General features: G+C 36.3%; 2 protein-coding genes across 6 annotated transcripts in view; both read left to right on the top strand.

Annotated features, from left to right (window-relative positions):
* The window catches only part of LOC129372123 (melanopsin-A-like), a 13,755-nt gene extending 846 nt beyond the window's left edge, over window positions 1-12,909 (top strand). The window contains exons 2-9 of the mRNA XM_055049175.1: window positions 3,340-3,473; window positions 3,583-3,786; window positions 7,617-7,788; window positions 7,904-8,065; window positions 9,278-9,385; window positions 10,284-10,455; window positions 10,709-10,852; window positions 10,959-12,909. Coding sequence (XP_054905150.1) covers window positions 3,340-3,473; window positions 3,583-3,786; window positions 7,617-7,788; window positions 7,904-8,065; window positions 9,278-9,385; window positions 10,284-10,455; window positions 10,709-10,852; window positions 10,959-11,366 — 1,504 coding nt within the window. The 3' untranslated portion in view covers window positions 11,367-12,909. The remainder of the gene's footprint in view (window positions 1-3,339; window positions 3,474-3,582; window positions 3,787-7,616; window positions 7,789-7,903; window positions 8,066-9,277; window positions 9,386-10,283; window positions 10,456-10,708; window positions 10,853-10,958) is intronic.
* A 7,528-nt stretch (window positions 12,910-20,437) lies between these two features.
* pdlim5a (PDZ and LIM domain 5a) lies at window positions 20,438-71,878 on the top strand. Of its 5 annotated transcripts, XM_055048995.1 has the most exons (15): window positions 20,443-20,776; window positions 21,176-21,308; window positions 32,181-32,332; window positions 45,543-45,579; window positions 47,510-47,532; window positions 48,836-48,856; window positions 48,980-49,003; window positions 49,220-49,392; window positions 49,525-49,561; window positions 59,708-59,790; window positions 63,308-63,509; window positions 67,473-67,653; window positions 68,543-68,663; window positions 69,858-69,973; window positions 70,193-71,878. In XM_055048995.1, the coding sequence occupies exons 2-15, from the start codon at window positions 21,210-21,212 to the stop codon at window positions 70,280-70,282; spliced, it is 1,359 nt and encodes a 452-aa protein (XP_054904970.1). In that variant the 5' UTR covers window positions 20,443-20,776; window positions 21,176-21,209; the 3' UTR covers window positions 70,283-71,878. The 5 variants fall into 5 exon arrangements, with proteins under 5 accessions (XP_054904969.1, XP_054904968.1, XP_054904970.1 ...); XM_055048994.1 differs by lacking the exons at window positions 47,510-47,532; window positions 48,836-48,856; window positions 48,980-49,003 and adding an exon at window positions 46,048-46,466 and having other exon boundaries at window positions 20,438-20,776; window positions 21,205-21,308; XM_055048993.1 differs by lacking the exons at window positions 47,510-47,532; window positions 48,836-48,856; window positions 48,980-49,003 and adding an exon at window positions 46,048-46,466 and having other exon boundaries at window positions 20,438-20,776.
* Window positions 71,879-72,089: the final 211 nt, after the last annotated feature.

Raw genomic sequence — 72,089 nt, 5'->3', positions numbered from 1 at the left:
TTTTTACTTTAAGATTCCCATTCCACTTTTATAGCCCAACATTACGTTTTAAAATGTAAATTATCATTCTAAAAAGTCCAACAGAGGTCAGAGAGCGCATGTCTTGGAGACATATTAAGCTGGGACATCTTTTCCCTGCTAAGATGGATCTACTACTGTTATGACCCAAAACAATACAGAATTAGCAGGCTACTGCCTTCATAAAAGGCTTAGTGAATTTGTGATGAGTTCATTTTTATTTGGATAAAATAGGTATCAAGAATTCAGAAAAGAGAATTTTGATCAATTTGGTTATCATAACAGATCAGACAAGACAGAAAATATTGTTATTCAATTTTGTATAGGTTTCCAGAAAGCTGGCAGTTATTCATATGTAGCCTCTTCATTCTTCAATCTGTAATGTATAACAACTAAAATAATTGGAACAGCAGCATATTTTATTCAACGGGCCAAGAGCCATTAATTGCAATATAGTATTTAACCACAAACAAATGAACAAAAAGCTTGAAAAAAATATTCATCTGGTCTATCATTTAAATGTAAATACATGTTTCTTATCTAAATGTGACATGATTGTCCACAATAACTGCAGTAACACTGAATTTCGCTTTTAACAGGTTTAAATTACACTTACAAACTTTCATTTTACTGAAGTTTTAAAATAAAAATGTGAAGGCTCAAAGAAGATTTTGTGCCACACATGAATTAAAATTGCATTAAAATACCCAACACATTTATAAACTTTGAATCTGTTAAGCATTAGCAATTTTAACAAAGTATTAACTGTTCAAAAATGAGTTTTTCCCCCCATAGCACAAGTGCACAAAATATCTGGAACAGGCCATTACTTTTACTTAGTTACTTAAATTATGGATGTGCCCTACGTATAGTCATATTTAGGTGAGTTTTTTTTATTTTTTATTTTTAATTTGATGCGTCATTCTCAGAGATGAGTCATTCTTGAAGTTAAAGTTAAGTTTCTGTTGGAAGTCCTGGAGGGAGTATGTGCATTACATGCCATATAATCTGGAGAAACATTGTCATTTGGGCTACTGATGTTAACTGTTCCACAGAAACTGGGTCAGTGTGTGTGTCTCTGTGTGAGGTTGGACGTGTGTGCGTTCTTGTGCGTGCGTGCGTGCGTGGGTGTGTGTGTGTGTGTGTGTCGTGGGGATTGTCAGGAGCTCTCATATTCCATCTGTCTATAAACGCACAAGATTAGACTCTTAATTTTGTTGTGCAGACATTTTGAGTTCTAACAATCACAAATGCACATCATGTGCATGATGATCACATCTTTTTACCTATAAACAATTTTTAACTTATAAAGAGGCAATTTTGTTATGCTTATACATTAAACACACATTTTGTTACACAGGAAAAGAGGTGATACAGTTAATAATTAAATTTCTTATGGATACTTATGTATGTACTGACTGAAATTCACACAATTTAAAAATTCAAATGTTAACATCTGTAATATGACTAATCCTAATTGTATAACAGTTCTAGCTGGAGACCCATAAGTTTATTTAAAATTTTTTGTGAGTATAGAGCTGGGAAAGCAAACTTTAAATCATCTTGTGTTATCCACTTTTCAGGTTATCATCATTTCTACAGTACTGTGCTCAACATGAGAGCTTTCTAATTCGGGCCCAATCACCATCTCTTTAAAACACTATTGAACATTGTTTCAGATATTTAATCATAAAGAGGAAGATTAGTCAGACATAAAAATAATTTTAGATTCTGATTTTAAAAAATGAACAAACCAAAAAGTACGTTCAAAGATTATTTGAACGTACTTTATTTTTCTTGTTTAAAAAATAAATTAGATGGCAATCTGCTGCAACCTGAATTTATAACTCTGTTAAAAGATCTGGATAAATATATAATATATAAAATTTTGGAGGTAAAAAAAAAAAATATTTGGATGCTACACTTGGGAGACCCTGTAAGCAGGCTGAAGAACAACCATGCAAAACATGACTGTCTCAGAATTACTTACAACTTTTCTTACTCAACAAGTTTTTGTGGAGTTTTTATTTTTAGGAACACTGAAAACATTTCCACTTGTTTGCATGATTTCAATAAAGTTGGCGATAGCCTGCTCATTTTTAAATTTAAGAAGGATGACCTAATTTGATAATGTCTTATTATGTAAGGAGTATTTGTGATATATTGGGCAGTCCATATGTGGTTCAGACAAGTTTGATTTACATGCTTATATTCATTTTGATATAACTTGATGAATGTCTTGGTTGCATAAACTGATTTATTAAATTTGAAAAGCAAAATTAAGCATCTCTTTTAAAGATGTTTACTACTTTAAAAGACAAGAAGTTCCAGCAGCTACAGCTATTTTGCCATACAGGTACAAGTTTTCATAGTTATGTTACGGTTACTAAAATGCATTAGTTATTAAGGAGAATGTGCAATTGTGCTACATAAAGGATGAACATTTCTGCTGGGCAGTGTTTGCAGGTCACACTCTGAAGCAGCAGCACATCCAAGAACTCCTCTTCAAGGAGGAGGACTAACGCCAACTCTGACAAATGCCTGTGGAAATTCAGTCAGACAAGTGATGTAATTCTTCAACTGAGGCAGTTACAAAAAACACACTGTCCATCCTCGAAGGTCAAAAGTGACAGACGGTTGAAGACACACTTCACAACTTCCCCCTAACTCAAAACGTTTTGTTTTATTTTGGGGGAACATTTGGATTATTCTTTAAAGTTTCTTTTCTATTTTAAGTTACTCAAGAATAAGACAATCGTTTGGGTCATATTTTCAGCAGTAGACAGTAAGTTTTACATTTTGGTTAATAAAAAATTAAATTATGTAGAATCTCCAAACAGTTACTATGATATGAGATGGGATTCATCACCTGCTAAAACATAACAGATAAAACTAGCTCAGGTTTATGACAAAACACTCCACATCCATCCATCCATCCATCCATCCATCCATCCATCCATCCATCCATCCATCCATCCATCCATCCATCCATCCATCCATCCATCCATCATCCATCCATCCATCCATCCATCCATCCATCCATCCATCCATCCATCCATCCATCCATCCATCCATCCATCCATCCATCCATCCATCCATTTTTTTATTAAGAACCAAGAAGTTTAAGAAGTTGGCTTTTTTGAGCCTTTTTAATCTGAAGATGCTTTTATTTTTATTTAATTTGTTCAATTTAGGACATGGTCATCACACAATAACTAATCTGCTCATAAAATTAGCAAATAGCCACTACAACTAGAATTTCCAACATTACATTACTTTTCTCAGAACGTTCCCCTTTTCCCTGTTTTTGTGTTTAAACAGCAACAAGAAGCTCCGCAAACTCCCGAACTACTTCATTATGAACTTGGCGGTGAGCGACTTCCTGATGGCTTTCACACAGTCGCCCATCTTCTTTGTCAACTGCATCTACAAGGAATGGATGTTTGGAGACATTGGCGAGTTTGATTTTTACTTTGAAAAAAACGTCTTTAAATTGAAGTGTCGGAGAGGCATTTATTCAGCCATTATTTATTGTACTTATTTTTATTTTTTCTTTTATTGTAGGCTGTAAAATCTATGCTTTCTGTGGTGCCCTTTTTGGCATTTCTTCCATGATTAACCTTCTGGCCATATCGATTGAACGGTATCTGGCCATCACCAGACCACTGCGGACCATACAGTGGGGTTCTAAACGAAAAATGATTTTTGCCATCTTTCTCATCTGGTCTTATTCTTTGGCTTGGAGTCTGGCTCCTCTTGTTGGCTGGAGTAAGTAGGAAAATGTACAGCTTTGAGAAAATTTCACCTTATTACTCATGTTTTACTGTAACACACATAGTTTGTTTACCAGCTCAGCGAATCTGACAAAGATTATTTAATCCTAAAATTTTCATTACTGTCACACAAATTTCAAAGAAAGGACTCTATCATAATTCCACCTATTCTCTTGCTACACTATGCAGACGCTTTGTCTGCTGGAATGAAATTTTGAACTGATAGCATCCAACTTATTTTCTAATTATTTCCCCAGTTAAGCAGAACTAATAGGACATTTAATATTAATATCTATAAAGTCAGTTACTCCTGAAATATGGAAAACATATTAATGAGACACTGAAATCACAGCAAAATATACTTTCCTGATGCACATAAACAATGAATTTCACACCTTTTATCCCAATACATACTGTGTGAAATAAGGGTGCATCAAAATTAACATACATACAGTCAGAGAATTCAATAAATAGCAGCTTTAGGGAAAAAAAATAATATTCAAATCTCATTAAACTGTCAAAACTGACTCTAGTAGAAATGAAGATGCTCTTCTAATTACATATAGACTTAAGGAAATTTGTACATGTGCTTGTTTACCTTTAGAAAACCCTTTGTCAGGTTCTGTGTTTTTCTGTGTTTAATTCTGAGTTTCTGTGTCCTGAGTTCTCCTCGTTGTCCTGTCTTCCCCTTGATTGTTCCCAGGTGTGTCTTGTTCTCCTGATTACCCTCAGTGTATTTAGTCCCTCCTGTGTCCTTTGTTCCTCGTCGGGTCCTTGTCGTTGTTTGTCAGTTTGTCGTTGTCGTACTTTTGCCTTGGTCTGCCGTTTTGTGTTGTTTAGCCGCCTGTAAGACCAGTTGCTACCGGCGTTGAGCCCTGGCTTCCGCTCAGCCGTGCTGCCTGGCCGCGGACTCCGTTTATTGACTGTGTTTTTGTGGACTATTTTGTTATTAAATTACACCACCGTTCATCTACCTGGGTCTCCAGCGTCGGCCTCACCACCTCCACCACCACCAATTCATGACAGAAGGACCCGACCAGGAATACGGTGAGGCTCGCAGAATCAGATCATGGACCCAGAGGGTTTAGAGGAGCTACTCCGTACTATCCGCGAGTATGAGGAGGCAAAGAGTACGTCCACGTTCGCCCTGAGACGGCCAGGGTTCGCGATACGCCTGTGCCTGCTACTGGACTATTGGGTTCCTCGTCTCCCGCACCCCGCGCTGGTGGAGCTGCAGCGGGAGGTAGAGGAGATACGCCGGAGAGCCTTTGCGGCCTGGGATGCTAAACCTCTGCCTCCCAGCCACTGCTCCGCCAGCCCAGCCCCCAGCCTCTGCTCCTCGTGCTGCTCCGCCGGACCCCGCTCCGGCTGCCGTTCCTGCTCCGCCGGACCCCGCTCCGGCTGCCGCTCCTGTTCCGCCGGACCCCGCTCCGGCTGCCGCTCCTGTTCCGCCGGACCCCGCTCCGGCTGCCGCTCCTGTTCCGCCGGACCCCGCTCCGGCTGCCGCTCCTGTTCCGCCGGACCCCGCTCCGGCTGCCGCTCCTGCTCCGCCGGACCCCGCTCCGGCTGCCGCTCCTGCTCCGCCGGACCCCGCTCCGGCTGCCGCTCCTGCTCCGCCGGACCCCGCTCCGGCTGCCGCTCCTGCTCCGCCGGACCCCGCTCCGGCTGCCGCTCCTGCTCCGCCGGACCCCTCCGGCTTCGGCTCCTGCTCCGCCGGATTCCGCTCCGGCTTCGGCTCCTGCCCGCCGGATTCCGCTCCGGCTCCTGCTCCGCCGGATTCCGCCGGCTTCGGCTCCTGCTCCGCCGGATTCCGCTCCGGCTTCGGCTCCTGCTCCGCCGGACCCCGCTCCGGCTGCCGCTCCTGCTCCGCCGGACCCCGCTCCGGCTTCGGCTCCTGCTCCGCCGGACCCCGCTCCGGCTTCGGCTCCTGCTCCGCCGGATTCCGCTCCGGCTCCTGCTCCGCCGGATTCCGCTCCGGCCTCCGTGGACTCTGCTCCTCGTGCCGCTGCTCCGGCAGCCTCTATCCCTAGTGCTCCTTCCGAGATCCCTAGTGCTCCTCCCGAGATCCCTAGTGCTCCTCCCGAGATCCCTAGTGCTCCTCCCGAGATCCCTAGTGCTCCTCCCGAGATCCCTAGTGCTCCTCCCGAGATCCCTAGTGCTCCTCCCGAGATCCCTAGTGCTCCTCCCGAGATCCCTAGTGCTCCTCCCGAGATCCCTAGTGCTCCTCCCGAGATCCCTAGTGCTCCTCCCGAGATCCCTAGTGCTCCTCCCGAGATCCCCAGTGCTCCTCCCGAGACTCCCAGTGCTCCTCCCGAGACTCCCAGTGCTCCTCCCGAGACTCCCAGTGCTCCTCCCGAGTCCCCTAGTGCTCCTCCGTGTCCCCTAGTGCTCCTCCAGTGTCCCCTAGTGCTCCTCCCGTGTCCCCTAGTGCTCCTCCCGAGATCCCTAGTGCTCCTCCCGAGATCCCTAGTGCTCCTCCCGAGATCCCTAGTGCTCCTCCCGAGATCCTAGTCTCCTCCCGAGATCCCTAGTGCTCCTCCCGAGATCCCTAGTGCTCCTCCCGAGATCCCTAGTGCTCCTCCCGAGATCCCTAGTGCTCCTCCCGAGATCCCTAGTGCTCCTCCCGAGATCCCCAGTGCTCCTCCCGAGACTCCCAGTGCCCTCCCGAGACTCCCAGTGCTCCTCCCGAGACTCCCAGTGCTCCTCCGAGTCCCCTAGTGCTCCTCCCGTGTCCCCTAGTGCTCCTCCAGTGTCCCCTAGTGCTCCTCCCGAGTCCCCTAGTGCTCCTCCCGAGTCCCTAGTGCTCCTCCCGAGTCCCCTAGTGCTCCTCCCGAGTCCCCTAGTGCTCCTCCCGAGTCCCCTAGTGCTCCTCCCGAGTCCCCTAGTGCTCCTCCCGAGTCCCCTAGTGCTCCTCCCGAGTCCCCTAGCGCTCCTCCCGAGTCCCCTAGCTCTCCCGAGTCCCCTAGTGCTCCTTGGCGCCGAGGACGCCCTCCGGACCTCCCCCGTGGGGTCTGCCGCGGGCGCCGAGGACGCCCTCCGGACCTCCCCCGTGGGGTCTGCCGCGGGCGCCGAGGACGCCCTCCGGACCCCCCTCGACGCCTCTGCCCTCTTTCTGTTTAGTTTTGGACTCTTGGCCCCTCCTTGTGTTTCCGCCCACCTTTTGTGGTAGTTTTTTGTTTTCTGGACTCTGGCCCTCCTTCCGTCGCCCCTCCGCCCACCCTGGTTTTTGGGTTTTGGATTTTGTTTTTGGGCGTCTGGTAGCCGCCCTTTAAGGGGGGGTACTGTCAGGTTCTGTGTTTTTCTGTGTTTAATTCTGAGTTTCTGTGTCCTGAGTTCTCCTCGTTGTCCTGTCTTCCCCTTGATTGTTCCCAGGTGTGTCTTGTTCTCCTGATTACCCTCAGTGTATTTAGTCCCTCCTGTGTCCTTTGTTCCTCGTCGGGTCCTTGTCGTTGTTTGTCAGTTTGTCGTTGTCGTACTTTTGCCTTGGTCTGCCGTTTTGTGTTGTTTAGCCGCCTGTAAGACCAGTTGCTACCGGCGTTGAGCCCTGGCTTCCGCTCAGCCGTGCTGCCTGGCCGCGGACTCCGTTTATTGACTGTGTTTTTGTGGACTATTTTGTTATTAAATTACACCACCGTTCATCTACCTGGGTCTCCAGCGTCGGCCTCACCACCTCCACCACCACACGTCATGACACCCTTTAGAAAAGTTTGAAAAATTTAGAAAAATTTTGTATCTAACAGACGGTAATTCATCGACCTAAAGGAACACAATCAAATTGATCTTGCTTTCTCTGAATATTCATCTGATGCTCCTTTGACCCTGTAGGCTCCTATATTCCAGAGGGACTGATGACATCTTGCACATGGGATTATGTTACATATACAACAGCTAATAGGAGCTACACCATGATGCTCTGCTGTTTTGTCTTTTTTATACCACTCGGAATCATCTTTTTCTGCTATCTTCGAATGTTTCTATCTATCCGAAAGACTGGCAGGTACTGTAACATAAATATGTTCACATACATGTTTATGTATTGTAAAAAAAAAATTGATCATCACAAAAACTACCTGCATTTTGACTTAACAGCTTATTTTGTCCTTCATTTTCAGAGAGGTTGAACGTTTGGGCACTCAGGTCAGAAAAACCACTCTTATCCAACAAAAGTCCATCAGGAGTGAGTGGAAATTGGCAAAGATTGCCTTTGTTGTCATTGTGGTATATGTCCTCTCCTGGTCACCGTACGCCTGTGTCACATTGATTTCCTGGGCTGGGTAAGATCAATTTATTGATTTTTTAAAAAAGGTTTTGGAGCTGTAGGGAATGAATTGTTCACAATAGTCAACCAATTTCACAGATTTCTTATTTAGGACGCTAGTAAGAAAAATGTTCAGTAGATTTAAAAACAAAGGCAGTCGAAAGTAGAAATTAATGTTGCATTGCAATGTCTGGGATTACATATACTCCACACACGAATGAAAGAAGAACAGAGAAAAACATTCAACATTTTTTATTTATTTTTTTTATCTAAGACATTAAAGTACAGTGCAAGAGATTTTCCAGTAATTCCTGCTTATATTAGAGGAACAGAGCTGCAATGTAATATATATATAATCCACAACATCAAAAGAGTGTTTTCGAGTCACTTGTAATGAACAGCTGCATTGCATGCAAAGCCTGTTTTTTTATTTTTTATTTTTTTTTAATGCATTAATTTTGCTGGTAACACTTATGAGAGAGCATTCTATAATTATAGAAGAAAATATCACACATTCTCAATATTGGAATAACAACAAGTTGGATTCACAGAGATAACTTTTCAGTCTTTTACAATCAAGCCAAATCAGAGAATACATTTTAACAGCAAATGAGGAAGCTGTATTGTGGTGCAAGAACATATTAAAACATCCATTACAGAGATTACAAAAATCAGCTGTCACAGGCATTTTGCTAAGAGTTATTTCACTGGGAATGAAGGAGATTTCTGAAGCAGGTTTTTGATGAGTCATTACATGTTACTGTGTCACCAGGAAGCAAAGTACATGAGCTAAGTTGAAGATTTTGAATCTGCACTTTTGTGTTCCTATTCTTATCCCAACCTTCAGTAAGCCTCTTGTACCTTTGGCTAAATGTTGGATTAAAATGAAGTAGTTTTAGTCTGAAATCACATCTTTTTTTCCCGGTTATTCTCTGGGGACAGTGCCCTATGCATGCAAACATACAAACACATCTAAGCACTTGAGCAAACATGATCAGATGGATTTAAGCAACCGCCCCTAGCAGATGGCAGAAGTTAATCTCTACCCAGATATGACTCCTCATTATGTCACAAAACAGAAAAATCAGAGGGATCTCTGAGTTTTGATGTGATATTATATTTTCACCAGAAAAGCATAACAAACAGCTGCAAATATCTAAATGAACTAGAATTATGTTTGCATTTCACAGAGAGAAAGTTTAAATGTGTTTTCTTTTGTCTCATTCAGCTATGCCAACATTTTATCGCCATACTCCAAGGCTGTCCCTGCAGTCATTGCAAAAGCATCCACAATCTATAACCCCATCATCTATGCCATTATACACAACAAATACAGGTAACCAGTAAAGAAGCTTTGTTATTGACTGCCCTTTTATGTACTTATTGTTACAGGATTGCAAAAATTGTCATTTTCTCACTCTAGAATAGCTAGAAACAAGTGTGAAAAGACACCCACATTAAATCAGCCCCCAGTTTTAGGTCAGTTAGGATTAACAAAATAATTTTTATGTGGTAAATGTTACTCAAATAAATGAGATCATTTTTTTGTATCTGAAAAGAATGAAATACTTTGGTACCTTTCCACAAGCTTCTCACCAAAGTTTACTGAAGTTCTGGGCCCTTCCTCCTGCAGAACTGGTGTAAATGAGTCAGGTTTGTAAAATTCGTGTAGAAAGACCTTCAGGCAGGATTTGAACCAAAGACCAGTTGTTGCTGTGTTGCATCTCCTTCTTCAGCAGCATGAAGACTTAACCTTTTTGAAGTGTTGGTGTTTGCGTAAACTTTTGAACAGATGAACATAGAGTCCTCGGGAATCTGGAAAATATACCAGATTCTGAAATCAATCAAGATTTCTTGAGAGTTTCCCATGAAGTCAGAGAGGGAAACTGTGTCTGTGTTAATGTCCCAAAATAAATCCACAGAATACACTTTTAACATATACATGGTGTGAATTAGATTCCTTCAAAGTCGTTACATCAGCATCCAGGCTTTCCAAAATTGCTCAAAGATATAGTGGTTTTATCTAAGTGTATGTAAATTTCCGACTTAAAAGAAAATAAAGAATAGTTTAGAAATTTTCTGATCATTTTGGTGATCACAACTGACCAAAAATAGATTTTTTCACTTGCATTAGTGAGAGAGAGGAAAAGGTTAACTTTAGTTGTATGCACTGCATACAATATCTAGTTTCAATACGATGTACCTAATGTGCGATGTATTCTCAAACTCAACAGGATGACTCTGGCAGAAAAGGTGCCCTGTCTGTGGTTTTTGTTTCCGGCTCCCAGAAAGGAATGCCTGTCCTATTCCATCAGCGAATCCTCTCTGAGGGACTCCATCATCAGCAGACAGTCCAACGCTTCACGCACTCATTTTATCAATGCTTTGCCCAACCGCTTTGATACGGTAACGATGCACACATCTCTACATTTGCCCACAATTATGAGTTTTATTGCCTTGAATCATTTAGCATGCTTTTTAGCAATTTCCATTGTCTTGATTGCAAGATTTTCATTACTGGATAATGACAGTACTTATTTTTTTTTCTATTTTATACTAAAAGATACTTTAGGTATTTTCCTACAGCTGTTTTTACTAAGCACATGCAATATTTTTCCAAAGCTTTAGTAGAAGAAAACCTTTTGACAATTTTTAACAGATGTTGAAGGATATGGAGAAAGAACATCTGGGGAGGAAATCAGGATGTTCCTTCAAAAACATGTCATCATACAGGCAGTCAGACAGAGGCAGGTCCTATAAGAGGCCATCTGAGCAGAAAATAAATAAATACACACCAGAGCAGGTGAGATAATGCAAGTTAGTTATTTATTACTTTGTTTTGAATATCAATGCTCTGGCAAAACTCAAATCTAACACATCATTTTTCTTTATTATGTCCATATGTACAGCAACCACCTACTATAAGTGACCCACTTAGCACCTGCGACCCTGACCTGGTTTCCAGCTCTCTGACTATTGCAACTCTACCATTACTCGTTCTTACCAGGAGGCGCAGTGAGAGTGTAACCGATGAGATTTCAAACACATGCAATGACAAAAACAACATCAGGGATCGACTGCACAGCCAGAAGAGCAGCTCTTTTGATTCTCTGAATCTTGGGAAAAAACCCTACGCTGAACCAAAGTCTCCCCAGAGTGTTCCTCGTATAATTGTCATCAGTCCCACCTCTGAAAGCAGCATCATCAGCTCCAATAGTGTCCGATTTGAAGATAACATCGAGGCAATGGAAAACAATGTCTTTGTTAGTCTGAACTTTTCAACAGAAGTATTCGAGGCAGTGAAACTACTCTCTTGACCAGCTGGAAATATGTTTGCTTTGGACAATCAAATGGACAGAGGTCAACGTCCCATACTTTTTCCCGGCATGTTGAATTGTCCTGCTTGTGACTTTTACCACAGATACTGCAGAGCAGAAGAAAATCTGTGAGATTAAGCAAGATAAAGTTCTCTGGCTTGGAAAGATTCACGTAAAAAGGCATTTTGCATGTTTTTTTTTTTTTTCTTGAGTTCTCTCACAAAAAAACAACTGCGTTATTCTTTTAAAAAAACTTGATGTGCCACACAAAAAACTTGTCTGGACTGAAAAAAATCCTCAATATATTGTCCTACTATTTTTTTTTTAATGAAATCAGACAATGCAGCACAAATGCTGAAAATCAGACAAGAAGAGTGGAGATATAGATACAATATCTTTGTTTCCCTTTATTCCTTAAAATCAATAAGAAACTGAAGGAAAGCAAAACAATATCATGTTCTAACTGTGTCTTTGAAGCTCAGATATTCATTTTTTACCTTGTGCTAGCTTCTTTAGGCCACATGGACCAGATTTATGCTGGCAAAAATTCAGCAGTGTAATGAAAAGTGAAGTAGTTCAAACCCTCAGGAAAGGTAGGTTATCTCCCATAACACCATGATATTTCTCTCCACGCTCACTCTTCTGATACTGCTCTGTTGTAGTTGGTCATTCTGAAACAGTGGCAACAACGTAAATCATTTGAGATGTAATTTGCTGAGATGTAAGCACATCAAAACGTCATTAATTTCATAACTGGGATTGAATTGTAATGTAGGTGACAGAATATTAACCTGAGTTGGAATAAATTCAGGACATACATATTTCTGTATATAAACTGGCTTTTTTTATAGTGGCCAATATTGGCCAATACAAGGCTGGTAATATCCTACAAGAAAGGTGAATACCAAAATGTCCTTGTTAAAGAACTTGGTCGTTCACAGAGTTGTAGATCCAAATATATTAATAGGAAATTATTTGGAAGACAAATAACCTACAGTATTGAGTGGAACACAGAAACCCCAGAACCTATTTGCAACAACTGAACAATAAAGTGAATAAACACAAAACCTAAAAAAAAAAATTGTAAAAGCTTTGGTTTGGATAAGGATACTGTATATTTTTATGAATCAATAATTTTTAGCAAACTGTTTTAGCCATTATTACATCTTGTTGAGGCCTGTTTCTATGTACACCACAGCTTATTTTCTTTCCAATCTCTGTAGATTTAAAGTCAGAAGATGAAATTATTGTATATTTTGCAAAACGTACATGGGTTCATGAGAAACACGACATCTTACCTTACATAGTTTGACAGTATTTTTTCATATCAGTGTCAATGTTACTCTTTCCATGTAGATTTTAATTCCACCTGTTTACCATCTGTTCTTTAGATCAATGTTTCCTACAATTTATTCTGCAATTTACTGTAGATAAGTTGTTTAAAGATTCAAATGTCATATGTTCTTCTTTGTTTCTTATTGTTTCTTCGTTTTCTCATTTTTAAAAATGTAAATAAATATCAATATATATACACAGACAATATCTATATTGTCTACATATTGTCAACCAAAGAATGCTCCAAGGACCTAATGAAAACTATTTTCAGACAAAAATTATATGGTTAATAAACTTGTTTTGAATTCCATTCTCGTCTTTAATTGTTGCCAAAAGGTGATGCAAAAATATTGTGTGCAATGTCAAGCCATGTTTGTTGCTGAAAATATAATATTAGCACTAAACACAGAAGTGAACCAAGGAGGTCAGCGAACAATGAAAGACTTGTCACAACCAATAATTTCCAGGCTGAACAGAATATGGCTACAAAAGAATGTTCCAATTAGTCAGCAGTAAAATTGTCTCTGAAGCCATGTGCAAACCAAAGATGGATTTTTTGCATATTTAATATAATCACAGTGTTCAAAAGGAGAAATGAAAGACAAATTTAGCATTTTTGATCACTGAAAATGTTTTGCTCTTCAAGGATAACTAATATAAACTTTGTTTTGATTTGAGATTTGCAGAGACAGAAATATTGGAAAATTTTGCTTCCATCCAGATGTGCACTTACCTACCAAATCCACTTTGCTCTTTTCTGGGTCAACGGGGGCTAACGCCATTCCTGAGTGGGAGGGGTGATACTTATTTAACAGGTCAACAGTCCATTTCACGGTCAAGACAAAAACAGATGAGATAACCAAATGTGTTAAGTTCACATCCATTAAAGGGACTTGACTTCTTATGGGTATTTTTGGACTGTGGGTGGGAGCGGTTGTAAGTGCAGATGAGTGAAAGTGACTGAACAATTTGAATGGTCAGTCGGACTAGAAAAGCCTCTCAACAAAACATTTTCAGAGGCAAGACAACACAACTTTATTTATGTAGCACATTTCAGCCAGAGGAAAAGTCAAGTTAAATTTATTTGAATATCACATTTTAGCAACAGGGGAAATTCAAAGTGCTTTACATAATGAAAACATGAAGCAATGAACAGAAGGATGCATAAATTTTCAGAATCTCTATCAAAAAATAACTGGACAAAGTTTTTTTAAACATACTATTCTCAGAACACATTTCTTTAAATAGTGTAGCACTTGATCATATTAACCTGGTTGGAAATAATGATAGCAAATGGCCAGCAGAGGGAGGTAGAGAACAACTTTCAGAATTGAGCGTTTTTTCTGAGCTTTTCTATTTTCCCTCCTTATCACTCAGAAAAACAACAAACCAAACCAAATGTTGAAACAAAAAAAATGTTAACTAGTTAAATGAGTACACACAATCAAGTACATATGGTCACAAAAACAACATCAGTGAATACATAATATTACATTTTTTGACAATATCAGTTAAATGGAAACTGAAGTGCAATATTTTTTTTTCTATTATGTCTACTAACCTTGCCTAAATTGTTGGTGGTAGACTCACTGTATTAATGAATCAAGATACTGCTGGCAAGTTTTAGTTTTTGTAAGCAGGAACAGAAATGACATTGCAACTAAAAATGGGAAGCATTTTTACACATAAATAAAAGCAATTAGACAAGAACAGAGAATTCACTGATGCAGATATATCAGATATATCAGAAATGGAGGCATCTCTAAATCTTTACTCTCTACAAAATAATTACACACATGGGTCATGTTAAGGCTAGTGCGGGATTCCTTGTTTATTAGAACAAAACCTTTTTAAGACATTACTGACCCCACTCACAAACATGATTTCTGATGTCCTTGGAAATGTAAATTACCAGACATATTCATGCAAAAATCATTCGGTTTACAAAATTATATGAGGTTTAAAATAATGTGACTCATACAAAAAAACTCAGTCTCTTAAATACTAACTATAAGATATTATCCAAACTAAGTGTCTTCAGATCCAAAGATGCATGCTTAACAAAGAGGTTTGTTAAAAATAGGCATTGAGCAGATAATGTGTGGCAACTGCTCCACATGTTGAACAAAAACAAAAGTATAATTTCCATGGATGCAAACATGTGGCAGGATTCAGCAAGATCTTTGATTCAAAACCATAGACTTTGAAGTGAAATTTACTCAGTAGTACCATTTATTAATGCCCCTAAAGCTAATATTTACAATAATGTTTGTCAAACAATTTTCTGTCAAACATGTTATCTTTACTTTGTAGTAGCTTTGATCAGCTCATAATTTTCTTAACATAATTTTCTTCATTTTTCCAAACCTAATCGCTCCTCTTTCCTCATGTATTCATTTTTACCCTCTTTTGTTTGCTTTATACAGGTCAGAATAGCAGCCGATAACCCTGATAACTATTCCTGTTTTATGAGAACATCCTCCTGAAATTGGTGGAGAGTTCTGACCATGCATAATTCCTTTTCCATCGAAGCCTGGGTCATGACATTGAATGAATGTACTTTAGGTAAAGAATAACTATAGTGCCAGTTTGTAGCTACAACAAAATCTAAATGCTTAAGACTTTGTATGAAAACATGTGTATTTAATATAATCAGCACATATTACAGTATTAACTGCAGTCAGTTCTAAGCTGTATTACTGGGAAAATTGACTGTGGTCAAATTCCCATAGTCAAAATGATCTAACCTTGAATGACTTTAAACAAAGCTAAGATTTTCTCACGGTCAGACCCAATGCTTTTTCAATTTTAGCACTGTTAAACATACGTTTGTCTCTTTCGCAGTTTTTAAGTTAATGTGTTACGCACTACAGAGTCAGATACTACCAAAGGCCATGACACAGCAATTTGAGTTCACTAATTTAATAACAGAGGAGAGAGAATGAGGGAAAAGACGTCTGCTGATCCTGAATGTTGAGGAGGAACATCATGTTCTCGCTCAGCAGGTAAATGATGAGGAACCATTTAGTGCCCAAAGTACTACAATTCAGATAAACCTTTATATATGCCATCTTATGAATAAAACTGAAACTACATAAAATAAATTATAAAAATGAATTTTTTATAATTCATTTTATTACTTTAAATAAGTATTTACTTATTTAAAGTTAATACATATGGATAATTTTAAGAATTTTTTAAATGCACAGTAAAATAATTTAATTCACAAATCAGTTCTGAGCCTTTAATATAGCATTTAGTGTGCAGACCTCTGTTTGATTATTGATTTTAAGTAGCACAAAGTATCCAAAAATAATTTGGATAATAATAATAATTTAACATATAAGGAATTCACATTTTGATTTGATAACATAATTAATTATTTTATTTGAATACAAGATATGTTTAATTTAAAAAAAAAATGTTTTCCACATATATTTAGGTGGAAATTTATGAATTATTTTAAACATTGGGCTCCCTATGGCTCCTGATATTCTCGTACCTCATTTGAGAACTAAAAATTGTAATCTTTCAAGGAATAACACTCACGTTGTAGAGATTTTAAACCACTACTACATACTACATGATCACAAAAGAAAAATAAAGTAGAAATATTTTACAACAAATTGTACCAGTTTTAATCTGATACTTTTAAAAGTGCTGATATGTAATCTATTATTTTGTTTGTTCTGTTTATGTGATGATACATGGGCAAGCATCACTCTCTAGCTTTACCACTGTTCAAGTTGATAAGTCACTGGTGACCCTGTTTTATAGATCATAGTGAATCTGTGTTGACTTTTTCTCTCTTCTGTAGTCTTTCCATTGTGTATTGATTTGTATTTCATGTATATTTTGTTGTTTTTTAAATTTTTTAATCTTTGATACTTTATCTTCTAGTTTTTATACTTGCTGCAACATCAATTGCCCACTTTGGATACAAATAAATCTGAATCTGTTAGTTAGTTAGATTCCAAATGAAAGACTGACAGAGTGATTTTGAGCAGCTGATGCCTAAAGTCTGAAGTGCTGAATGGTCTAGTTGACATGTGTACTCCTTAAATCCCACAGGAAACATTACACTTGGCTTTAAATGTCTCTCTTATAACGACCTAACTCTGACCCATGCTCTGAGCAGATGCATCTACACGAGGTCCAAATGCTGCTTTTATCTGTGTCTGCATCATCTGCTGGTTAATGTCCTAAAAACAAATTTATTTCTGTCTTTCCTGTGTTTAAAGACAAACTGTCATTTAGCACTGAGACATATGTCTTCTGGTGTGCTTGTCTGTTCATTCTTGACAGCTTGGCAGATAAGAAAGGGAAAATATTTTCCCCTGTGAGAGAAAGCACTTATGAGGAGTGATTGTGTTTAAAAATGAGAAAAAAACTTATAACAGGATTGTATCTGAATTTTGCACGTGCTTATTCACACTAATATCTTGGGATCCTGCAACATATGTCCAAACTTTGGAACATTTGTTATTGAAGTAAAATGTCTCAATTGTTTTACAAATTTATAACAACAACAAATAAAGTGCTACATGTCATAAAATCCCCAGAGACTAAACAAACTGTGGGTGATTCACTGTACAAAGATGGGTGAAGGGATTAGCTATGGGCTTATATTAGTCTGAAAGGGTCAGACTGATTAGACTGGGGCCAGACAAAGTACTCTCCCCAAAATAAACATCTCCACTGGTGTTTGTCTTGCTATTTGTAGACACTCTAAATACAGACATGTCTGGAAAAAATAATTATTTCACATATTACAAAATATTTCATTTATTTTACACCAAATATTTCCTCCTATGAACTTAACAATGTTTTTTTTTTTAACTTTATTTTATTTTTGCGAGTCAAACTTTATTCAAAACCTTTAAATGCAAGAGTAGAAAGGAATGTTGCTGAGCTCAGTGCACCGCACAGCATTTTTTAGAAAAGATCTAGTTCACGTAAAAATGATCTAGACCACTGTTGTTGTCCCTGGTTTAACCTGGAAAAAGGATTAATATACAACAGATATTGCATTCACCATCAAGTTGTGAACATGTGTGTATATAATGTGTGCGGAAGGGTTAGGCTTAAGGGTTCAGCTGTGAGAATGGTGATTGGGGGTACCTCTTTACTTATGTGACTGATGTATTACACATCATTCAGAGGGGTAGATTATCATCCTATTAGTCTCAGTGTGACCATGTGTGTGTCTGGCACCGGGCTGATGAGCTGTGATCTATAAGCAAGCAGAGAAGTGAGCATATGGGGACTGGAATAGACCATTGGACAGGACAAAAGACTGTAGGGTGTCTGAGCTTTTTGTGCCTCTGCACTCTCTCTATTGTTAAGGTTTGGTATAATTATCCCATGTCCCACACATCCCCTTAGTTCTCTTTGCAGCAGATTTTAGCCTCGGGCCATATTTGACAGCGCAAGGCAGTGATCAAAACCCTTCTCTGAAAAAGACCAGCAAGGGAAAAAAAGAAGCAGAACCGAAACCAGTGCATTCATTCATTCATTCATTCATTCATTCATTCATTCATTCATTCATTCATTCATTCATTCATTCATTCATGTGTACTCCAATTAGATTCAAGTGACTTCTTATTGTGCTAACTTAACCTTTTCCTGGTGACAAGGATGTTGATTTAATAGGAATAAGTTAACAAACTTAACAATGGTCTCTTGTCAAAATGTGTCTGATTAATATTTGCTTTTACATTGTTGTATTTTACAAATAAAATCTTTGTTACTTTGAACATGATTTACTGTAAACAGCCAAAAATTTATCTGTTCTAAGGATTTCTTCACTTTACAAACTCACAGTGAAATCTTATCTACCAACAACATGTTATAAATTTATGGTGGGATTTGTTATTCCAGTAGATTCTTCATTATGATGCATGTGCAGACTTTCTCCTGTGCTTCTATTCTTTTGCTTCTCCTGGGTCTGCCTTGCAAAGCCGCCAATAGTAGAGGTGCTCACTTTGAAACCAGTCAAAGGTCTGTGTAATGCTTCTGTGCGCATCACTACCCCCAAAATTATGTATCAAATGTTGGACTGGGACTAGTCCTCACATTTTTCCCATGGTGGCCTAACATGGTTATTTATGTTTATACCATGTGCAGGTTTATTGTTTCAAAAATTAAAATAAAAATCCAACAGATCATGATGAGAGAGGCCCTGCTTCTCATCTTGAAGTGAAAGTGGATCTCAAGTTCTGCCAGATATACCTTTTCAGTGCTTTATGTAATATATGGTTCATACAAATATACAATTATGTCCATAATAAGATAATATATCTGTGTAAAATAAAGAGCTTCTTATCAAAGTGGTTCCTTGATGTATGAAAAGCAGAGAGTAGTTTACTTGTGTCATTTCTTTGTTCAACAGTGATAAATCCTGCACTTATTTTTCATGTAATGTCTCATCAACATTACATGATGATAATGACTGAACAGTAATACCTACAATCTGTAACTTTATGACATGTATATAGTTCCTGTGTAACTCTGAATTTATCCTACTCTTTAAGTTGTAAACCCTACAGTTAGGATGTCTTTCTGGTGCTCCCTGAAAATATCTTCTAGTTAATGAGTGAAATTAAATGATACATAATTCAGCTCAGTATCTCAGTTCCTTTGAAAATGATCAATTTGATCAATTTTAAGCTTTTGTAGTTCTACGGTTAGAATTTCTTTTCTCTCTGACTCATTTTTTCCCTCATTTTTAGTTGCTTCATTTGCCTTTTCTTGAAGAGAAAACTTCTCTCTCCAGCCTCCTTCCTCAGAGGGATCTCTTTTAGGTAACTCACTGAAATGGAGTGGGTCGACGTGTGAACTGAACCATATGCACCATTTTAAAAACGCAATACAAAACTACTTTTTTATTCCAGTCTTTATATTGGCTTCTCCCTCCAGAGTGTTCATTTGGCTGTTCTTAGGCATGCAGTGAACACCATCCAGAGCCAGGACGTAGGCTCAGTGTGAATGCGTACTGTAGACAGGATCAAGTCAGGAATGACATAAGTATCTAATTAAGCCAGTGCTATGAGGGTATAAATACAAAGTCAATATTGATCTGTCTGGACTAAAAAGATAAAGCAAAAAAAAAATCCAGCACCAAGGGGAGAGAACTGCTAATTGTCAGGAGAAAAATAACGAGGAACAGAAAAACAAATAAAGGGAACATTTGCAATTGACTCCAGATTGTGCATAAGCCAAAATGCACAAGGGATCATGCTGGAGTTTATGTAATTTAATTTCTTGATTGTATAATTTTGTTTCTTTAGGCTTTAAAGACAGGAAAGCTGAGAAAATACTCTTTATTCCCATGAAGGATGTATACTAGAATTAAAACAGACCTGTTTAAATAAAGAGCTCCGATTAACAACTTGCTACCCTTTGCGTTATTGTTGGAACGACTGCGCTGGAGCAGTGAAACAAATTTCTAACAGGAATGAGAGAATCTTTATTTATATGACTTCATCAAGCACAGGGAGACCTTTTTATTGAAGCCTCTGGGGTGTGTTCTTTGGTCTTGATCTCATTACGGCTCGTTTCACCTTAAAGGAAGAGGCCCGTAGCAATGACTCCATGTTCCCAAAATATCCAGATGAAAGATAAACCGTCCCCTCTTTGCTCCCAACCTCCGCCTCCCGTGTCTCCCCTCCCTCCTCTTGTCATTTTCTCTACATATCAAGCTCCCACACTCTTTTCTATAATCCATGTTTCCCCCCCTGTGTTGCCCCCTCAGTGCGTCGCTTTTTATACCTTAATCTCACCCTTCATTATTATCTCCTTTATTTCTCCTCCCCCTACTGAATCTCCTCCTCTTTTCTCCCCTCCCATACTCTACCCATTCTTCATCTCCCACCCTACCTCCTTTCTCTCCCCTCCTCCACCTTTCCCCTCCCACTGTCATTAACTATAGTATAAAAGAGCATTGCATCCCTCTGTGGCTTTCTCACACACGGTGGGATTGCTAGAAAGGGAGGAAGTGCAGGGGAAACTGGAAATTACGCCATCTTTAGTACCTGACTGGAGTTGTTGTCCTCTGTGGAATTCCCATTGAAGAGGTATGTTCCTTAAGTTTGTGCTACAATGACAACAAATAGTAATAAAATACAGATGTATAAATGTTTACCACATAAAGATCTTTTTTTAGGACGACTGGACATTTCTTATGTAAACAACTTAGCAACCTTCTGCAGAAAATGTGACTAATTCAATAAAAGCATTAAAATGTTAGAAAATAAACTATTCGATTTTAATCTATTTTAGATTAAATGATGTGAAATTAAATCTCAATATTACATTCTTCCATTGACATTTTTATCCAATGAATTTTTCATCTCAATTTTTTTATTTTTGTACCAAAATCAATTTTTTCTGTGATATCTCACAACTTAGCAGACCTTTTAAAATCAAGTGGTAATTATTTGATCTTTTGTATATTTCTTTTTTCCTGTTACCAGCATCTTTTCTTGTGATCAATACTAATTAGAGACCATGAGCGGGAACTACAGCGTCACTCTGTTGGGGCCGGCCCCTTGGGGTTTCAGGCTACAAGGAGGGAAGGACTTTAACATGCCCCTCACCATCTCCAGGGTAAGTAACAAACACAAACACAATTGAATTCAAAAGGGAAGACGCTCAAAAAGATGTGAGCAGGTGACAAAACAGTCTGCACTGCAATCTTATGTCATGCTTCAAGATTGTGTTAATATGCAATGCTATCAAAATGCAAAGGTAAAAAGCATTGCATTCTTAAAGTTCAGTCCCGCTCATTCATGTAAAACCATCCACCTCAGGGTAGTGGCTATGTAACCTGCCAGCCATCTTGAGGGGTTGATGGAAACTAATTTCTGTCCTTCAACTTCTTCACCTTTCCCTTACTGCTACCTTCGTCTTGAGGCTTATTGCCACACCAATGATGGCTGAAAACCTGAATCACATGCCATCTGTCATCTACTGACCACACAGGAAACTCGTTTTATCTTTCTTTTCATTCCCTTTCTTTTCAAGTGTCTATCGAAAGTGCAGCAATCAACGTTTTGGCACAAAAATCTTGGCTTGTCTCCTGGTGCTTGAAGAAGTAACTTGATGGTCCCTTGGTTTTATGTCTTAGTAGTGTAGCCTTTCTCTGACTGATGATCTTTCACACACCACACTCCCAGATCTGCTTCCCTCGTCCTTTTAGCTGGAACGAAATCCAGGAAGAAGATAATCCCTTTTTTGATGTTAGCAAAGCTTCTGTTTCGTTATGCTTGGAGCTTCCCAACAGCCACAGCAATTCTGACACAAATACACACAGTCACTGAAAAAGTTGCCTACACTGTAGTGCACGCATTTCTGGTTCCACTCATCTGATAATGAATGGTTTGGCAGATCCTGTGCCAATCTCCCTCAGGGCCATTTTGGGTTGCCATGTTTGTCTTATTAGTTTGGATGTTATACTTTTCCCTCTAAGCAAAGCCATGTGAATTTCTATCAAAGTTGTGTGTTTTGTGTATTTCTTTGTAAGTGTGTGCCAGAAGGCTGGAATCCAAACAAGGAGACAAGATTATGAAAGACACTTTCTGGAAAACTCAGAACAAACTACCAAAACATAATAAATAGAAAGAAAACAAAAATCACCCCACGAAAAAAACCCACTAAATATATGTCCTAAAACCAAGAATCATTAAAGCTTATAACTGTTATATAAATAGTATTTAAAAATATGTTATTTTCATATAAAAGCATGTTTTATCTTTTTATGGGTCCAAGAGAATTCTCATTCCCATGCAAAGTTGACAGTAAGTAAACTGTACCTGTCAGCAGTCTGCTGTTAGTCGACCTGAGACTACATTGAAACAGTTTATTAATGTGGTTTGAATGACCCACTTTCACAGCTTTTATGTGTGATGCAAGGTTCATAGACTGTATGATTTGACCCATCACAAATATATTGATGGTTTTATCTGTGCAGAAATGTGTTATTTCTTTGAAAAAAACCCTGCTATTGCTTTTAGAAAGTGTAAAGTGAATGCAATTTCCATTATTTATCAAGAACTGGCTTATTTTAATCAGAAATTCTCATATTAATTGCAAAACTAGGAGTCTGAGAAGTACATGTCAGACCACTTTTGGATTTGTTTGTAATAAATATGTCAGTATCAAAATGATAGGCACATGCAAAGCATACAGATATGCATACAATTTGTAAAAATTATTAAATTATGATAAAATTAAAGAAGCCGCTTTCCTTAAAAATGGAAAATTTACAAGAACAGGTTCTCATCTAACATTGTTAATATTTACAGTCAGCGTGCTAATTAACTATTCACCGCAACTGAAAAGAGAGGAATAAATAAAAGTTCTCCAAAGCTCACTAAACAGCTTTGTTCACTGAGAAAATGCTACTATGATGACAAAACAAAAACATTAATGTTTTGTATGTCTTTTTCTATGTGCTTATGAATGTGAAGAGAGGTCACATTTGTGTCCATGAAGGCATGAAAAATGTGCAGTTTAAGCAATTAAATAATTTATTGGTTGTAATACTAATCAACCAAAACTCTAAAGTACATGCCAAACAACCGGTACGAGACTAACTAACATTCTCATTAACGCCATTACTCATTTCTTTGAAAAACTTTGGTTTATAGTGATGTGTTCAATTTAAGTGCCTGCAGCTGGAAGTGTTTTTTTTTTCCTTCATCTTTTGTATATGACTACAGACTCTTAGCCTCAGAAGCCGATGACAGTTTGACTCCAAAGTAAAATGTCTCTCTAAAAATCATATTTAACAATCTCTTTTTCTTTCTTTACCATAATGTCCTGTTTTGTCTCTGTTTGTGTCTGCATTTTAGGTATCTTTTGCTTTTAACTTTATTATTCAAACTTCATGCAGGACTTGAGTCATTCCTCACAAACAACATTTTCAATCAAATACCAAGAGTCCAATCAACTCTAATCATCTCCATCTTATTAAATCAAGCTAATGATGGTGAAAACCCATTGTCTATGGCCACATACAGCCATGCAAACTTGCATACTCAAATTAAAAGGCACATTAGATCTCTGTCAGTCTAACCATAGTGTTGGTTCTTAGCAAAGACCACAGAGTAGGGGTTATTAGTGTATGGAGCGCTACTGCCAAACCACATATGCACCAACAGCTGCTGTTACTAATGCCCACACATAATATGTGAGCAAAGTATGCATTTTAGTCCTAGTGCAAGATGTGCATGAAGTGTAGTCATATTGCATCAGTGGGTCCAATAGCTACAACCATAAATGACTCGCGTTTTGAAGTAAATTGGCCTCACTTTCCCGTTCATCTTTTTATTTTTAACAACTTAATTTGGTAAAATTACTTGTGCTTCATGGTTAGATCCCAGTAAAACATGTTAAGCGTTTCCTCTGTTGAAGTTCTCCAGAAACAGAGAAGAAGAGAAGTATAGTTACATGATAGGTTCCAGTGTGTTACCCAAACAGGCATTATTAAAGACAACAATAATGCCTGTCCTCTTATTCAAAGAGAATTTCAGAAAGAACAAAGGGCATTGCGCCACAGTTAATGGAAGTTTAAATCTGCTGTATATGAGTCAGAAAGAACCAATAAGAACCAGGAGGAGGGCTATAGCACTGTCAATCATGATGTGTACATGCTGCTCACACAGTGCCCCTTGTTTTTGGTGCAAACTGTCAATCTTGAGCTGAAATATGCTGCTTACATTGAGAAAATCATAATTGACAGCACTGAGCTATTCCTCCTTGCTTTGATTGGTTGTTTCTGACTTTGAAAGGAATAAAGAGACTTGTTGTGATGCGATATCATAAGGATTTTTCTTACTTCAAGTCAAAGTAAATCTTGCAATGTATGTGTTTTTGGTCCAAAAGAAAAACAGGCCACCTAATTATATTTCACTGAAATCACCTTTGGATAAAACTATCTGGCAAACCACCATTGAACAATTTAGTTGAAGTCCATTAGTCTCAAACGTTTTCTTTTACAAGGCATAGTTTCCCAACATGCAGAAGAGTGTGTGCAGCATTATTTAAAGTTAAATGGATGAAAAAGTGAATCAATATATAAATCTCTCTAATGGAAGCCCATTTGCACTTTCCACTGCAAAAATAGGTTTAAAGGCAAGTAACCCATGGGAGAAGATGCATTAGACTTCTAAGAATAGTACATGTTTTATGATCCCTCTGTCCAACAAGATTGTCTGTACAACTGCACCAGTATCTTCTGAGACTATATATTAGGTGTATTTTATGGTATATTGAAACTAATCAAAATTTGTAGAAGGCAAGACATTATATATGTCATTTGAAATAAAATACATAGTTTTTCTGCTAATTTCTTTGAACATCTGTAAATGTGAAATTTGGCCATTTGGTGGTCTATAAATGAAGAATGTTTTATTTGAATAAAACCTAGATTATTGGACCTTTTGGGTGGAGAGGATACCAAAGTGTTATCTATAAAAACACATCCATGGAAGAAAGGAGTTCCCAAAGCAGAGACAGATGCTTCCTGCTTCCCCAGAGATGGGAAAGCAGGAACGTTGGGTTCATATCAGACTGTTCTCCTATAGTCCTTCTTCTAATATCAGTCTCCCTTATTTTAATATATTTTGAACTTTCTACAAATGAACAACTTCATTTATCTTTTTTTTCTTGCAAATCGACCTGTCAATATTTTCATATGTGTATTAAAGTGACATTGCATAAATTGTGGACAATCAAATTTGGGTTAATTTTTCAGCCATCCTTATGATTCTCAATAGTACTGTTGAATTGAATCAGCATCCCAGACTGGCATTTTTTTATGATGGGTATTTGTTTTATTTTTATCTTTACTTTTTTTTTAATTGACCATCTTGAATTTTTTCTTTGCAATCTCAGAAAGTCCTGGCCACAGGAATCCTGACCAAAATTAGTCAGATTTATAATACACATGGTTTTTAAAACAACACAAAATCTAAGTCTATCCTATAGCAATGAAAAAATGTTAAGATGTTTTTTTTTATTAAGTTGGTGTCATCATGGTTACCTTTAATGTTTTTTTAATGACACATATTTTTGTCTCTTTGAATGTCTCACAGCATTCCTTTTCAAGTCACCAACAAATGAAAGAAAACACTGAATATCACATTACAACCATTATAACACAAGTAACCATTTTTAACTCTAGCGACACATGTTTTTAAGGACTGTTATTTCAATTTAATGAATAGAATCCTCTCAGGCCAGAGAACCTTTACAACCCTGGCAAGAACAATGCAACAGAGTCATAACACACTCTAGTAAATTCACAGTGTAGAGGACAGTGTAACCTTTTGTTAAATTGTGCTATAATGGATTTTCCACAGAAGCTGTTAATCCCGTTATGTCTCCTCAGCCTTTCTCCCAGGATGGCTGCCTGGCCTCATCATGTTTGTTCCTAACAGTGGATTCCAAGGGCTCATAAGAACGGAAGCAACAGAAAATGGTTTAGTTTTAAATTAGTAACTTTTCTTCTTATTTTTTGTCAATTAAATGCAATTTCATGCCTCTTAATTACTGCCATAAAAGTGAAACCAAGTGATAATCGAAATGAGATTTATTGCTCCAGCTGCTGTTCTGACATAATCATCCAGGCTCTATAAATGCTTCTGCCACGAAAACAAAAACAAAAAACTGCAGACCACATCACCTCATTTTCTGTAATGTAGGTCTGAGCATATTTTAGCCATTGGCTGCTTTGAGTTCCCACAACATTTTAGAGACAATGGTGTTCACTCTCAGTTCAACAGTAAGGACTACACCAAACTAAAAGTATGATTTTTAAACCAACTTAGAAATCATCACCATTCATCACTTTAAACACCAACAATCACAGAGTAACAATGTTGTCCCCATGGTTTAGTGACGTAATATCCCTCCTTGTGACTGTAGTCATTATAAATATAATTGTGGTAGTGCCCTAATTGATTGCTCATTATAAGTTTGATTCTTTAAAATGAGATCATATACAAATATTTAAAATGTCTTGTTTTTTTTACATAATTTATTTATGCTACTTAAATTTCTGTAATTGATCTCAAATATATTTATATGTATTTCTAAGAATGTCAGTAAAACATTTTCTAACCAAATTTGATTGGAGTTACTGTCTTTTCAAACATTTCTTTAATATGTGAGCCCATATGAACACACTGTGCACATATAGTATTGACATTTGCATACATATCTCTCTCTTTAGCTGCTGCTCTGTGTCAAACTGATTCTGACCAGATCTTACCTTCTTCTACACAATCGCTCATCTGCAGTGTTTTTTTACTCCCTAGGAAATTGCTTGATTTGAGCTGCTTTATTCCATATTCTTTAGTTATTTCATTTGAGAACTTTGGGTTTGCTCATTAATCACAGCCACAGTGTAGTCGACACTGAATAAACATCTTTAACATCAAAACATTTATTTGGTAAAGAAGTTAATTAGATCTCATTTTACAATTATTCTTTTACAGAACATGAAACTGAAATGCATTTTTTTTTTGACAGCTTCAGGGTTCAACTGAACAATGAAAGCTGAAAATGAACATTTTGTTACTTGGGATGATAAATTGTGAGGAAAATATTGCCTCGCTGTTAACATGTTATTGATGGATACATCCATGTGAGATGACATTTTGTCTGCTCTGCTTCAGTGTCCTGCACCTCTTTAATCTTTCACTTAATTTTTTCTGCCACGTCTCTTTTCCTCTTGCATCCATCTCACTCACCTCTGTATTTCCCCTACTTCATCTTTTTAATCTCTCTGGGCCTCTCCATCTATAAATATTTAGTTTTTTTTCTTTTGCTAGGAAATAAAGTAGTTTAGCTGTAACAGTTGTGAGACAGAAAGTCTGCTTGTCTTTTTTATCACTTAGTGTATTTTGAAATCAGGGATTGTTCTTGGCACGAAGACCCATCATTCTGCCTATAAACCAAACAACATTGGAGCCTTTTGGAAAAGTTTGTGCGAAAGAAAAAAAATGCTATTTGTAGTCTAAATATTTTAATTGACTGCAATCAATTAATTATTTTTCAAACCAAATATTCTCTTTGGCCCAAAATTAGAATAGCCTGATGTTTAAAATAGGAGATGCTTTTTGACCTATCTACAAACTTTACAGGTCAGCCTAAAAAATAGTCCTGATTTAATTTGGGAAATTAAATCAGAAAGCTGACCAATGAATTGATTATAACCATAAATTACATTTTGTGTTCTTTTGTTGACAGGAGAACCTTTCGTGGAGTGCGTCACTATATTAATCAGCCTTCAGAAAGAGGCAGAAACATTCATCACTTAAAAGCACAGCTTGCTGGGAATTAGCCAAGAAACACCAGCATTATAAACATAAACCTCTTAACCCAGAGAGACTAATTGTACCACAGATCTGTCCAAGATGAGTTCAGGAAGCCAGTAACAGGCTTGTGTTTTTTTTATTTTATTTTATTTTTTTTAAGAAAATCTCCCCAGGTGTAATTATGATAAAAACAGCATGGTCAAAGGGGATCATTTCTTTGACCTATGGATCCATGGATAGCAGAAAAATGTATTTTATTGACCAGAACTTCACCTTTGAGTTCTTGTTCTGGTGAACTGCCAGGAAGCCACTCCCCTCTGCTGCTTCTTTCTGCTCCAGATGAGAACCAGGTGGACTCAATCTCCTGGCAATCAAAGAGTGTACTTTTGGTGTGGCTGACCTCTCACTCTTGTTTGACAAAGTGGCACAGTATGTGCGGCAAACAGTGCTGATAGCATGCAAGGTGCAAACTGTGCAAATTTCTAAAAGATAAAAACTGTGAAGGACAGCCGGTAAGCTCCTAATACTGTTTCACATGGACACTGACTGTTTGTTTTAACATAAAAAAAGTATATATATTTATATACACTTGGTGTTTATTAGTTAAAGCAGAACATAAATGTTGATTGTTTAATTTTACTATAAAATACTTAATATTTATTATACTTTAGGAATAAATCGGTGGAAATTTATTTTGAATTTTCACAGTAGATTTGTCTTGTTGATTTCACAATGTAATTAGATGTTTTGTTTCTTTCGAGGGTTTCTTTCGAGGGTTTTCACCTGTGTGATTGGAGGAAAGTTATGACCATCATATAAAAATAAATATAACTCCTTGAGTGAACCCCAGTTATGTTTCACAAAAGAGACCATTCCTTTCAAGTTGGGATTGCATGGTAAAATCAAACAGAAGAAACTTGACAGTTCCAGTATGAGTATTCATATGTATCTGAACAAAAAAACAATGAAGTCGGGGAGTTTTCAGAATCAACATAATGGTGGTATCCATCCATCCATCCATCCATCCATCCATCCATCCATCCATTAAGAACAGTAGGAAGAAATTTTGCCTCATTAATGAGATATCAAAAGACAAATGAGTTACAATTTGTAACTTTCTTTCACTTTTGTGACTTTCACAAGTGTAACTCTGTCGTGACCATTTTTTTACAGTGTATAATAACTGTTTGTCTGACAAACAGTCCAGACAAAGCAGGATATACATTGACAAAAATATATTCCTGAGTTTCGGATCAAAAATATTGTTTTCAGTAGAAAATAATTGTTTTTAAATTCTCCATGCTTCTGTGGATAGGCCATGTCTTAGTTCAGACCTGAATCCATTCTGGAAAAAGGCTTTGAAGAAGGTAGGGTATCACAAGTGGCCCAAACTAGTCAAATTATTTCCAAAAAAAACCTGAGTGTTAGTGGGGGTTTTCACTGAAAATAAAAACCAAACACTTGGTGCTTTGTTGATTTAATGTGAATACAATTTAAAAATATGGCATTGATTCAGTGTTAGCTTATGCTGTTACTACGCTATTACCTCTTATTTTATGATATAGCTTCCTTCACCCAAAGTACCTCTTATGTCTCACGGCTCATTCCTTTCTCTGGCCTCCTCTCCACCATCAGTGACTGGAATTCTCTTTTTTAGCTTATTTTAATAAAAAAAGTGAAGCACTAGTGCTTAAAATAGACTAAGCATTTGTGTATACTGGTCATAGGTAGAGCACTATGAGGGGAAAACTTTGAACTGGACCTTTTGTGACTTGGTTCATAATAATCCTGAGGTGGTTAGTTAAAACACTCTCCTGGAAACAGGTCAAATGTCCTGAATTAAAAGCCCACACATGTACCCAGTGGCATTCTTTTTTCTTCCCTTCTCTTTCACTGTTTTTAATACAAACAAATTTAATCAGTGTTATGTCTGCACCCTCGTTACTTGGTTCTTTTAGCTCTATGAATCTAAGACTGGTGGTGAGTGATGTTGCGTGTGTTGGGCTAATATGACTATAAAAGGCTTGGGGGCTGCAGAGCCTTTACACTAATCCGGCGGCACAGCTTGTTTTATTGGCCATGCCTGTCTGTCTTTACTTCTCTATGTGTGTGAGTGTGGATTTATGTGTTTGTGTGTAAGAATGTTTCTATATGTAATACAGGTTATGCACTCTGTCCCTTGAGTGCCTGACTTTCTACAGATCAAGATGTTTTCTTTCAGGAACACAAAGTTCAACATTAAGACTTCATAGGCACCATTAGACCAAAGTTGATTTTTACAAGTGTGTTCACGATAGCAGCACGTGTGATCCTTTGTTGTGGAGTTGAAAGAAAAACATTTATTCATTCACATTTGGACACATGTAAGGAAACAATGTGACCAAGAATGGTTAGGGCTGCAACTTCAAGTTCTGTCTGTTGGGAAGTGACTTAAACTGTTTCTCTAACAGGCTTAATTAACACAAAAGACCCAAAATTGTAGCAACCACTGAACCTAATTTCTTATTTAACTCTATAGATGAACTTACATTTTCCCTTATTTTTTCCAGTCCATTATCATTAACAACAACAATTGATTTTCTTGATGATGATATGTTTTTTTTCAACACAGCTATAATTTGTAGATCCATACTTACATGTGTAAGTATGGATCTTGGTCTTCTGACCAATGCTCAGAAGAAAATAAATTATTAAAAGACAACAGTGGTACTTCCATTTGAATAGTATTAAATGAGCCATTCATCTCTAAGGTACCATTGTACTAATTAAAGTTTGTCTAAATATTTTCAATGTATTGAAACCATTGACTGCAACATAGGAGAGGTTTATTTATACTTTATTAAGCCTGTAAACCTGACAGCCATCAAATTTTGTTTTCCCACATTGTTTCTTCCAAAAATGTTGACATAATGGCTTTTTATGAGTGATTAATTACTTAGCTTCATTTGTAGAGTGGAGTAACAATTCAGGATGTCTGTTGCCTCAGGCATTTTCTTATACAAGCAGGCACATTATAAAACACAGATGTTTAATTGCTGGTGCTTCAGTTGCAATTACAGACATCCTGAATTAGCTTGAGACATTTACGTCTCACTTCCCACACAGACATACAGAATGTTTTTCTATCTCCACAAAGACTTTGCATTGAGCACCATTCATTTTTCACAAAAGTAATGGTGCTCAATGCAAAGTGAGTGAAATATGTGAGTGAAATATTTTTCACTCACTTCTAAAGCCTAACATTGAACTTCACCCTAAACCTATCCATTACCAATATATCCACATCCATAAAGAGAACCCAAATTCAGAGAGGCTGAGGCAGTGAGTCGCTTTGAAGATTTAATTAAAAAAAATCTGAACATAGACTTATGGAAAAAAAAAATAAATAACATGGGCCAACAGGTGCCCATGGAGAGAACACAACACATAAAAAACCAACTAAACAAAGAACCAACAAAAGCACTAGGCACATAAAAAGGAAAATAGAGTCTAACAAGAATTAAAAGGAGAAACCAGCACAGAGAGTCTGAGAAAGAGTTGAATATATACTGCAGAGCTTGATTACTTGAACAAGGAACAAATGGTTAATTAGAAATAGGTTGCAGGTGTGAAGGGATAGAGAAATAGAAAATGGCACAGGGGTGAGGGAGAGTAAACAACAGGAGGACAAACTGTAAAAAAAAAAAAAAAACTAGACACAACTAGAATCAGTAAATAAGGACTAAACTAAAGCAAAACAGAAACAAACATCACTACAACCCACGATCCTGACACAAACCTAAACTAAACTGAATTCACAAAGTCCAAACAGCACTTCTTCTTACCAAGGCCAGGTTTTGGGCCCCATAACGAGCAGCTTGTCCCCACAGTGTATGTTGGGGAAGGAAAAAGTTCCTTGCGATGTATCATCCATCTGGCCACACACACCCGCACGCACACGCCCAAACCCTCATTGTGAAACAAAAACCCAACCTTCATTATTATTTCCATTGTTTATTTTAATACTAATTCTAAATATCCATCATGGATCATTGATTCCCCTTAATGTCGAAAACAAATTGATCAGATTTACAGGTGACAACAGTAATAGCCACATTACTTGGAAATTATGAGAAAGATGTGTAAAATGTAATTTGAGGATTCTGTGTTTCCACAGCTGTCGGATGGTGGGAAAGCAGCCAAAGGTGGTATTGCAGTCGGAGACACAGTTCTCTCCATCGACGGTGTTTCCACAGAGGGCATGAACCACCTTGAGGCCCAAAACAAAATCAAGAACTGCACCGGGAACCTTAGTCTCACTCTGCAGAAGTAAGCAATGAACTCATCCTTGTTGGTTTCTCTGATAAAAAACAATTTCTATTCGGCAGTTATGTACAAAAATCACAGGTTGTCTTTGTCCCCACAAAATACACAGTCTGAACAAGAATGCTTTTAAAGCCAAAGAAAAATAATTTTGTTTTCTGTAACACATTTAACTACATTCCTGTTAAACTCCAAGTATCCAGATCCAGGAACAATCACTGTTGTTGCATTTGTGAGTTATTGTTAGTTTTTACACACATTGACACTATTAGTTCTGCCCAAACTATTCATTCCCTGATGGAAAAAAAAAATAACTAAAAAAACAAGAACAGAATCTGACACGTGGATGACTGACTTTTCCTGAAGGTCTAATTCTAAACTGAAATCCTCCACAGTGTCTATGATTTATCACAAGCATTTCTGCTAAAGGGTGTGTATATGTGGCTTCATCTCGGATCTCATGTGGTTTCAATTGTCTAGTTCTCTGGCAGTAAATGTAGACGTGTGTTTTTACTTAAACACTGTGAGATGTTCAAGGCTGCAACACATTCCCTTCATAAAAGAATGAAGAGCATTAAAGTAACCAGCCCATTAAAAGCATAACATAAGTTATTGTAGAATAGAAAAAATCTTAGTTTCCATTTTTGTGTGTTTTTTTCCTGTCTGAAATTCTCATTTTGGTGTCCCTCCTCAGAGTTTCCCGTTTCACTCAGAGTTTCCCGTTTCCCTCCACATTTCAGCCTAACTGAGCATGTCTTCTAATCTGCATCCAAACGATGACAAAATGAAAATGTTTACATTCGGCCTAACGGCAAAAAATGTCTGCTGCAGTAAACATAGCTTTGCCTTTTATAAACCAGTGTCAGTATGGCGCTCTCTTTTGGAGTAAATCATTGCGAATGAAATATTTTTCATAAAATTCAATGAAATACATTTAATTTTTTTGTTCAATGAAAGAAACCTTAGATGAAATTCAAAATGACCAAAAAATTCCTTTTTGATGTGAGATTTTTTGTTTTGATGGCTAACTGTCTTCAAACTCATAAGGATGAATATATTGTCTTACGAGAAACAATTGGGAATGTACACTGAATGATTACATATTTCTTTCACATTACTACCACAAGGTTAAATTAATTTTATTGTTATGAAGGTAATATAAAATGATGATTTTTTTTGCCCCCAAAATTTCTAACAAATAAATCCAGTGATACTATTGTCTTCAAAAGTAACTTATTACAAAATAAAACATACTTTTGAGTAATTTAATCTCAGTATAACAACATACGGGCAGTGAAGGGCTGGGAAGTTGCTTCATGAAACTATATTTGTAAACCATTAAAATTGATGTTCCTCTCATGAGAACTAAAATGTTTGCACAGTGAGACACCATTTATTCTTGCATGTAGGAAACAATATTTCAGATAGAGTGGTTGCATGAGTTCAAAACTTAAATAGCTCGTGTTGTGTTTCACTCTAAAAACTATTATTTAGCCAGACTAATAAGCCTAACCCGATGTGAGATGGGTTAAACAAAATATGTTCTGTGACCTTGGCTTACAGTAAAAACATGTTTAACATTTTTACATAAGTATGTAGAATTTCTTACTCTAGAGATATAGGTGAAACAATTTACTGGCTGAACTTACAATTAGAGGTATTAGAACCATAATCAAAAAGATTACAATGGCTTTTATTCGTTATTTTAACTCTATAAAGTCAAAATAATGAATATATTTTTAAATATTTGATTTACACTTAAATTTACAAGTGTATCAGTCTCTGGGTTTTTATTTAGTTTGTTGTTTGGCGCTCATTTGTACTTTGATGGACATTTTGTGTAATCAGACAGTGTCTCACAGGGGTCAACATCTGGGCTTTATTGAGTTTAAACAGTGGAACAAACCTCCTCATCCCGTTGTCTCTTAGTTTTTATGGGAGCCACTCTGTTCTCTTTTTCCTTCTCCTTTCCTCCAGCACATTTTGATTGGGTTTGTCAGTGGGTCACATAGTAAGTGGAATGATAGCAGTGAACAGACAGAGGGAAAGGTTAACGATGAATGTGTCTCCTGAATGTCTTTAGAAATAGATAGCTTATATCTTTTCTGTAGAAAAGGTTAATTAGAGAACTGATGGATACCAGATGCATAAAGGACAAGACATAAAAAAAGCACCAAAGTAGAATGACCTTTTCAAGGAACAATTTAACTAAATGAGTATAATGTGTACTGGATAATGAAAAACAATGTAAAGTGGGGCAAATAATTTTCAAAACTAACTACTTCTATCAAGTAAAACAGATGAAATGTATTAGTTTAAGACACTGCAGTGTGTGGCAGTAGATTTACTCGCAGTCCAATTTTTATTGAACCATTGAGAGGCTTTATTTCTATAGAAATATGACATGTATAATATTAAATTTGTTGTGATTGTTAAATATAGATGTGTTACAGAATGTTTGTTTTTAACTGATTGTATTACATGTCAGGTGCTTCAAATACTGTAATTAAGATTAATAATAAGTTTCATATTACTATGGACGATCTTTAGTTACAAAATATCTCAAATCAAAATATTTACTACATTGTTCCTCAAGTAAAAGATTTACAATTATTTGGATTCAATTATTGCTGAAACTAAAATAGTTTCCGACATCCATCCAAGTAATTATTGAACCTTAAATCAATAACAAAACAATGTTGTGCAAAGGGCCAAGAAAAATGAAAACTGTGTTTAATCTCTGATGTGCTGCTTGCTGGACAGGGAGATTGAATTTGGGAAGTAGAAAATGTGCAGGCTGAGACAAAAAGCACCTTGATAGGGGGCAGTACTGAGCTCCATAAAATTGAAATATTGTTTTTATATTGGATTTGGACATTTGACCCTGGTGGAGTCTGCGCCTCACCAGTCACATCGCACGTCACTGATACATCAGATTACATCTAATCAGATTAGATATAATTTGATGTATCAGATTACCGAATATATAAACTCAAGGAGCACCGGGAAAAATAAAGAAATTATGTTTCCAGTAAAGGAGGCAGGAAGCAATTCCTGAAAGGAATGAAGTTGGTGCTTGGAAAATTTCTGAGATTGAAAAACCTCTTTCCTTGGAAATTGTCAGGAATTGCAAAACCAGGATGACTTTTCCCCACTGCTGACGGGTTTATTCTGAGTCGGTTTCCTTTGGGGAATCACAAACGTTCATCATCTAAACAGCCTTCATTATTGTTACAATTATTCCATTTAGATGTACACCAAAGCGTTAAACTGTTCACTTCTTCCAATTATTCTATTCCTCAACAAAACCACCTTTGTATTTTGCTGTAATGTGTTTCAGCCATTAGTGCCTGGCTGAATGCTTTATTCCCTGTGGTGAAGTCTTTCTGAAGCCTGTGACTGTTTAACAAGTCTCTGTGTGGAAGCGTTTTGATTCTTGTTTGATAGCAATGGCACAGCCATAAGGTTCAGGTTGATAGCTTGTACAAACCAAGTGAATACCAAGATTTTTTATATGACAGAGCATGGAGTAAGATTAGTCTCATTGGTGTGGATGATATGTGTGATTATTGTACAGGAAACTATACACACACAAAAGGGCGAAAGGAGCCTTTTGTTTCAGTCTTCTGGGTCCATTTCTCTTTTAAAATTTGGAGTGTTGTGACTATTGCAAAGGAACCACACAGTGTAATTGCTGTTTTTGGCAAGCCTTTTCTTTGGCATTATGTTCGAAGTTGTGAAGTCTAAGTTTTCATGCAAACATGTTCATTCCAAACCTGCAAAGATGACCTTTCCCTGATCTGCCCCTGTCCATTCATCAATCAGTAGAATTGGCAATATCCCAAACAGCTGTGAGTTTCTAGAAGTTAGGTCTGCAGTGCAGCAAGGCAGGAGGTGTATTTGGCACTGACGTTAATAAAAATTAAGTCTGGAAGTATCTCTGCCATTTTTTTCAAAATGTAATGGTATTTGGGGCAACAGTGGCTAAGGAGGTCAGGGTGTGAATTGGCCCAGGGCTGTGATAAAATTTGCTCGTACCTTTGCAACACAGCTGATTCTGGGGTCTGAGCACCTTACTTGGCAAGGTGGGGAGAGAGATGGACTCTCATCATCCTCATTACGTTGGCTTTTTCTCACAACACACAGAAATGGCAAAAAGCTCTCTCAATTCCATTATGGAGTGTTTTGTGAAAGGGGTTTTTAAATACCGCAATCAAGTTATGCTGACTGCCAATTCACTCTCACATTTTGTTGCCAAGCTTTATCATTTCATTCCAATCTTCACCCATTTCGTACTGGTAAACAATACATTTATTTTCAATGTACAAATAAATTCATTCTTGTGATAATACAAGTTATTGACTTTCATGTATAATTTTATTTTATTGTATTTGTATTTCTGATCAATATATGTTATGCCCCAATTGATTATGGCTCTGATTTTCACCTGGGGAAGTCCATAGTAATGAAATATGAATGATCATGATGCCTGTTCAAATCAAAACAACTCTGAGCTGTCTCTTTCAGATAAATAATGTTTGTCTGACTTGCATAACTTCATTTCTTAGCTTTGAAATCCAAGTAGATTAGATCTGGTTGAAAGGAGCTACGAATTGTCCTAAAGTCAGGTATGTATTGAAACATGAAGCCAGCTGCTTCCTTACTGTTACCAGAAAAAAAAAAAATTAATTCATCACTAAAATAGCAAAAGCATGGAATAGATATCACCTGCTATCAAGCTCACCTCAGCTTCATAAGTTTTGTTTTACAAACACTTATCAGTCATAGAAAAGGGTAATAGAGAAACAGAACATTTGGTACTGACTGATAAACTGCCCAAACCCAAGCAGCTGCAGAGTTATTTTAAGTTCTGAAGTGGAAGTAAAGACAGACGAGGGGTGGGACGGGGGAGGTTTACAGAGTTGAGGTATATGATTTCACTTTGTTTATGTTGGAGTTTATGTTTCTGGCTTGTGCATTATATAATGATGTATAACACTACTGCAAAGCTTAACTCTCTAAATACAGAACACAGAACAAAACGGTTCTGTGGGCATTACACTTCCTGGTTGAGGAGCATCGGTTTGAAGTAAAGACCAACATGTCGGTCAAACTTTTCTTCTCAAAGGCAGCCTTAGTATGCCACTAGAGATATTTGCATCATTCTCAGTACTATTGTTTTTCAGATGTTTTTATATGAACTTTCTGTGCATCTTAAATGTAGTTTCTCATAAGAAACAAGAGAAGCATATGTTAGATAACTGGTTGTTTGATTTATGGAAGGAGTAATTTGGTTACCTGGTTATTGGTAACACTGATACTTTAATAAAATGACATATAGCCTATTTTTAAACCCCCATTGAAACTGAACCCACTTTGCTTACTTCAAAATGAGCTGCAAGTACACGAGCAGTAGATTGGAATAAGGCTCAGAAAAAGAAATATTTGCACAATTGCATTTATATTGTACCTGTTGGCAAACATTATTAAAAAAACAAAAAACAAAAACTAACATAGTATGCCTTTATGCGTACAAACTATGTTGTTAATGTCAACGTGTTGACATTCGTTGACATTAACACTATTGCTGTTTGTAGAGTAAAAAAGATGCATTAATTTTTGTAAAATTATAGTTAAGCATGTTTATGTTCCACTCAATGTTCAGTTGTATATCATCTATAGCTGCTAAAATCTGCAGCTCTATGCAAATCTTCTGTACTTATAGGTCCCCTCTGTGCAGCTGCCATTGTCAGTTATTTGGTTGTGATAGTTGCCAAAGACGCTCCAAAGCCAAGAGTGCTGCACTGGGCCCACCTGTCTCTGTCTCTCACCGGTGTCTGGAAGTTGCCAAAGACCATCTAAATTCGGTTGCTGTCGTCTTTGTCGGGGCCCACTGAACCCACCACTGATATCTTAATGACAGGAGAACAGAAAGCGCAGCTTCATACACCTGTTTGTGCATATCTTTTTCAGGTCAGTCACTTCTTGCCAAATAAAATACAAATCCCAGTAACACTATAGTCAGAGAAGGTAGTCCATAGGTATTATGAAACCAAGAACATTGTGTTAATATCATCGGTCTTTGTTTTTTTTTTATTTCTTTCCTCTCTTTGCCAAATACATCTTACAGTCAGCCAAAAGCACTCATCTTCATCCTTGCCAGGATTGTTGAATGATCCCCAGCAGTTTCTAGAGTCATCTGCTCTGATTTAAAAGAAAAATAAGAAGCTATACTTCTAATTATAAATGATGAGTATGTGCATTTAGTGAATTTAGGAGGACAGCACACATTGAAACTGTACATCGCTTTTTTTTTCTTTCAAATCAGCATGAGGACTCTAGAATAAATTTCCATTAAAACATTTTGAATCAAAGAGCATAATTGTTTACCCAGACATGATTTGCCATCTTCTCTCATGGACCTAATGTTTAACTTCAGGAATTGTAGTTATCTACTTGGACTGTGCAGGACTTACCGAAAAACCTACCGAAGAGTGAGGATGTTAGGAATGTTAGGGAATTATTACAAAATAGCCACATAAGGCAAAAGTACAGTAATGATGGCAAAGGTTAAAGCTTGACTTTACATTCAGACTAAAGATTTACATTCGGATTAGTCAGTAGGAGAGAGTCGAAAGAAATATTGTTTACTATTACCCAACTTAGTCTTGTAAAAGTGCTTTTATTCCCAAAGGCAGCCTCAGGATTAGGGTTTGACATTGCTGTTCGCATCACAGCATTGTTACTGGAATGTGAACTATAATTTTCCCAAAACTATATACTTTTTTATTTTAAAATCATTGTCTCAGTTATCACAATTTTCTTGTTGATTCAATGGCACAAATCAATCGTGCCATTGATTCGGGCAGAATCAATCCTTGCACGATTGATTCTGAATTAAAAGCAATACTGCTCCGACTCCTAAATATTCATGGTAAAAATCTTTTTTTACCATATTCATGGTAAAAAAAGATATGCACAATTTCAAAATTGTGCATATCTGTGGGACCATGTCTAAGAGTTGCTAACTCTTAGACCAGATGCTTACTATGAAACACACGTCTTGTGGATCATCTTGATGTACACTGTCTTTGTACTGAGAAGTGACCCCAGCTGGAGTCTAGTCCATTTCGCCTGTCTTTCTTTCCTTTGATTTATGCAGTTTGTAATTTCTGTTTTTGCAGTAAATAGCATGTTTCTTCATAATAAACAGGCTTTGGAAGTCTTATTTTTCATCTGTTTGGCTGGCTAGCATTTCAAAATTGGTGGGTAATTTGATTTGGCCCCCTAAACTCTTCTGTTTTTCTCGTGCCATCTCATTATGTACTTGATTTGCCAAAGACGCAAAAAGTGCTTGCTCTGTGCAGAATCCAGATTTCTGGTAACAATCCTTCATCTGTAGTCTTAAATTTAAGGTGTCATCTGTTTTGTGTAATTCAAGCAATGTAATTTAGGAGACATGTTAAGTATAGGTGACAGTTTGACTAAGATGATCCAACATTCAAGAAATCTCTCTGCTCCTTGAAGTGGATAATTTTTACTGAGACATTCATCGTACTTGTCAGGTAGCATTCTTGTTGTTTTAATGCAGAGTACAGACATTTCTTGTTTAGACTGACTGTCTGAATGGCCAGAAATGGATTCATTAGTTTATTCTGTTAAACTCTAAATCTCACAGAGCTGGAAAAATGTGGATTTCTTAAGAGGTTAGATCAAAGATTAATTATAGCAATAGAAGCTTAAAACCATGCACAGTAGTGTGTGCAGCAAAAAAAAAAAAAAAAAAAAAAAAACTTTTTGTCTACATTTACAGTTTAACTGATTTTTGACTTCCATAGCAGGAACCCAGTGAACTGTGGATAAGCAGAAGTTTGGTCTATTTTACACTTCTAAGTTTGCACATTCATACACACATACATGGTTTTTCCAACTGAAATGTTGTTAGTTCCCTTTCCGCCCTTCTCCTGACTCCTGCTGTGTTGGGGTTTTGTGTTCTAGTGCTGACTAGCAAGCTGCTGGAAACATTACTTTCTTTCTCCTGCCTTGGCAGGTTTTAGCTTAATGTGTCTGCTTCCTGTCATGATTTGTGTTTAAGACTCCTCTGGGTACCAGTTCACCGCTGAGTGTTTTTGTTAGACAGTGAAATGTGCCAATTTGTTGCTATGTTACCCTACAAAGCAAAGTTGTGGCATTTTCTGTCACCTCATTAACTTCATGTAATTAACCTATAAATTTTACAAGCCATGTTATAACGTCAGTGGTTTATCTACAACTGAGATTATCAGACGTACGCAGACATGTGAACAACGGCTCAGGTCAGGGCATGTAGGCTTCATAGCTGTGTAATCTATCAAATAATGTACCATGTGGACAATGAGTGTGTTAAATAAAATCAATCAAATCAAGTCAATGACATTTGAATAACTTGATTACAAAATCATCCGAGTCAAATTTTTAAATTCAGTGCTGTATTCAAATGTCTCATAGGAAAAGTTATTTTTCTCACATAATATCCTCATGCTAAACTACGTATGATGAAAATCCAAAAATGGTTTGGTCCATTTTAAGCAAAATGTGAACCACAATAGTCAACTAAGATTCTGAAGTTGAAGCCACAATTACAACAATCTCAACAAAACTGGAGAGTGGACGATTGGGGAAATGTTGTTTGGTCTGGTAGTTATTGATTTAAACTTCTAGCAGGCTAATGCACGATGTCACCGAGTTTATGTAATCTCAAGCTGGTTTCCTTGAATAGCACAATGAGTTCACTGTTCTCTAATGGGCTGTACAGTCACCAGATATCAGTAGATTAGAGCACCTGTCGGTTGCGGAGATTCTCACAATAATGTGCAGCAGACAAATCTGATGCAACTGTTTGATGCTATAATGTCAATGTGGAGCAAAATTATTAAAGCAACATTACTATCATCTTGTAAAATTTACATGCTTCAGTTACTTAGGAAACCTTCATGGTTTTTGTGAAAACAGAAAACTGGATTTTTGGTTTTCCCTAAAATATTACTAAACATTTCTATCTTTTCATCTTGTGAGTTCTATGTAGTCTTATACCCTGACAACTGATAAAAATAATAATAATAAAGAAAAGGGTTTGATGATCCTTTGAATTTAGAAACCAAAGCATTGGAGCTGTGATAGTTCAATACTGAACCGCTGCTTTTCCTCACGCCTATTTAAATGAGTAATGTTATTGGAGGGAAGCGGGTGCAGTTTAAACATAGACTTTTTCCTCTGTCTGGTCAGTGTCAGGGATTCTGTTAGACGTCCATGTGATGTCATTCTCTGTGAAATGCCTGCAATGGCTTCTGCCAAGATAATAGTGGAAGGTAGACAGATAAGACATGTGCACATCACAAAAACCCACTTGTACTCTGACAAATTAAGAGCTTGAAAAAAACCAAAACCTTGTACCCATAATTCATTAGTATGAGAGCTGAAAACCATTTTTGATGAGCTTGAGGGTTAATTTAAAAACCAATTTGACACATGAAAGTACGTCTTAACATGTTTATTGCCATTGCTTATATTTAATTGCCTTTGTGCGCTAAGGACTTTTTGTTCCATTTAGAAGTTACACTAAGTATAAGTTCACCAATTGAACTTTATATGCCAATTGTTAGAAATATGTCAGTCATAACTAAAGATTGTTCAATTGCATGCAGTCGAATACATAATACATTATATTATGGGTTGTTATTCAAGATTTAAAATCAAGAAAATTGAAAAAAATAAAATAAAATACTGGATCTGAACTAGATAAAAATATGAATGAAGAAAAGTTCTAAACTGGAAAATTATCCAGATAGAATATTACAGAACAGGAGCAAGACAAAGGAATGGTCAAACAGTTTTAAAGCAGAAAGCGAACTTGGTTAGACATACTGCATGTCTTTGTGTGAGTTCGCATTCATTAAACATTTCCAGGCCGTATACCATAGAGGGAATATACTGTTCCTTGTAGTCTGTGTTATTGCACTCACCCAGTCAAATTTCCTTGGCTAACCTCTCACGGCTGAATTCACTGTCACCACACCCAGCAACCACCTCACTGTCTGTGTGTTTTTGTGTGAACGCACTTTGACCGGCTTTTGTACATTCACTCCCAGGAAAGAATCTGTCAAATGAACGATTCTTTACAGGCTTAATTTATTGTAGCCTGCTATTTCCGGTTTATACCTTTCTAAAAAAAAGAAAAAACAAAAGTTTAAAGAAAAGGAAAAACTTTGCATGAAAAATGTTTGTTTGCATGTTATAAGTTATTTGGATACCTTATTGGGTCATTTGGGAATATAGTAAATTTCTCCTTGAGAGATAATTCACAACATACCAGCAGCATTTACAGCTTAAAATGCATTTCTTTAATGTAAATATCCCTCCAATATGTATATTTACATTGCCCTTGATAATTGTTGTTTGTGCTTTGTGCTCAACTCTCTACATAAGTTGCAATCAAGCCTAAGAAATATTTCCTATTATTAAAAAATATTAATTTAGTATTATTGTTATTCAACCATCATGTTTGTTTCACAGCAACCTTTGCATTGAAGCAGCTCTCTGTTCAGAGGGTCTGGACATCCTGAACCTTTTTTAACCTCATCCATTTAAAAAGCTGGTGGTACATTGAGGCACAGGCCAAGCAACAACAAGAAGAGAATTAACAGATTAAAAAAGAAAAAGACTATTTGTTTTATGTCTTCAGACAATTCATGAGATTTAATATTTTTCTCGCAAAGTTGGTGAGTCTTCAAAAAATATAACCAAAAACATGAACAATCTGATAAAAATTTTAATAAATTAAATGTGTGTTCTTAAACATTTGGGATCTCAAAAAGCATTGAAGTAAGATGTTGCTTATATCTTTTTCTCTAGACATAAAAGAGGAGAAAACCCTGAAGTTGTCAGAATTAAAACTGGCAGGTCAGACCAAAATGAAAACAGTAATCAGTATGATCCAAAAACATCCCAATGCTTTCCAAAGGACAGATTTCTTGGGTAAAGTTTCTGATGCAGTAAAATTTCAAACTCAATTATAACAATAATACTAGTAATACTAATGCTTTTGTGTAGTGTAGCCTTTAATCAGAAAATATTTATGAAACTCAACACTTAAAAAGACACCAAAGGTCATGACAGTATCACTGCGGAAATCTGAGTTTTTCACTTAAATATATATATATATTTGATACAAATTCTCAAAAGCAAGGAAAAGACTTTGTGATAACATTAGACTGACTTAAATACAGCTTCCACTCTGGTATATGACGGCAACATATTTCCATGCTGCTGTTTTCCTGCTATAGATGCTTTGTAATTGAGGCAACAGCTCACTGGGGTGACAGAGTCATATTTATAATTCCTTCTTGATACCCCAGTCTTCCCCTTCATACCTCATGTGCCAGATATATTTTCATCCCACAACTTGTGCAAGCGAAGGCTGTCCACAGATAAACTGAGTACTAGGTAGACTATTTACAGAATCGTGTGTCCATGGAAACTTGCAGGGGTAAAGGTGACGCAGTCTTAGTGAGGCGATGTGAAATATAGGGTGTGCTCTGTCAGTCAGCAATGTATTTTAAGCTTAGCATTATTCTGCTTTTGGCCGAGCCTTCATGGCATACACTAGTACATTGTCAAAGTAATGTATTATAAATCCATTTACTTAATTTTGTCTCAACTACAAACTTCAATGTGTTTTATTGGAATTTTATTTGATAGAGCTAAGTAAACTAGTACTTACATGTGAAGTGGGAAGAAAGGGATACATGGATTTCAATGTTGTGTGCCCATTTGTTCATTTGTTCATTATGCTGCATAGATGTACTGTTTATGTCCACGGATGCTAAAAGCATCGCATTTGACTAAGTCTGATTCATTTTCAACAAAGATGAATCAGACTTCATGCAACAGTAGTCTCTAAATTTGTAAAGCCGGTGAAGACTTACCCTCCTAATTGCAGCCACATTGGTGGCTATAATGAAGAAAATAAAATGTAAGAATGTGACTATATTTGCAAGGTAAATCCCAATAACAAATGTCTCTTAAAATAGATATATTATATATTCCAGTTGAAATCATTGTTCCAGTTTTTAATTGCCCTTCATTGTTAAAGAAAATAGCTTTTGCTGCAAATAGTGACTTTAAGAAAAGTTGCATCAAACACAATTTTCCCAGAACTGAACCTCCTTAAAAACTCCATTTAAGAAACATGATCATAGTATCAGTGCATCGTTGGCAAACCAGCAGGAAACAAGAGTCGAACAGAGAAGGCCAAACAAGTATCTGTATCTGTGGACTAATGTCTTCTTACGCACAGTCAGAGTGTTGGTTCATTTACAGAGCTGAAGGACACGGAGCTCCCTGAGAAAGAGTCCAGAGGGGGTTGCTCTGAAAGAAATGCAAGGCAGCTGACGTTTGTGTGTCTTCAGTTACAGTTCGGTTTACTTAGCCTCTGAATTTATGGAAACAAATTTTCCTCTTTATTGCAAGTTGTGAAAAGTTATTTATAAGCTATATTTATTTTGCAAATGTACACACATTACCACTGCTATTTGAATCTAGTCCTAACTGCTGTTGACTGAACTAGTTTCAGCATATTATAGAATATAGTATGTTTCAACAAAGGTTAATTTCAACAGATGAAATATGATTTAAATGTTAGGATAGTGTGCTAAATCATTTTGTGATTTGTAAGTAAATGTAGGTTAAAAACGTATTTAATGGATGACCTGGCATTTACAGTATGATCACAAAGAGTATCAGACTGTTATGGACCTTTGTTGAATGAAAACAGCTGTTTTCAAAAAATTTTGAACAATGCCACATTTTCCCACTCATGCAACTCACGTTTCACTCTTTGACATGCAGACGCAGCCAGAACCATTTGGAATCTGTCAGAGCCGATGACAGAAATTTTTTCACAATGGTTTTAATGCTCACAGCTCAGGTTCAGTTGTAATTCATCGTGACTGCCTTTCTTTTAAAAAACCCCAAAAAACAAAAAAACCCCTCACTATAATCTCTGAAACTTTGACAGCATAGTTTCCATCAATATTAGTAAATACTCTGGAAGCGTTTATGTAATTTTACCCAAGTAGAAAAACCTTTTAAGGAGTATTTTGATATGAAAAATAATGTGGTGGACAATAATAATAATAATTTGATCTTTTTTCTTCTTTTTTTTCCCACTCTTTTACAGATCCAGTGTTTCTAAGCCCCCTCCAGTGGCACCAAAGGTAATATAAAATTATTTTCATGTAATAAGTCAAAACCTTTTCTACAAAAATACAATTGCCAAATATGACAATTCTTTAAAAAGCTACACATGTGAAAAAAAGACATTGTGCTATTTGCATAGATGTTATTTAGGTGAAAACTGATTAGAATAATGATTCTATGAAAAGCTACTGAATGTGGTGCCTTGAACTCGTCTTTAAGAGCATCACACCCTTCTGAAACAATGACGTACATAATTTTTGTTGCATGTCATCACTTATTTACATTGAACTGTTTGAAAAAACACTGATGCTTTCCTAGAACCCAGGCTGAACACATAGCCTGTAAAAACTAATCCATTATTTTAAAAAAGTACATCATTCATTTGTTTTTATTGGACACAAACACATATGGGAGGCATCCTTGTTTTATGCTTTGATTTAATTCATTTTTGTGTGTATTTGCATGTTCTTTTGTCGTATTGATAGGACAACCGAACAGATCTCATAAAACCAGTAGCCATCACCCATCCCTCTGTTTCACATCATCCCCAGTCTCAGTGCTCTGCCCCTTACAACAAGGCCCCCCGACCTTATGGGGGTTGCAGCTCTGAGGGTGTATGCTCTCCTTCACAGCCACCTTTCACCACCTTCATCCCTTCCCCATCCTCTGCCTTCACTCCTGCTTCATCCCACATTGGTCCTCCTCCTCCCCCTCTTCCTCCTTTGGTCTCTTACCCATCCTCTGCATCCTTTTCCTCCTCCCCCCCTGTCCTGGTTGCGCCTCAGCCATCAGTGTATAATACACCGATCAATCTCTACTCAACTGAAAATGCGTGTGAGGTGGCCATGGGGCAAAGGCGGGGCCTGTTGGAGAGTCAGGGAGGAGCCTTACCACATTTTAATGGGTGAGTGGCAGACTCATTAACTAATCAGATTGATTAATCCATTATTGGTATTCTGTTTTTGTTTTTTTATCTTTCTCCTTGAGACTCTTAGAACCTGCCACTTAGTTTCTTCCCTAACTGTATCACAGAATTTCTCCACTTTGCCTCGAAATGGTTTCAAACTAAAATATTAACCTTTAGACATATAAATAAAACTTTAATTTTGATAATCTGATTTTGAGGGGGAGAGTGAGAAATGGGTCTACATCCTGCAACCTTTTTGTTAAGGATGTTTTGAGCATGTTGTTAAAATAATTAAGAGGAGATGGATGCAACTACAGTGTTCACCTTGACACGTTAGAAACCTCAAATACAGCAAAAATATGTAGACCGCCTCCCATCACATGTCATTTACCCTCACCTGCAGTTTAGGCATGTTTGGTTTGTCACTATCCTTTTAATTTCTCTGGTGGGACAGTAACAAACACATTTTAGATTTCTAGAATAAAATTAAGAATCATTTGTTTCATTTTTACTTTCCCGTTAAATTCTAGGATTACCACACTTTGCTGTAAGAGTTTTGTATTTTCTCTGCACTTTTGAAAATTGTTAGTAGTTTCTCTTTCTCTGACAGTCTGAAAAACACAAATTAACACAAAAGTACAGAGAGAGTGAGAGAAAAGTGACAGTTTATGCAGTCATGTGCTTGATATGTTATGAGAAAATAAATTCTCTAAATGATCAGTATGAGCCTTCATATTTCAAACATTATTCATGAAATAATTGGATTATTTTCCATACTATGCATGTTTAATCATGGACACTTCCCTCTATCTTGTTTGCAGATTATACCTTTTGTATTTTGTTGCTGGAAATATGTGAAGCTGGTGTTTAGGGTCAGCATGGTTTCCTCTTGCCTGCTTGTGTGCATGTTGTGTGATTTGTTTCAGAAGGGAGTCATGAGCAAAAAGTTTCAATTTCTATGTCAATAGACTTCTTCACAAGTACATAATCTATGCTCTCTGTTTTCTCTTTATTTCATCCCTTATTTTTCTGCTTTCCAGAACACGTCTCGTCCAGTCACAAAGTTAGTGTCTGCTGCATGTTGAGTATTTGCTCTGGTGTTTTTTAGCTGATACTCATAAATCTCAGTGTCTGTGCCTACTTATTTGACTTTTTGACATGTTTTTCTTCTGACTGTTAACATTTGAATTTCATTTTTCTTTTAGTCGTCTCATTATTATTTGTAGGGTTCGTATTTGTGATTCAGGTTTAGGGTAGTTTGTGAACAACAAATCTTTTTTTACTGAGTCTGAATTAAATAGTGAATAATTCTGATCACAAATGTTTTGTATTTCTGAAATTTTTGCCAAGAACATTTTGTAGTAGCAGTGACACATTCTCATTTATATTCTACTTTACATCCTGTTTAAGATTGCTTCTGAATTTCTCGCATGCATCTAAAAGATAACACAAATGTTTTCAAAAATAGATAAGCTGATTAGCTGGTATTTTTGTGAAGCAAGCTATTATTTGATTAGCTAGTTGAAATAGTCACCATTCAGGCAGTTTCTGGGAAAAAAAAAGACATTATATTGCATTTTGCTCTTGTAATTATGAGCGGATTTTTAAAATCGACACAAAACTGAATCACAAATACACATTTTATTTCACAGGAGTGCAGCATTTTCAATTACAATATATTTTAGCAGGTAGTAGTTGCACAAAAATAATTCTTTATCAAAATGAATGTGTACTTTCTGTAGAATCTGCACTTCATCAAACAGAATGTGAATCTTTAGCAGGTAGCATACGTTCGCAGCATTACCAAACTTCCTACAGTAATGCATTCAGTGTCCGCATCACTGTTTCTATAAACAGAATGCGTTTTATTGGCACTCATGAATCAGACTATTCAGTGTGCTGGGAAAGATAGTAAGAGAGGGTGTATTTATAGATATTCGATTGAGACACACTCAGTGTGTATCAACGTGTTGGTTTCTCCTGGGAGTTGATTTACTGACTGTGACAGGCATTTCAGCCACTTTCTACCAAGTAAAAATTTATTTTTACTGAACACAGTTATATTTCCAGGTTGCTTTGCACCACCAAAAGTGAAAAACAACACATCTTTATAACATTTGATTAAAGATGACTGAAATTCTACCCATTTGGACTTATACACTGTTTAAAGCACCACCATGTGGTTGAAAATAAAACTTAAATATTGCAGATTTAGAGAACGTAATGTTCTGCTCTTCTGTTGTACTATTTGTATTCCACAAGGTCATTTTCTTTTTCTCTATGGTTTTGTTTTAAATTTCTATCAAATGCTTGCCCAGAAGTTAATGACTTTCTATCGCTTTGTCCTTTTTTTGATGCTCCATTAGTGGACCTCAAAATGCTTTAAAGTAAGTCTTAACACTATTCAGTTTTTTTATATATAGACATGAAAGACATGAAGGCTGCTCTTTTATAGCCCCTTTCCTTTATTTTGACTCTATATTGCCTTGTTCTTCTCCTTGACTTCCAAGAAAACCTCTGCATCCACCTCCAAGGTATCATGCTGGTTTAAAAAGTACACCAAGTTCATTTAACAAAGTGTGGTGTGGCTTTTTTCACATTCTAATTAGCACTACTTATTTCATTCCATGAAACACAATATGTACTTCTAAAAATGTGGAGTAACCACCACCATAAACAGGGAAAAATAAAATGGCTTTAAAAGGTACTTTCAGATGTGATCGTTCCCTCATTCATCTGTCTTTTCTCAGTATTCCCAGGAAACATATTGTGGACACAGACATCCATTTTTACCATGTGCCTTCTCACGCTGATGCCAGTAGAAAGCGCATAATGGAGGATACAGAGGATTGGCGTCCACGCACAGGCACCACCCAGTCCCGATCTTTCAGGATTCTGGCTCAGATCACAGGCACAGAGAACGGTATGGCAGAAATGGAAATTAACCATTTAATGCATTTTTTGTTTAATTTACTATTACTAAAAAATCTGAATATCTTAAATTACAATAACTTGCACAGTACATTTTGATTTGAATAAATAATTTTCCTTCTAGTTCAAAACGAAGAAGCTGATGCATCACAGAAGACAAAGTAAGTGCATCTAAAAAGAGTTTTAATTTAGTTGTTTTCTGTGGTTGTTCTGTTGTCATTCAATTTGCTTATTGGAGTGTTTAGTATAAAATCCTCATATATGAAGAGAACCAAAAGACTTATACCAACTCTTTGTGACGCAATATGTGCAATCAGTGTCAGATGTCTATATCCAGTTAGCAGGTATTAAACCTGATCTGTTGTCAAATCTTCATGGAGTGAAGATTTTCAACTTAAATAATTCCAACGTGTGATATTTTTAACGCTTATTTCATGTTGCTCAATATTGATTTTACACCTATTTGTAATGAATTTGCATATCAGTATTGTTGAAATGTTAATCCGACAGCCTTGCTGTGCTGCATGTTATGCAACTCGTTGTTGTGTGGTTGAGAATCGTGACTCTGCCGCAGTTGTGTTATGTGACGTGACCTCTTGACCCTGCATGCTCTTGTTGGTTAGCTGTGATAAATTACTGAAGCCGTTGCTTCCATTTGTGTGCTGGTGTGTGGCATTAATCATAATACATTTGTTGTTATTTGTGTTTGGGCCTTTTTTATTCCAATAATGAAAGTGGAGATTTTCATCTGAATCCTTTTTGACCATCATCAGCTTCTATTGGTAACTGGTGCCACTGCGCTTTCTTTCTGGCATGGGCTTTAATCCATTTCCTCATAGATTTGTTGAAAAATGATTATTTCCATTTATTCAAGTTCTTCTTTTATGTTTCTTCTGTTGCTCTTTTCTCTCCTTACTTTTTTCTCGCTTTTCCTGCTGTGTTCTGGATGGCAGAGTGAACAAGAATGCCACTCGACTTGTGGTTGGACCCAAGTACAACGAGCTGAGAAACTGGCACCATGGAGTGTCCGCTCGCACCCTGAATGTCCAGTAGACGGTGTGTGTGTGTGTGTGTGGGGGGGGTGTGTGTGTGCGCATGTGTCTGTGTGCGTGGATCTGTGGGTGTTAGTGGTTGTATTCTGCTGTATTTGTATATCCCTGGGGTGTTAGGTGTCTCTGTGAGGAAGATTGCTAAGATTGGAAAAAAAGTCTAGTGATACTAAGGAAGTGAAAGAAAATAATACTAGAATGAGAGCTGTAGGCTACATGTGAAAGTTTATCATTCATGGTTCTGCATTTCTATGGATTTCCTGTTTTCAGTCAGTTTTCAAAGCAAATGGCCTTTTCTAATACCTCATCATTCTACTGAATATCGCTTGTAAGGTTCAGTTGAATAATGCTCCAAAATGAGTTTCATGTGCATTTGACACTTCATGTATTGTATACAATCTGATCACTATCCAAATGAGGCCATATAATGACCCAATAAAAGCGTAAGAAAAATATGAAACAAAGGAAAAACAAGATGGTCGGATCATGGCCAGAAAAAAGTATTCTGTCTTGACACAGTAAGGCAGAGAAAGTCACACAAAATAGAGTTCAACAAAAGAACCTTTATTTCCTCATGCTTAGATCCAACTAAAACGTGTTTGTCAATATGCAAACGTGTTTTAGTATCTTTAGTAAGAAACTAAACAATGTTTCTTTAATAAGAAATATTGTGTCCACAGCTTTTATTAAAAGATGCCTTGTTTGTCTTGAAGCTCATTCTTCTTTCTTTGAACACTAAATATCTTTTTTATGACAGACTCAGATCAGATGCATCTTTAATGTATGATTCATCATCATACTTAGTCCAGAACATAGCTTTAGGTTTTTTAACCCATTTGATCATATAATGAAAGGTAAGCAAATCTCTGTTAGAAAAAGTAGTCATTTTAGTGAAATGGTTTTGCTTCTATTTTATTAATTTACACTTCTTACATTGTCTGTGTCTTAGAACCTGCTTTAAATATCCATGGTCCTACAATTCTGCCAAATAAATTAAATACATTAAAGAAAGTGTGTTACAGTATGTAAAAGTATTTATTTTGAATGTCAATAGAAGGTTTTATGGAACGACACTTTGAAGAGTAAGATATGATATCCTTGTATTAAATATGCATACAGAATATCTGAACAAATGATAACAATTGGTGATGGTCTCTTGAAGAAATTTGGTGATTTAATGTCGCCTTTTCCTGAATGATTTAAGTAAATAATTTTAAAGACAAGTGAACTAGGCAGTAACAATACAATCACTTAATGTAACTTTTCTTCTGTCTTTAATCTTATTATACTTGCAGTTTGGTGAAATTGAGAATGCCACCTTTTATAAAGGAATGAAATATTTTCAAAATCTTTTAAAACAATATATCTGCTTTAATTGTAAATTCCAAAATTTAACCTGTACCACTTGTGATATTGCTACTAGAGTGCAATTAAAACTGTAAGAGCAACTGATGCAAGAAATTTGCTCTGTGATTTCACCTGATAGTTCAGAAATGTATATGGGATTAAAGTGCATTTGTATTATGGTTTTCTGTACATCTGAAAATATGTAAATAAACACAAAACCACTGACTTTGATTGGTTTAATTAAATAAAATCCATTTAAGGTTTTATTTTTTTATAGTCATTAAACTTTCAATTGCTGGACTTTTCTAAAATGTGCCACCAATTCTAAAATAAAGGTGCAAGGGAAAACATCGATAGTTTTGTCCTGAAGAATAAAATTCTGTAGAAGCTAAGCAATTGATATTGCACAATTAAATATTTTGCAAACACTTGTCTATTTTCTCTTTTGTTTGATGGGTATGCTCACAATGAAATTATATAATAAAGTTTATTATAAACTCTGAACCACACCTCTTCACTCTCTCGACTCCTTGCTCATTCGTATGGATGAGCAGTACACAAGTCTACATAAAACAATAACTTTACTGCCATCCCACTGCCTTAAACAACCGAAGTCTTTTAGACCACCTGCTGTCACACCTCAGTGAATCAGAATGTCGTTAAAAAAAATTTTTTTTCAGTGATTCAATCCAGATTTGTCACACAGAATGACACATTTGATGTGCTTATTTCTGTTAATTTTGATGATTATGGTTTAAAGCTTATTGAAGCCTAAAATTGTGTTTCTCGGAAGATTATATAATGTATAATTATATGTGTAATTGTTTCAATAATTTGAAATAAAAAGCCAGATCACAAATCAAAAGTGATCTGGCCAAGACAGCAGTATAATACATACATCCAATAAAACTGCAGAATATTTTGCATGTGCTGAGTCTTAAGGGCTCCTAGGTTTTGAGAACCTTTGGTGTGTTTTTCATCTGACAAAATGTATCAGTTACTAGTGATTGATAATGATTAAGTCATTTTCATTTGACTTCACCAACCGGAATCTGTTTACTGCAGAAATATTTGAGCAAGGATGTTGTGAAGCCTGGAATATTTTGATAATAAAATAATTTTCCACCTTCATTTCTTCTTCTTCTTCTTTTTTTTTTAAACTCGAAACAGCCGTTTTCATTATTTACCACTAGATGGCGGCATACATTTTAAAATGTTTGCGTTTGTAATGGAAATGATAGTTGCCATTACAATGGACAGTGAGAAACTGGTAGATATAAAGATAATTGTTTTACACTGACATGTGTCCTGCACAAAAAACACACCAGTTACAAAATAATGAAAGTTTTACATTGCTTAAAATATTTTTCTCAGCTATAGTCATTTTTATTGCATGCTGTGAAAACAGTGGTAATCACTATGGTGCTTTTAGATCACCATGCCTGCCCCCCCAGTAAATCTAACTAGCTTACTGGTTCACTAGAATTTTTCTATTAAATTTCTCAATTAAAAATAAGAAAAATATCCTTCCTCTACATTTATATCTGATATTTCTTAAATTGTTTTTCTGAATGTGAAACATAAAAGAAATGTGAAAATTCACTTATTTATTCTTTGACGTCTATTTTTGACATATTTTATGCATTTGTATTTAAGTAGCAAAAAAATGAAAACAGTTTCATGAAGAGCAGTGCAAGATATCAAATCAGACTTACTATCAATGTGCAAGATTCTGCAGTTACAAGGGTGTTCTTCTATGCAGTTTTTTTCCCAGTTCATTACGTTGTTGGGGAAAACCTATATTTATAGGTAGGTATCCATATAATATATAGTCCCAGTGAAAGTACTGCCACTGATGCCTACACCTGACATTAACTTTGGACAAACTTACAAAAACTTTTGGGAAATTGTGAAGATACTGTTTCCGTATTCTGTTTTTAAATTAGAGTAAATTCTAGGAATTAAATGGATAGTTTTGAATGACTCATAAGTCAATGTTATTTTCTCAACACTTATCATTTTCTGTCTTGTCCTAAAGTGTTTTCGCATTCTTTTTTTCCCCCCATAAATTAGAGTAAATTAAAGAAATTAAGTAGATAGTTTTGAATGACCAATAAAGTGTTGATCTTTTTCATGGTATAAGCCTTTTATTAGCTTTTTGATGCCTTTTCAATTTAAATGCAGAGCTATTTTTTTCCTTTAACATAAAATACTTTAACTACTTTCATACATATCCGGAAAGCTGTTAAGTTGAGCACCTATATTTATCCAACAGCATAAGTAATAGCACTGAACATGCCATCCATGACAGTGAAAAGTCCATGTTTATTCAAACCGTGCCAGCACCACAAGACACTGGACATGTGTCTGTGTGGCGACAGTTCATTGCTACTATAACATTCTGTGGTGGCTGTAAAACAACTTGGCAGCATCTCAGAGAGATCAGTCATCAGTCAGTGGAAACAACTGGACACCCAGGCCATGAAGCAATAAAAGGTCTGCATGTGTCTGTTGGAATGGGTGTCTGTATAAATAAATGGATGACTTTGTCATAGTATGAGTGTGAATCTCCACACATGAATAGTATGGTGCACATTTGAGGACTGAGTTTCATCCAGAGAATATCACGCTGTTAAATTATAGACCATCTGTTGTGTGGCAGGGAGATCTGCTGGACCGCAGTCAGCTGTGTTAATGAAACATTTGTCCGATGCTCAAATGAAACCCACACTTTTATGAGTTGCATAAAACAAGTTCTTCTTAGACCTACAACACACATGTTATTATACATTATGTAAATAGCATAATATGAGATCTGCTCTGTTTTCCCTCATTAAAATGTCCAACAAAGGTCACAATTTGGCAGCTTTTGGAATAGTGGAGTTGTTGCATGCTGGTTTGAATGCAGTGGGTCGCAAAACAAAATGACAATAGTGAACAAATCTGTTCAGCTCGCTTTCCTCTACTTCCTCTTTAATTATTCCTTGTTGACAGGATTCATATGTGGCCCGGTGAATCCAGATGGTCAGCATTAATTGAGTACAATCAAACCCAAAATAAACATCCCTTCCATGTAAAATGCATTCAATTTTAGATGTAATTTGCCTGATTGGAGGAGAATATTAATGCGCTGTCCTGTAATGAGTTCTAATGAATGATGAACGGAGTAACATCTTATTTCCTGTTCTATTTGTCACATGTCATTAGCCATTCAGTGTGACTAATGGGAATGGAGGTTGTTAAAATGTTGGGAAGGACTGAATAAGTAGATCCTTTAATAATATTTTAGTTATTTTGGCTTGATGGGGATGAGCGGTTTTTTTCCCCACAAGAACATTTTACTTGATGAGTTGATGCCCAGTAAATACTGTATTTTCATTCAGATAGAGCTGTAAGTTCAAAACAGATGTAAGTTTGGTTGGCTGATATTGTTGTTGCTGCTTCTACCAAAGTTTGAATGAAAAACTATCAATTGCCCCAAGAAAACTCTTTGAAATGTTGAAGTTTACAATATTTGGTTCCTTCTGTTGTAAATTTACTTTACCCCTCATTGTATTTAACAGAGGGAATGATCTTTTAGAGTTTTTAGAATAAAACTCTAAATTCATCCCTTTAGAGTTTTATTCAAAACATCCTAGTAATTAAAAGGGTAAATGATACCATGACTTCTAAGAAGATTCTCAAGACTTTTCAAAGAAAATGAGGTCCACAGCATCTTGTATTGTTTGTGTCACACCTGAGAGGTCACAAGGGCAAAGGAGGTGTGTCAAAGGATTTCCAAGTACAATATGACAGACCATTACCTGCTGCTAACTGTAGCTTAAAAAAGTGGCTGTTGGTGGTGATTTTAAGTTTATTTCTTGTATCAAAATACAGAGGAAGAAAGTTAGTTGGCTCCATACAGTAAAAGAAAATTAGCTGCATATGGCGAATACAGTAGAATTTAGTGTGACATAGGTTCAGTGGCCTCTGTTCCCGGACACATAAAACACAAAATAATTGGGCTCATGATGTAAATGGAGAGAGATCTTGTGCAGTCTGATTGTCTCCTTCCAGTGGCCGACTACTTAGATTAGGATTGTGCACCCTATAGACTGATTAGCGGAAATCAATGCTAACACAACAGTCATCTTGGTGCATTTGTCATAATTAATGTCATTGCACTGTAACTCATTTACCCACCACAGCATATTTTGATCAGATAAGTGAAATATTTTGTTAGTTAGGGCTCACATGTTCAAAGATTAGATTCTGCATTTGTGTAACAAAAGTATGTGATTATATCTAAAAGCTTTATATTGTTTTAAATATAAATTTAAACTTTAGGATGGTTAAATTTGGCTATATTTGTATTCAATTTGTATGCATATATATTAGTTTGTAAGTACTGTCCTAACTGAATATTACATTAAAAGTCACCTTAAAATTATCTTACAATTGCTTCTCTTATATCTGTTAATGTAGATCTTTCACATTCATATAAATATTCAAACTTTAATAAATTGGGCTGTTTCGTAAATTCAGCAAGCATTTAGTGGTAGGCAGGGTACACAGTGGACAGATTGTCAGTCCATCACAGGGAAACAAAGAAAACAAACAACCAAGCACACACGCATTAACACTTAAGAAATGTTCAGAGCAACTAGTTAATCTAACAAAAATACTTTTGGACTGTGGGAGGAACCAGAACAAATGCAGGCATGGAAAGAACATCAAACTCCATGCAGAAAGATCCTTGGCCTGGACTTGAACCTCAACTGTGCAGGCCTGAAAAAAACAACAACATATTTTTTCTGCTTTAAAAATGCATTAAGGATTATTTTCAGAATATAACTGACAAATTATCTTTAAATTATGCAAGAGTAGGTTGCAAATTCCTAATTAAACTAAACCAGATTTCAGGGGAATAATTTGTACCTCCAAAATAAAGTTTACAGCTGTGCTTCTAAATAAATGATCAATGTCTCATAGGTTAGATCATTGCAGCACTGTGTTCTAAATTCCCCATAGATTTGAACTAAAAAGAAAGTGATGGTGTCTGACCTTTTACATAAAGGTCATTAGTGACCTTTTACATAAAGGTCATTAGTGACCTTCAAAATAAAGGTCTTGCTCTTTCAAAGAAGAGAATTTGAAAATCCATCCATCTTTTCATTATCTTCTGTTTTATCCAGGTTTGAATCAGAAACAAAAAATACATTAATGAGTTGGACGTCAAAGTGTCTTTAAAACAGTTTGTTTCTTTATTCCACTTTGCTCTTAATTCAGGTTGGATAATCTTGGTTATTTTGACTCCATCACTCTTAGTATTTTCTCCTTTACTATTTCTGTCTCACTCACACAAACATTCAGACACAACCCGGTGTAACTATGACTCCAGTTGCCATAACATTTGTCTGCCATGAGTTCCCTAATAATCAGACAGGAGGGGAAAAGGTTGTGGTGATCCAACTTTTGGCATCGACCACAGTTATGTGTTATGGCTGCAATGTGTCTGGAGAGAGTCTGTTAGCCCACCCAAGCTAGTGTGCTGGTATTCGAAAATATACGCATGTAGATAGACATGCACATATTTAAAATTGTGTCAAAGGGATTTAGACATTGTTTTGTAATATAAGGCTTACATTCAACATAAATGAAAGAGCATATGTTACCCTGCTTTGTGCTTTGTCTCATCTTCTGTGTGACACATGCTGTTAAGGTATAGTCAGTGGTTAAGGCCCTCGTCTTTGTCTATTGTTGGTCAAATTATTTCATTGGCAGAGTGCGAGGAAGCTCACAGAATGATTAAACTAAAGAAGAACAGAACTAGAATGAAAACCCACACCAAAAATGGCACTTTGGTGTGGAAATAGTTCAACTGAAACCTTTTACATGCATAAAATGTCAAGTTGCAAAGAAAAAGAAATGGAGGAATGTGCATAAAAGAAAAGAAACATTAGAGATGGTATACTTTGTGATCACAAAAGGAATGTATTCTCAAGGCTTTTAATGTTTACTTACACTGTGGCAAAGAGATTGCAGTTGACTGGATTGAAAAAAGATCCAGTGATGACTCATTTACAGTTTACCAGAAGAGCCCACCAGATTTTTATGCAAATAGGAAAATTCAAAAACTTTATTACAATTCAGTGTTTTTCCAAGACGAACTAAGCAACAACATCAGATATCATCTACTATGATGAGCTGTGGATATTTATTTGCCATCCACATCTTAATTCTTTGTTTCTAGCAAAATCACTTGGACTCCCACATGTTCATAACTCCACACTTTTATATTTATGGTGGTTGGACAAAAAGGCATTTTGTGTGGCTGTACTTCAAGAACCTAGAGTCTAATGGTTCTTAAAAAGATTTGATGAACCCAAGATGCCACCCTTTGCAGCAGCAGTTTTATAGTGATCTTTGGAGGTTTTATTATGTCTCCCACCCTTTGCTATTCTGCACATTCTGGATGGTGGAAAGATAAAAGTGGGGCCTTGTCCAACCTAAAACCCAGTAGCTAAAACAAATGGGCCTTTGTGTCATGTTATATTTATACCCCATGGAAACAGAAGTTGTGTGTTTTATATATGAAGTTTGCAGATATTCTAATGAACTTAAAAAAGTGGATAAAAAAATAAATAAATAAATAAATAAAAAACACATCAGTCATTTATATTAGAAATTATGTATTTGGGAAATTAATAATTGCTATGATCATTATTTTGTTTGAAATTATTTATTAAAATGAGATATTTTTTCCTTTTGAAAAATTCTAAGTTGTATTTCGCTATTATTTCTATTTTTTGTGTTTATGCTACTAAAATAAAAGATACATTTATTGCCAAAACGTGTGACCAGCACTTTTCTAAGAACTGTACATCATTTAATTAACCACAAAGAGAAAGTGGGAAAGAAACACCTTTTGTGGGCGGAAACAGCTAATTCCTCACAAGTAGGGCTGACGGAACAAAAAACCATCCAATAAGGATGTCTTTTGAAGCATAAGTTCATTAAGGTCAGACTATATTTTTCTTTATCTATAGTAAGAGGGAATATTTGAATATTTGTTCATCGTAACAATATTTTACCAACAGAGCATACCAAAAGTGTTTTCATTTCTACAACTGACATCTGTTTAATATTGTTTGCAAACCCCTCAGATATTTTCCACATCTTAGCTTAATTTATTAATTTTGTATAGAGCTGACCTTGTGGTCCTTAAACAGATTCTTTGACTTTTTCTTTAGCATTTCTTTCCTGATGAAATCTAGTGTTCGTACATCATGTCAACTTAGAACAAAACTGTGTTGTCAGTCAGATTTTAGTTGTGTGGAATCTATGAAACTGCAAAGTGAGTTTTTTCATTCAAAACAAAGTTTGTTTGTATCTGCATGAAACATTGTTCATCATAGGAACATTGTTTTCTCTCCTTCTTAACATTTGACATTTGAACAAAGTTTGTCTCTACCGACGAGGCATTGTAATGCATTTAGTTTCCTGTTCTTACCTGGATAATCTAAATGCATTTTTTGGGTCCATTTAAATGGTATAATGTATTATCAAAAGTCCATAAACTCTTCCCTAACAAGGTTATCAATATACCAGCAGAACAAATTTTTGCTTGAAATTAGCCACATAGCTTACATTGGTTGATAGTCACCAGGTAGTTAGGGACTGCAGTGTTTGAATACAACTCTCTGTTTTAGCTATCAGCTTTATAATGCATTTTGTCAGAAAGTACAAGGTCTGAGATTCTGCATGAACCTTTCATTTTCATGTCTTCCTGCTATTTGTAACAATAACTTGCTGTTACTTAAAGAGTTTGGATTTTGAGTTGATGGAATCATATTGTGGGAATCTAAATTTGATCACAAAATATAGAATATGGTTTTAAAATGTGTGTTCTCTCTTTGTGTTTTTGCACAGTGAGGAGGATGAGGAGACACAGCTTAACTCACATGAATCTGCTGTTGTCAAAACTATGATGAAAGGATCTGCTTCAAACCATGGTAAACACCATTTTTATGTTGATAAGATGGACTTAGAATTTATGGTTATTCCCTTTTTCACTTTGTCACAAACCCAGTAAATAGCAGATGCAAATATTGCCAGCTGCCATCATTGCATCCTGTCAAAAAAATCAGATTTATGGCCCTGATATTAGGGTGTAGAAGTGTGTTGCCCAGTTACCAAATAGAATTTTAAACAATATGTTCCTTTTAGCTGTTAATACATTATTTTGCTCCTACTGTCGGGGCTACATAAAATTTGTTAAATGGTGCATAAATTATTGTGACAAATCTGTTAGAGCCATTCCAGGTAAGCCATGTTGCTTTTACAGAAGGCAACGTTGGGCAACATATTTAAACAACATAAAATCCTGAACACAAATGTGGTATGGATCATTTAGCTATATAACTTCTATAATTGTGTATCATATTTATTTTATATATTGTTCAGTTCTCAAATAAATAAATAAATATATATATAAATATATCTATATATATATCTATATATATATATATATATATACATATATATATATATATATATATATATATATATATATATATATATATATATATATATATATATACATATATATATATAATGCTTTGTATATATATATATATATATATATATGTATATATGTATATATATATATATATATATATATATATATATATATATATACATATATATATATATATACATATATATATAGAATTGAACAAAAAATGTGTTTTCATCTTTGCAAACATACACAAAAAAAAGATCCTCTTGGCTCTCACTTCTCACCTAATGGGAAACTGCTTTACAGTTGTGAAACCAAATGTTGTTAGAGTCAATTTGCGAGGGGGAAAATGAACTTACTTTCCGTGGCTGAGGCTCAACATATGTTATGAAATAGGTCATTGCAGTTTTTCTTGTGTTTTTCCTCAGTGGAAAGCCATTAAAAAATCCACATTGGCCTCTGGCACCCCACTCAATGCCACATGCAGTTGCTCTGTTTTGTCAGAAAGATAATATTTATAGAGAACCTGTTAGGAGTAATGAAAAAAATGTTTTGGAGGCAAGCGGCATAAAACTGAGGAATGTTTTTGAGTCCTCAACTACTGTAGTCAGAGTTGATGTTCTGTCTGCTTTTATTTTATTGATAGAGTATATATAATTTATTTCTAAATATGAGAAAGTGTTTTCCTCCTTACATTATTATTATTATCAAATCTAAACACCAGACAAAGGCAACCTCAGTTAAAGCACCACACGTTTTCCACATATTAAGGTATATGCGGGAAAAGTATTTGACTGGATTTAAAGAAAGACCCGCTGGTAAAGATTTAATTTATTAGTGGAGTCCATCAGATTTTATTGAATATAGTAATTCAAAAACTTTATGATACAATTTAGTCTTTTCCCAGACAAACTAACCGACAGCATCACAGATCATCTACCACAATTAGCAGGAGAATTATGGTAGAGTCTTTGTTCCTAGCAAAATCACCTTGAGTGTCACATGTTTCATAACCCCACATTTTTATGACCATGATGTTTTGGACAAAAAGGCATTTTTTGTGGCTGTACTTCAAGTACCTAGTGGTCTAATGGTTCTTATAAAGATTTGATGAACCCAAGATGCCACTCTATGCAGCAGTTTTATAGTAGTATTTGGGGATTTGTTTTTGTCTGCCAACCCTTGCTATAACACACAATAAGCATGGTGGGAAGATAAAAGTTACCTTTCCTTAAACCACATATACAAAAACATCTGAACATCTGTACTGTGGAGATGAAAAGCTAAACTCTATGTTTAGCCAGGTGCCCGACTTTTAGTGTAGCGGCTGTCTTGGTGGTCCATGTGTGACTTTGTGTGCTCTTGGCTGTATGTGTGCATGCACATAAACTTTAGGAATGTGTTAAAAGTAAAAATATTCGGTGTGCTTCTAAAGATGGATGTGATTAATTCATGGCTGCGACAACAGTGGTCAGCGAGCAGTGTGCACCTTCATAACACTTGCTGAGTGTGTAGTCAGAGAGGTTAGAGGTCAAATGTCCTACAAATCACAAAAACATTCTGACAAAGCTTTTGACACTGTGAGACCTTTCTTTTGATGTTTTTGCAGTAAAAGAAGATAAAAATTCAACATGAGTAAATTAAATAAATCTGTAATAGCTGTAAAGCTGTAGCAGCAAAAGTGAACAAGAAAATGTAAAGATGGCACTGAAAACTACAGAGATACAAAAAAAGAAATTCTCCTGGGAAGGTTTAAAAACAAATGTGAAATTTCTGACCTGCTTGGTGATTCTTCTTCTAGTTCTGGCTCTGATGTCTCCACCAGTTAGCATTGTTGTATTTTTGTAACTTCAAATGTTTTTGTTGTCATTACAGTAGCAGATTATTTACACACCCCTTAAATATTAACAATACAAATTTATTGCATAAACTGTGGCTGAATGTAACCCAGGTGAGGCAAAAGACAGTTGGAGGATACAGACCTCAGATTGTAGGCTATGTATGTACTGTATTTTCTCAGGACTTACACTTTTGAGTATAAGTTAGTCAAAAAACATGACACGAAGAGGAAAGAAAAACATATATAAGTCGCACTGGACTAAGTCACATTTATTTAGCAATTGTCAAACATGAGGGAAACCTCATCCCCTCATGTTCGACATGACGGGAATGGAGGTTGTATTCTGTGTAACCTGTTTTTTAATGAACTGTCGACTCTGGCTTGGCTTGCACATCTGTTGGCCCATTATGACTAACCAAAAGTGTGCAGTGCACTGCATGCAGTCTAGGGTGATAGGTGGTTGTGTTACATTGATCAACAACACCATGAAGGCCCATTTGCAAAATTAATCTTCTAGATAACTAAGAGCTCTTCTAGGCATATCAGCACCATTGACAAGCCTTTCTGCAAGCAGTTCATGTCAGTCAGTATTAATTAGTATTTAACTCAAAAAATGTGTCAAGAGGAAAAAAACAAATATAAGTCGCACCTAAGTCATAGGACCAGAAAAAGATTTTAAATTATAGTCCGGAAAATATGGCATACATATATTTTGTTGTAAACTACATTGACCATCTGAGAATAAAAATTGTTACATTACCATTTTAGCAACGTTTGTGTGAATATATATAGGGATGTATTTCTCATTAAAATTTCACCCGGGCAGTTAAAGCCAGGCCAGTCCCTCAGTAAGCCGCCACATATGAAATTTCTTTGATCTGAACCATTGTAGTCCAGTTAGTGGTGTATATTTAGGATTTTGATCATGCAGGAGCAGAATCCTCCATCTATTCTCTTTTTCTTTTCTTTTTTTAATTGTCATTTTCCTTTTCACCTCTTTTGCACTTTGTGTCTGTCACATAAATTCCAGAGAAAATATATTGAAAATGAAGGCTTTAATCTGACAAAATGTGAAAAGGTTTTAAGGTGTTTTGCAGGCAATTTTTTTATACCTATATATTTTATCTTTAGCAAAGCAACATTTCATTTTGCTTTCCTGCAACTCTTGTAGGTCGAGGAGTACAGAGTGGTTTGATCACTCCATCTTTTGGAATGAAGGGTAATGGGAGTGCCAGTGTCCTCAGGGGTCCTGTTCCAGCCCGACCAGTGCCTCAACCCCACCCCAAAGATGAGGACACTCTGGTCCAGATGGCAGAACACATTCCTGCTGGGATGCGAACCCCAATGTGTGCCCACTGCAACATGGTGATCAGGTTAGAAACTACTGTTGGAACTAATGTCAAAAGTTTTTCTCACAGGTTGAAGAGAAGGTTAAAGACTGGTTTCTATATGTATTCATAAAGGAGAAAAAATGTGATGAGATTTGAGTTTTTGGCATTTATTGCTCTTTATGGGAAGAATATTTTCACAATAATTTTGGTTAGACATCAACTGCACCAATAACACTCAAACTCTGGGAGTAAAAAATGAAATTAATAAATAAACAATGCTATGGGTGCCTATTGAATAAAACTTCAAGGGCCCTACTTTTCTCAAAGCAAAAGCATATAAATCCAGTACAGTACATTTTAATATAATGCTAAAACTATTTATTTTTCAGTTTAGTTTTCTTATTTTGTACAGCCAAAGATATCACTGCTGCTATTCCAAAATTAGTTAGGAGTGCTTGGGGAATCCCAGATGTTTGTCTCTACTTTCTTACCCCTGTCCATATGTAGACTCAAATTTTCCATGCAATTTTCCAACTTGTTAAAACAGACATTCTGAGAAATCTTTATGTTCCCTAAAATGCTATTATGATCCCTTGGCCATTGCTGAGTAGAAATGCCTATCCATACTCAATTACACTTCTAATTTCTAGAGTTGTTAATAATTTGACAAAAAAAAAATGCTTCTCAGACACTTGGTAGTAATTCTGTATTCTGTTTTCAAGAGCAATATAGAGGCATAATTGGTAACTTAAATGCAAAATACTAACAAAAAATATAATCTCTTCCAAATGGTGGTGAGACCAGTTTCAGAGCTAGAAGAAGCACCACCGAGTTGGTCAGAAATTTTGTAGATGCAAATCAGAAATTTCATAGATGCAAAAATTGTGATCTATGAAAAACAAACTTGATTTGAGAATGTATGGCCTCTCATGCCATAAAAGAGAGACCTGACCCATGTGCATTGCATATGCTTGTTTTGGAGACGAGGCAGACACAGATGGTGAGGTGGGAAATTGAAGCCACACTGCATCATAATTTCCTCAGACATTTAAACTTAAACCATAGATCAACTTTATCATAATCATCCAAAAACGTAGTGCAATAAATGCTTATGATGGCGAGCCATAACTATACATGACAATGTTTCATAAAAAACAAAATGAACTTTGAGTCAACCTCATTTATAAACCTCTCAAGTGATTTCTCATCATCACATTTGACTTAGCACACATGCATAAATTGTGAGAAGGTGTGAGGCAATCACAGTGATTGCTGTAATTATCTAAATACCATTGCGACACCTGTGCAATACTGTGTGATCGATGGCTCTGCGATGCTGGAAGATGTGAATGGGAGAGAACATGTTTTCAGAGATCACCAAGATCTTCTGCTCCATAATGATGACTGGCTTAAAAGCCGTTTTGAACTCCCTAGATTATTTCTCTTAGATCTATGTACTGAACAAGGTCCAGTGTTAAGTAAATTAACTCTTTGCCTGAGCCCATTTCAATTAACAACATAATTCTGAATTTATCCATAGGTCTGGGATATCACAATCAGTGCTGAATGCATTAATGACTCTCTTTCTGGATACCATTGTCAACATGACCAGTCGATACATCAGATTTCCATACACTTTCCATACAATTTTCTACACCCATATTGCTGTAAGGGCACCATTTGACAACAGAGTTGTGTATGTAAATAGAAAACAAATTTGTTCCATTAATTTGCAAATTATATGGGAATGCAACATGCACCTGACAAATTTAGGCGTGGCTCAACCCATGATTCACTTATCCTGGTACAAAGCAGAGGTCCTGGATGATGCAAGAATGTTTATATATTGTGTAGACTTTGGTTGAGGGTTGAGGCTGCCTTACAGACCTTTTTTGTTTATATGAAATGTTTTTGTGAATACTTATGGCTCATCAGCGCAAGTATATATCACACTGCATTTTTAAATGCTGTTGATAAAGTCAGGTATGTAATTAAAGGTTTGAGGACATCATGATGCAATGTGGCTTCAATCCCCCACCTCACCATCAGTGTCGCCATTTCCCCTGTCTCCAAAATGAGCTTATGCTGTCCACCTGGGTCAGAGCGAGCATAAGGGACTTCACATTTTCCCATCGAGTTTATTTTTCATAGATCACAACATGGTAAGGCCCCGTTATGTGTACACCAGCTTCATAAATGGGACCACGGAACATTCTTTCCTTAATTCAGCTGAAAGGAAGGCGCAACCTTTAAGCCAAGTTTGTCCTACAGCACATCATGATAAACTCTCTTCCTCTTTGTCTCTTCTACATACATTCTGTCTTTTCTGATGGCTGCCCTGCATGATCTGAATGTTATCTGTGATGGTGTCACTTGATACTCTGTTGTACTCAGGATCAGGTTGCCCACATGCTAAAAGCTGTCAGCTTGGCTGCTGTCAGACGAGGCTCAGATAAGCACACCTACTGTTCTCAGTGAATTGGGCTACAATGTTTCCTCACTTTATTTAATCATCAGTGGACAGGGCCAATGTGCTTTGTAAGCTGAAGCAGAATACAAGTTACTCCATCAGTCATGGATTTAATGTCACCATTAACAATCTCTTTAAAATAAATGCAAGCAAAGTCATTTATGTAAAATATGTTTACAGCTCCAACACGAACTCCTTCTTGTTGATTTATCATATTATCTGTCAGATGTTATTATAAAGGTTGGTTTCTAACACCCTTGTCCCTAGTGGGGTCAGGAGGGGTGCTGGTGCCCATCTCCAGCTAACGTTTCAAGCGAGAGGCAGGATAAACCCAGGACAAACCCTGGACAGGTCACCAGTCTGTCGCAGGGCAACACAGAGTCAAACAGGAAAAACAACCATGCTCACACACACTCACACTTAGGGAGAATTTAGAGAGATCAATTAACTTGACAGTCATGTTTTTGGACTGTGGGAGGAAGCCGGAGTACCCAGAGAGAATTCTTGCATGCACAGGGAGAACATGCAAACTCTGTGCAGAAAGATCCCGGCCTTCTTGCTGCAAGGCAACAGTGCTACCAACTGCGCTACTGTGCAGCTTCCTCTTTGATCATATATAATTTTATTTTGTTATACAGCCAAATTCTCCATCCTCTAATCCATGTTTAATTGCTTTTTATAAAACAAAATGACTGAAAGGTGGTCCATTATAAACATTTGTGATTGTAGCCATTTTCAAAGCAGTGAGGTTGTTTGTCTTTCAGAAAATCTTTATTTTGTTTGTGTCATCTGAGAAAATCATCATTCATGAAAATTAAACAAAGCAAGTGTATGGGTAACAGTTGCGGTATATGTAATATATCTGAGGGAACAATTAGAAGTGACAGCTTCCTCAGCTTGTCTCTTCTGCAATTTCCAACTCACCCAGAGAATGCTGTACAAAACAGCAACCTGAGTTCATCTTCGTTTTGATAGTTATGGCATAAGCTTTCAGTGTGTATCACTATGATTAATGTAAGAAAGAATGGATTATAATCAACTTCAATGTGAGAGGAGAAGTGATCAACATCAAATTGGGCCGTCACAAACACTGTCTGTATGAGCATGCCAGCTGTATTGAGTCTGTCACGCGCACATATTCAGAAAGACACACACATCCTTTGGAAGGGACTATTTTCTGTGCACCATCTCCTTCTGTTATTTAATTCTGAGCTGTGTTCACTTCACATTGTTTAGTACAAGGTTCTCAAAAATGTGAGCGCAACTCATGAACACTTTCATGAACAACAGTGGGACCCAAGTTTACCATACTACGACCTGCAGTGATAAGGATGGTGAGAGAACATGAAAATCCCTGAAGCTCGCTGCTGAAGAACAACAAATTGTCAGAGTGTGACTATGCCACTGCAAATAAGATTATTTTATTTGAAAGGTTTTTACTTTCTTACCATTTACAGTATGAAATTGTGAGGGTTATGCAGTAGAATTTAACATTTTGTAGTTAAGCTCATTGCTTTTTGTTTTGTTTTTTTCAGAGGACCATTTTTGGTTGCAATGGGAAAATCATGGCACAAGGAGGAATTTAACTGTGCCCACTGCCGAACATCTCTGGCAGACATAGGCTTTGTGGAAGAAAAAGGCTCTGTGTATTGTGAACACTGCTATGAAGAGTTCTTTGCACCAACCTGCAGCCGGTGCCAGGCCAAGATATTAGGGGTGAGTTGATATATGAACAAATAAAAAGAAAAGAAATGCCTGATACCTCAATCGAACTAATAGTAAATGAACACGGTAACAAAGAAAATCTCAAATGGATGTGGAGTTCCTCTCAATTTTCACTTTTAACCAGGTCTGTTCTTTGCGGTTTTTGCCACAAAGGTTCTGTACCACTCTTTGTTGGATTGATTTATTATGAGGGCAAACATTATTACATAATTTAAAATAAACACTTAAAGAGCTTCTAAAATGTAAAATTGCCCACCCCCCAACCCCCATCAAAAGTTCACAAATGAAAAGGTTCTTGCAGTCTATCCTGAGTTGAAATATCTATGGTGACCATGACTGGAACTCAGGAATGCAGTGTATGCTCTGAAGTTAGGAGAATTAGCGTTAGAAGCCTTAAAGACTGCAGGTGTGGTTTGAACCCAAAGTGCCAAGAAGCTGAAATCGCATTTCTCTGAGCAGCTCTGACATTTATCCCTCACATGTTCTAACCTCTTTAGCCCCAAACCTTCCAACCCTCCATTTCTCACACATCTTCAACCGGCTTATGGCTTCCTGTTAACCTGTTTTTCTCACTCCTGTTCTTCTAATCCTTCATTTTACTCTGGCACACCAACTTTCTTGTTATAGCAATTTAAGAGTGGGAAAAAGAAAAAAACTTAAGTATTTTTTTAAGTCTAGTCATGGGACTGCTTTAAAAAAATGTTTTGAAGAGATCTTTCAATTACTATCTTTCTGAGATTAATTTATGGAATTGATTCTTTTCTCTAACACTTTACTGAGAAAGTAACACAGTTTATCTAGCATTTGTAAATATACAAATCTGGATACAGTTTTGTATTATGTCTTAAACTATAACCTGTGTTTTACATTTGATGTTTAGGAGGTAATTAATGCCCTGAAACAAACATGGCATGTCTATTGCTTCATGTGTGCTGCCTGTCAGCAGCCAATCAGGAACAACACCTTTCACCTGGAGGATGGAGAACCTTATTGTGAGCAAGGTCAGTAGAAAAGGTGTTGATGTTTGTGCTAATATTTATGTAAGTTCATACAAGTAACATTTTCAGTAAGTGTGATGCTCAATTCAGTTCCTTTTATGTAGTGCGGATTCAGATCAAATGTAATCAATAAGGCACTTTGCAAAATAAATAAATCCAGTGAATTTATAGAAATATAGATACCCCTTTAATGCAATCTTTTTGAAAAGTCCCTTCAGTAACGCCATCACATTTAATAGGTTAATTAGACAAAGATAGGTGTGTTTAAAATGTAGGGTTTTTGATAAGTGGTATTAAAATTAGTCCACTGATTATTCATTCATGAAATATTAATTATTTTGTCAGCAAAGATGTTGACACTGTTTAGTCACATGAAACTGTCTGTAGGTGATATATATGACTCTGCATAAAAAAACTGACTAAGTTTTTGCAGGGCATTCACTGTTTTTTAGCTTGTTTATTCATAGCTAATGAATTACACAGAGTTATACAAACAAAATAATGATGCCACACTGAGATCAAATTACACCAAAGACATATTAGTCAAGTCCATAACAATTCAATAAAGTCAAAATCAGTCCCCTTTTTTCAGTTATTTTGATATTTTAAAAACCGGTGCCCGACATCTCTTTCTAAAGAAGGAAGTTGATAAAATCAAATTTAAAATAACTGAAGTAGTAAATTCAGTCTGTAGGTGCATCACTGTTAACATCCCCAGTGCTGTGGGTTGTTGGATATGATTAGCTCTGGATACCACTAGGAAGCCAAATTAGAACAAGTGTGGGTTACATGTGGTCCATGTTTCAGTGGTTTTCTGATGTGAGACACAGTTGCTCACTACCTGTAGGCTTCTGAAGGGTACTGTGTGGGTACTGGATGACTGTACAATCCGGTGATTGTAAACATTGACTAGGCTGATTAGACTTGGAGATATTGTTTCATCCTACAGTAGAAACACCCAACAACCATGTGACCATATGAAGAAAAGCACAAGTTTACCTCATTTGAAATGGAATAATTGGATTTGTATTCAAAGCTGTGTTAATGAAGTTATTTAGTTTATTATTCTTGCTGTCTGTAACATATTGTTCAGGCATTTTTCCTTTGAAAATCTCTGAGAGAATGATGTTACTGAATAGTTAGTGTGAAGATAAAAACTGATTGCTTAAAAAAATATTTTTCTTATTTGCAAAACAGACTTTTACAGTTTGTTTGGAACTGGCTGCCATGGCTGTGAGTTCCCTATTGAGGCTGGAGACAAATTTCTGGAGGCACTCGGTTACAACTGGCATGACACCTGCTTTGTTTGTGTTGTAAGTGAAAATCATACACACACTCTTAGCGTCGTAGACCTGACAAACATAATGTATTGTGTGATGAAGCATAATGATGTACCCATTTTTAAGCAATTGAGAGACTTCTAATGTTTTAGGTTTGTGCTATTGTCTCTTTTTTGCTATTCTGTTTAAGCAACAGTTAATTCATTACAGTTCAGCTTCAAATTGTGTGTAAATCTAACGGTTTTTTCACAGGTATGTTGTGCCTCTCTGGAGGGTCAGACCTTTTTCTCCAAAAAGGACAAACCTCTTTGCAAGAAACATGCTCACACAGTGAAGATATGAACCTTCGCATGCCTCTCTGCCTCTATTCTCTCTCTTGTCAAAGGATGCAGAAATACTGAGGGCTCATATTTACCAGTGGATTGTTCTTTGACCAAGTTAATTGAAGCTATAACTAAGCAGACCACTTTTATTTTAACTCTTTAACGGAGGTATTGGATGGGGGATAATACAAAATCTTTCTTGAGCTTTATATCAAACCAGGGGATTTTCTTTGATTCTTTCATACATTTGAAAGAATGTATTAACAAAGCTCAGCCTTGGAGTTGCAGTCTCCAGTCAAGCACTTGCCCCTCAGAGTATCTCTCCCTCACTGCTAATGCAGTCAGCATATCACTTTTTGAACAGAGTGTCTTCTGCACTTATTTTAAAAACCACCTCTGTCGAATGCTTTCGCTGACAATTTTGGAGGATTGTAAATACAATCTAGTTTATACAATTTAAAATGTCCTTAATTTTAATTTCCTAAGAACAGTTGTAAACAGCAGAATGGATGAGTTTTGTTGTGAAGATGTGCAGCGTGTCGAATTGAGTAGGAGCTTCTTAAACAGACAGATGCCCAATTTCAAGGCATCAAATTGCAAAGTCATAATTCTTTCAAGTCATATTTGACATATGCAGCATTTTTATAATAACTGAAGGTAACATAATTTCTTGATCATGCTATAAAATGACACTATTTGGCTGCAAGCACATTATACTACCCCATGAAATAAGTTCATTGTACTTATGCACACAAGACACTGTAAATCATTTTTGTAAGACCACCACAGTTAGTCATAATTTCTTACACAAAAGTATTCATTACATATTAGTATTCAGAATCTCAGTATTTGTATTAAGATTAACTAAATGTGGATGTGTTATTTTAATAAAAGATTTTAACTAAGCATCTCAGATAATCATTGTATCTTTCTTTTTTATTGTATTTTCATGCTGTTTTCCAAAACTTACTTGAAGTTTCCAAACAGAAAAATATATAACAAAATACATTTTTAACAGCATTATTTATTCTGGTTGATTGACAAAAAAACTTCAAAAAATAAATATTAACATCTGACATAAGTAAATGATCTGGCAAGTATTCATTTTATATTTCCTCACACTCAACACCTTAGTGAGGGACATACATTTTTTTTAAAATTGTGTTCTATTATTAATGAAAAATGTTTGTGTTTTTATTCATTGTTTTATGTTTCAACTTCACCTCAAAAAGACAGATGATCCAATATTTTTTGAGAAACCGTTCATCACAGTCTGTATCCCAGGAGGTACTGTGTGTGTGTGTGGGGGGGTGCGTGTCTTCCTGTGTGTGTTTTATTGAGGGGAACACTTTAATTTACTTTGAATATGTAATTGTCTTGATATTTCTTCTAGATTTGTACTAAATTATAATGAAACTAGGTAAAAAGGACAAGATTTCACATTGTCTGACCAAGCGCAGACTAGATTGTGTGTAGAAAGGTAGCATATATATTATAAAAGTACCGGCATAGTACACAAAAGTATTTACATGTCATTTTCATTATCTCTCAAAATATGTTTGAACATAAGTTAAATGTACCTGTGTTGTTCAATAAATTGTGATGTTTAACCCTCCTAGTGGGTGTGTTTCTTCCATTTCTACTTTGTGTATATGAGAAACTGCTTTCCCACATTAAATCAGAGTTAGTTGTCAATGCACCTCTCCAAGACTTGATTCCAGACCACGGGGCTGTATGCCTGCACTGCATGCTCACTTGAATATTGTCAACAAAAGCCACTAGCTACATGAAATATTCAAAAGATTTTATTTTGCTGATGAGAAATA

The sequence above is a fragment of the Poeciliopsis prolifica genome, unplaced genomic scaffold, assembly GCF_027474105.1.
Source record: "Poeciliopsis prolifica strain line A6 unplaced genomic scaffold, Auburn_PproV2 SCAFFOLD028, whole genome shotgun sequence".
Lineage (NCBI taxonomy): Eukaryota > Metazoa > Chordata > Actinopteri > Cyprinodontiformes > Poeciliidae > Poeciliopsis > Poeciliopsis prolifica.
The sequence above is the reverse complement of the archived record's forward strand: the minus strand, read 5'-3'. Positions and strand labels throughout refer to the sequence as shown.

Coding starts and splice junctions, on each gene's coding strand:
- pdlim5a (XM_055048994.1), top strand. CDS start 21,210: ATGAGCGGGAACTACAGCGTCACTCTGTTGGGGCCGGCCCCTTGGGGT. Junction 59,791..63,307: donor AGGATCTGCTTCAAACCATG/GTAAACACCATT, acceptor CAACTCTTGTAG/GTCGAGGAGTACAGAGTGGT. Junction 69,974..70,192: donor ACACCTGCTTTGTTTGTGTT/GTAAGTGAAAAT, acceptor GTTTTTTCACAG/GTATGTTGTGCCTCTCTGGA.